The 72,089-nt window shown below is 33.2% G+C and overlaps 3 protein-coding genes and 1 long non-coding RNA gene across 6 annotated transcripts; all 4 read right to left on the reverse strand.

Moving 5' to 3' along the window:
• Positions 1–27,359: 27,359 nt before the first annotated feature.
• LOC112777627 (uncharacterized) lies at positions 27,360–28,706 on the reverse strand. Its single transcript, XR_003190517.3, has 4 exons — positions 28,655–28,706; positions 28,468–28,583; positions 28,158–28,296; positions 27,360–28,041 (listed from the first exon to the last, which is right to left on the reverse strand). It is a non-coding gene; the product is annotated as an uncharacterized lncRNA (long non-coding RNA).
• A 520-nt stretch (positions 28,707–29,226) lies between these two features.
• LOC112777922 (putative F-box protein At5g55150) lies at positions 29,227–30,307 on the reverse strand. Its single transcript, XM_025822302.1, has 2 exons — positions 29,608–30,307; positions 29,227–29,489 (listed from the first exon to the last, which is right to left on the reverse strand). Exons 1-2 carry the CDS (start codon positions 30,305–30,307, stop codon positions 29,227–29,229), a joined length of 963 nt encoding a protein of 320 aa, XP_025678087.1.
• Positions 30,308–30,430: 123 nt separating this feature from the next.
• On the reverse strand, positions 30,431–33,185 carry LOC112777387 (NAD-dependent malic enzyme, mitochondrial-like). 3 transcript variants are annotated; one of them, XM_072226695.1, is made up of 6 exons: positions 33,072–33,185; positions 31,961–32,074; positions 31,407–31,559; positions 31,230–31,316; positions 30,799–30,853; positions 30,431–30,699 (listed from the first exon to the last, which is right to left on the reverse strand). In XM_072226695.1, exons 3-6 carry the CDS (start codon positions 31,426–31,428, stop codon positions 30,624–30,626), a joined length of 240 nt encoding a protein of 79 aa, XP_072082796.1. In that variant the 5' UTR covers positions 31,429–31,559; positions 31,961–32,074; positions 33,072–33,185; the 3' UTR covers positions 30,431–30,623. The 3 variants fall into 3 exon arrangements, with proteins under 3 accessions (XP_072082796.1, XP_025677526.1, XP_072082795.1); XM_025821741.3 differs by lacking the exon at positions 33,072–33,185 and having other exon boundaries at positions 31,961–32,314; XM_072226694.1 differs by lacking the exons at positions 30,431–30,699; positions 30,799–30,853 and having other exon boundaries at positions 31,238–31,316; positions 33,072–33,179.
• A 1,333-nt stretch (positions 33,186–34,518) lies between these two features.
• Positions 34,519–36,987, reverse strand: LOC112777924 (putative F-box protein At5g55150). Its single transcript, XM_025822303.2, has 3 exons — positions 35,890–36,987; positions 34,951–35,022; positions 34,519–34,575 (listed from the first exon to the last, which is right to left on the reverse strand). Exons 1-3 carry the CDS (start codon positions 36,985–36,987, stop codon positions 34,519–34,521), a joined length of 1,227 nt encoding a protein of 408 aa, XP_025678088.2.
• Positions 36,988–72,089: the final 35,102 nt, after the last annotated feature.

Here is a 72,089-nt window from a genome sequence, read left to right on the forward strand (position 1 = left end):
AAGTTACCAAACTGGATTTTCAATTTCAGTTCTGGTATATCAGCTATTTTCCTCTCAAAAAATTCATTGCAAGAAAACTTCCTCAAATATTTCCACACTTTCAAAGCCTTGATTCCTTATTTTTGGATAACAATGTTCTCAATGGATCCATTCCAAATTGGATGGGTCAACTTGAGAAACTAAAAAACCTGTATCTTCCTAGAAATTCGTTTTCAGGTCATTTTCCTACATGTTTAAAACTTTGTCATCTTTGACTTGTTTATCACTTGAATCAAATTCTTTTACTGAAAATATTTCTGAAAATTTTTTTCACTCCTTTTCAAACCTAGAATATTTAGCTTTTGGCTCACAATTATTGTTGTTCGACTTTGATCCTCAATGGATTCCTTCTTTTTCAACTCCAAACTTTGATCTTGGACGCTGTGAGACCCAAACTTCCTTCATGGATATATAGACAGTACTCGATGACACTTTTAAACATTTTGAACTCAAGAATCCCATTAGAACCAAGTGAAAAGTTCTGGAAATTTATTTCTGATCAAGTTGAGTATCTTCTTTTGCAAAATAGTTCAATCAATGGCAGTATTTCGAATGTGTTATTTCATTCTAAAGTATTCATGCTAAGTAGCAATAATTTCAGAGGTAATGTGCCTCGAATATCCCCAAATGTCACTCTTTTGGATTTATCGAATAACTCTTTGTCTGGATCCATTTCTCATTTCTTATGTTGCAAGACTAAAGAAAAAATAATTTGAAATATTTGGATCTCTCTCATAATCTATTATCAGGAGAAATTCCAAATTGTTGGATTCATTGGAAATAATTGGAATATATTAACTTGGAAGGCCATAATTTTAGAGGCCAAATTCCTTACTCAATAAGTATTTTGTCTAACCTAGTTTCATTTAGTCTATTCAATAATAGATTATATATCTAGAGAAGTGCCTGTTTCATTAAAAATTTGTGAAAAGCTTCCAATTCTTAATTTAGGTGAAAATAAGTTTTCAGGAGCTATATCAAGTTGGGTGGGACAAAATATAATTGCGCTCCAATTACGATCCAACCTATTTAGTGGTAATATCCCTACTACAATGTGTAAGCTTGATTTTCTCAAGATATTGGATCTTTCAAATAACAAATTATCAGGGCCAATTCCAAGTTGTTGTGGAGTCAGTCTATTCGCTTCTAGAAATGAGGAGTCAGTCTTTGTGGAGTCAGTCTATCCACGTTTAGAAATGTGGAGTAACTATGCAGTTTTAGCACTTTTACGCTTCCAAATTTGCTCTATATATCCCATTTGTCAGATTTTGAATATGGAAACTAAAATTTCTCAAAACTATCTGAAAGTTTTTGAATTGAATTTTAAATCTAAGAATTTTCAATACTACATTCAAATTCTTTTATTTTTTTATTCTTATTATGTAGAGCCATGTGTAATCCAAAAGTCCTTCCTTGTGATGAGAAGGACAAAAACACAATAATCATGTTCAAACATGGAGTTATTGATCTCTCCGGAGTACTTTTTTATGGTCCATTGGAAAAAAAGATTGTTGCCAATGGAGAGGAGTCCATTGTGACAACACTACTGGCAAAGTCACCGGACTCAGTCTTACTTGTCCTCAAATTTATCCTATTTATGGTAATGATGTTAACAAACTGCATTGCCTAACAGGTGAGCTCAACATCTCTTCTTTGATTGAGCTTCAATTTCTATGTTTTTTGGAGTTGGGCAGCAATGACTTCAGCATCATCCATTATCATGGTCAGGGTGGAAACTCTTCCAACAACCTCCACCACCTTGATTTGTCATATAATGGCAATCTTAAAGCTGATCATATGCTTCATTGGATTTCTAATCTTTCCTCTCCGTAGTATCTGGACCTCACTGGCATTAATCTTCAAGAGGAAACTAATTGGCTTCAGTTAGATACATTGCTTCCTTCTCTTTCAGAGTTATATTTGGAGTATTGCGGACTTTGGGACATTTATCCATCCCTGCAATATGCCAATTTTAATGCACTTGACGTCCTTGATCTTTCTAACAATGATTTTGTTCCAGCTAAGTTACCAAACTGGATTTTCAATTTCAGTTCTAGTATATCAGCTATTTTCCTCTCCAAAAATTCATTGCAAGGCAAACTTCCTCAAATATTTCCACACCTTCAAAGCCTTGATTCCTTGTTTTTGGATGACAATGATCTCAATGGATCCATTCTAAATCGGGTGGGTCAACTTGAGAAACTAAAAAACCTGTATCTTCCTAAAACTTTATTTTCAGGTCATTTTTCTACCGGTTTAAAAAATTTGTCATCTTTGACTTGTTTATCACTTGAATCAAGTTCTTTTACTGGAAATATTTCTGTAAAATTTTTCACCCCTTTTCTACCTAGAATATTTAGGTTTTGGCTCACAATCATTATTGTTCAACTTTGATCCTCAATGGATTCCGCCTTTTCAACTCCAAACTTTGATCTTGGATGCTGTGAGGCCCAAACTTCCTTCATGGTTATATAGACAGGACCCGCTGCCACTTTTAAACATTTTGAACTCAAGAATCCTACTAGAACCAAGTGAAAAATTATGAAAATTTATTTCTGATCAATTTGAATATCTTGTTTTGCAAAATAGTTCAATCAATGGCAGTATTTTGAATGTGTTATTTCATTCTAAAGTATTCATGATAAGTAGCAATAATTTTAGAGGTAATGTGCCTCGAATATCCCCAAATGTCACTCTTTTGGATTTATCCTACAACTCTTTGTCTGGATCTATTTCTCATTTCTTATATCGCAAAATAAAAGAAAAAAATAATTTGAAATATTTGGATCTCTCCCATAATCTATTATAAGTAGAGATTCCAAATTGTTGGATTCATTGGAAATCATCAGAATATATTAACTTAGAAGGCAATAATTTTAGAGGCCAAATTCCCTACTCAAAAAGTATTTTGTCCAACCTAGTTTCATTTAGTCTATTCAATAATAGATTATCTGGAGTAGTGTCTATTTCATTAAAAATTTGTGAAAAGTTTCGAATTCTTAATTTAGGCGAAAATAAGTTTTTAGGAGCTATATCAAATTGGGTAGGACAAAATATAATTGCGCTCCAATTACGATCCAACCTATTTAGTGGTAATATCCCCACTACAATATGCAAGCTTGATTTTCTCAAGATATTGGATCTTTCAAATAAAAAATTATCTGCGCCAATTCCAAGTTATTGTGGAGTCAGTCTATTCGCTTCTAGAAATGTGGAGTCAGTCTTTGTGGAGTCAGACTATCCGCGTTTAGAAATGTGGAGTAACTATGCAGTTTTAGCACTTTTAAGCTTCCAAATTTGATATATATATATATATATATCCCCATATGTCAGATTTTCAATATGCAAACTAAAATTTCTCAAATTTATCCTATTTATGGTAATGATGTTAACAAACTGCATTGCCTAACAGGTGAGCTCAACATCGCTTCTTTGTTTGAGCATCAATTTCTAAGTCTTTTGGAGTTGGGCAACAATGATTTCAGCATCATCCATTAGCATGGTCAGGGAAAAATTTCTTTCAACAACCTCCACCACCTTGATTTGTCAGATAATGACAATCTTAAAGTTGATGATATGTTTCATTGGATTTTTAATATTTCCTTTCTGCAGTATCAGGACCTCACTGGCATTAATCTTCAAGATGAAACTAATTGACTTCAGTTAGTTAGATTGCTTCCTTCTATTTCACAGTTACATTTGGAGTATTGCGGACTTCGAGACATTTATCCATCCCTACAATACGCCAATTTTACTGCACTTAACGTCCTTGATCTTTCCAACAATGATTTTGTTCAAGCTAAGTTACCAAACTGGATTTTCAATTTCAGTTCTGGTATATCAGCTATTTTCCTCTCAAAAAATTCATTGCAAGGCAACTTCCTCAAACATTTCCACACTTTCAAAGCCTTGATTCCTTATTTTTGAATGACAACGATCTCAATGGATCCATTCCAAATTGGATGGGTCAAGTTGAGAAACTAAAAAATCTATATCTTCCTAGAAATTCGTTTTCAGGTCCTTTTTCTACAGGTTTAAAACTTTGTCATCTTTGACTTGTTTATCACTTGAATCAAATTCTTTTACTGGAAATATTTCTGAAAATTTTTTTCACTCCTTTTCAAACCTAGAATATTTAGCTTTTGGCTCACAATTATTGTTGTTCGACTTTGATCCTCAATGGATTCCTCCTTTTTCAACTCCAAACTTTGATCTTGGACGCTGTGAGACCCAAACTTCCTTCATGGATATATAGACAGGACTCGTTGCCACTTTTAAATATTTTAAACTCAAGAATCCCATTAGAACAAAGTGAAAAGTTCTGGAAATTTATTTCTGATCAAGTTGAGTATCTTGTTTTGCAAAATAGTTCCATCCATGGCAGTATTTCGAATGTGTTATTTCATTCTAAAGTATTCGTGCTAAGTAGCAATAATTTCAGAAGTAATGTGCCTCGAATATCCCCAAATGTCACTCTTTTGGATTTATCGTATAACTCTTTGTCTGGATCTATTTCTCATTTCTTAGGTCGCAAGACAAAAGAAAAAAATAATTTGAAATATTTGGATCTCTCTCATAATCTATTATCAGGAGAGATTCCAAATTGTTGGATTCATTGGAAATCATTGGAATATATTAACTTGGAAGGCCATAATTTTAGAGGCCAAATTCCCTACTCAATAAGTATTTTGTCTAACCAAGTTTCATTTAGTTTATTCAATAATAGATTATATATCTAGAGAAGTTCCTGTTTCATTAAAAATTTGTGAAAAGCTTCGAATTCTTAATTTAGGTGAAAATAAGTTTTCAGGAGATATATCAAGTTGGGTGGGACAAAATATAATTGCGTTCCAATTACGATCCAACCTATTTAGTGGTAATATCTCCACTACGATGTGCAAGCTTGATTTTCTCAAGATATTGGATCTTTCAAATAACAAATTATCAGGGCCAATTCCAAGTTGTTGTGGAGTCAGTCTATTCGCTTTGAAAAATGTGGAGTCAGTCTTTGTGGAGTCAGTCTATCTGCATTTAGAAATGTGAGGAAACTATGCAGTTTTAGCACTTTTACGCTTCCAAATTTGCTCTATATATCCCCATATGTCAGATTTCCAATATGCAAACTAAAATTTCTCAAATCTATCTGAAAGTTTGTTTTGGATTGAAAATTTTAAATCTAAAACATGAATTTTTAATACTATATTCAAATCCTTTTGTTTTTTTATTATTATTATTATGTATAGCCATGTGTGTGATGAGAAGGACAAAAACACATTAATCATGATCAAACATGGAGTTATTGATCCCTCCAGAGTACTTTTTTATGGTCCATTAGAAAAAAAGATTGTTGCCAATCGAGAGGAGTCCATTGTGACAACACTACTGGCAAAGTCACGGGGCTCAGTCTTACTTGTCCTCAAATTTATCCTATTTATGGTAATGATGTTAACAAACTGCATTGCCTTACAGGTGAACTCAACATCTCTTCTTTGTTTGAGCTTCAATTTCTAAGTTTTTTTGGAGTTGGGCAACAATGACTTCAGCATCATCCATTATCATAGTCAGGGTGGAAACTCTTCCAACAACCTCCACCACCTTGATTTGTCAGATAATGGCAATCTTAAAGCTGATCATATGCTTCATTGGATTTCTAATCTTTCCTTTCTGCAGTATCAGGACCTCACTGGAATTAATCTTCAAGATGAAACTAATTGGCTTCAGTTAGTTAAATTGCTTCCTTCTATTTCAAAGTTATATTTAGAGTATTGCAGACTTCGAGACATTTATCCATCCCTGCAATACGCCAATTTTACTGCACTTAACGTCCTTGATCTTTCCAACAATGATTTTGTTCAAGCTAAGTTACCAAACTGGATTTTCAATTTCAGTTCTGGTATATCAGCTATTTTCCTCTCAAAAAATTCATTGCAAGGCAACTTTCTCAAACATTTTCACACTTTCAAAGCCTTGATTCCATATTTTTGGATGACAATGATCTCAATGGATCCATTCCAAATTGGATGGGTCAACTTGAGAAACTAAAAAATCTGTATCTTCCTAGAAATTCGTTTTCAGATCCTTTTCCTACAAGTTTTGAACTTTGTCATCTTTGACTTGTTTATCACTTGAATCAAATTCTTTTACTGGAAATATTTTTGAAAATTTTTTTCACTCCTTTTCAAACCAAGAATATTTAGCTTTAGGCTCACAATCATTATTGTTTGACTTTGATCCTCAATGAATTCCTCCTTCTCAACTCCAAACTTTGATCGTGGACGCTGTGAGGCCCAAACTTCCTTCATGAATATATGGACAGGACTCGCTGCCACTTTTAAACATTTTGAACTCAAGAATCCTACTAGAACCAAGTGAAAAGTTCTGAAAATTTATTTCTGATCAATTTGAATATCTTGTTTTGCAAAATAGTTCAATCAATGGTAGTTTTTCGAATGTGTTATTTCATTTTAAAGTATTCGTGCTAAGTAGCAATAATTTCAGAGGTAATGTGCCTCGAATATCCCCAAATGTCACTCTTTTGGATTTATCTTACAACTCTTTGTCTGGATCTATTTCTCATTTCTTATGTCACAAGACAAAAGAAAAAATAATTTGAAATATTTGGATCTCTCCCATAATCTATTATAAGTAGAGATTCCAAATTGTTGGACTCATTGGAAATCATCGGAATATATTAACTTGGAAGGCAATAAATTTAGAGGCCAAATTCCCTACTCAATAAGTATTTTATCTAACCTAGTTTCATTTAGTCTATTCAATAATAGATTATCTGGAGTAGTGTCTGTTTCATTAAAAATTTGTGAAAAGTTATGAATTCTTAATTTAGATGAAAATAAGTTTTTAGGAGCTATATCATATTGGGTAGGACAAAATATAATTGCGCTCCAATTACGATCCAACCTATTTAGTGGTAATATCCCCACTACAATATGCAAGCTTGATTTTATCAAGATATTGGATCTTTCAAATAAAAAATTATCAGGGCCAATTCCAAGTTGTTGTGGAGTCAGTCTATTCGTTTCTAGAAATGTGGAGTCAGTCTTTGTGAAGTCAGTCTATCTGCGTTTAGAAATGTGGAGTAACTCTACAGTTTAGCACTTTTACGCTTCCAAATTTGCTATATATATCCCCATATGTAAGATTTTCAATATGCAATCTAAAACTTCTCAAATTTATCGTATTCATGGTAATCATGTTAACAAACTGCATTGCCTAACAGGTGAGCTCAACATCTCTTCTTTGTTTGAGCTTCAATTTTTAAGTTTTTTGGAGTTGGGCAATAATGATTTCAGCATCATCCATTATCATGGTCAGGTTAAAAACTCTTCCAACAACCTCCACCACCTTGATTTGTCAGATAATGGCAATCTTAAAGCTGATCATATGCTTCATTGGATTTCTAATCTTTTCTTTCTGCAGTATCAGGACCTCACTGGCATTAATCTTCAAGATGAAACTAATTGGCTTCAGTTAGTTAGATTGCTTCCTTCTATTTCACAGTTACATTTGGAGTATTGCGGACTTCAAGACATTTATCCATCCCTACAATACGCCAATTTTACTGCACTTAACGTCCTTGATCTTTCCAACAATGATTTTGTTCAAGCTAAGTTACCAAACTGGATTTTCAATTTCAGTTCTGGTATATCAGCTATTTTCCTCTCAAAAAATTCATTGCAAGGCAACTTCCTCAAACATTTCCACACTTTCAAAGCCTTGATTCCTTATTTTTGGATGACAACGATCTCAATGGATCAATTCCAAATTGGATGGGTCAAGTTGAGAAACTAAAAAATCTGTATCTTCCTAGAAATTCGTTTTCAGGTCCTGTTCCAACAGTTTTAAAACTTTGTCATCTTTGACTTGTTTATCACTTGTATCAAATTCTTTTACTGGAAATATTTCTGAAAATTTTTTCACTCATTTTCAAACCTAGAATATTTAGCTTTTGGCTCATAATTATTGTTGTTCGTCTTTGATCCTCAATGGATTCCTCCTTTTTTAACTCCAAACTTTGATCTTGGACGCTGTGAGACCCAAACTTCCTTCATGGATACATAGACATGACTTGCTGCCACTTTTAAACATTTTGAACTCAAGAATCCCATTAGAACAAAGTGAAAAGTTCTAGAAATTTATTTATGATCAAGTTGAGTGTCTTGTTTTGCAAAATATTTCAATCAATGGCAGTTTTTCGAATGTGTTATTTCATTTTAAAGTATTCGTGCTAAGTAGCAATAATTTCAGAGGTAATGTGCCTCGAATATCCCCAAATGTCACTCTTTTGGATTTATCCTATAACTCTTTGTCTGGATCCATTTCTCATTTCTTATGTCGCAAGACAAAAGAAAAAAATAATTTGAAATATTTGAATCTCTCCTATAATCTATTATAAGTAGAGATTCCAAATTGTTGGATTCATTGGAAATCATTGGAATATATTAACTTGGAAGGCAATAATTTTAGAGGCCAAATTTCCTACTCAATAAGTATTTTGTCCAACCTAGTTTCATTTAGTCTATTCAATAATAGATTATCTGGAGTAGTGTCTGTTTCATTAAAAATTTGTGAAAATTTATGAATTCTTAATTTAGATGAAAATAAGTTTTTAGGAGCTATATCATATTGGGTAGGACAAAATATAATTGCGCTCCAATTACGATCCAACCTATTTAGTGGTAATATCCCCACTACAATATGCAAGCTTGATTTTATCAAGATATTGGATCTTTCAAATAAAAAATTATCAGGGCCAATTCCAAGTTGTTGTGGAGTCAGTCTTTGTGAAGTCAGTCTATCCGCGTTTAGAAATGTGGAGTAACTCTACAGTTTAGCACTTTTACGCTTCCAAATTTGCTATATATATCCCCATATGTAAGATTTTCAATATGCAATCTAAAACTTCTCAAATTTATCGTATTCATGGTAATCATGTTAACAAACTGCATTGCCTAACAGGTGAGCTCAACATCTCTTCTTTGTTTGAGCTTCAATTTCTAAGTTTTTTGGAGTTGGGCAATAATGATTTCAGCATCATCCATTATCATGGTCAGGGTAAAAACTCTTCCAACAACCTCCACCACCTTGATTTGTCAGATAATGGCAATCTTAAAGCTGATCATATGCTTCATTGTATTTCTAATCTTTCTTTTCTGCAGTATCAGGACCTCACTGGCATTAATCTTCAAGATGAAACTAATTGGCTTCAGTTAGTTAGATTGCTTCCTTCTATTTCACAGTTACATTTGGAGTATTGCGAACTTCGAGACATTTATCCATCCCTACAATATGCCAATTTTACTGCACTTAACGTCCTTAATCTTTCCAACAATGATTTTGTTCAAGCTAACTTACCAAAATGGATTTTCAATTTCAGTTCTGGTATATCAGCTATTTTCCTCTCAAAAAATTCATTGCAAGGCAACTTCCTCAAATATTTCCACACTTTCAAAGCCTTGATTCCTTATTTTTGGATGACAATGATCTCAATGGATCCATTCCAAATTGGATGGGTCAACTTGGGAAACTAAAAAATTTGTATCTTCCTAGAAATTTATTTTCATGTCCTTTTCTTACAGGTTTAAAACTTTGTCATCTTTGATTTGTTTATCACTTGAATCAAATTCTTTTACTGGAAATATTTCTGAAAATTTTTTTCACTCCTTTTCAAACCTAGAATATTTAGCTTTTGGATCACAATTATTATTGTTTGACTTTGATCCTCAATGGATTTCTCCTTCTCAACTCCAAACTTTGATCTTGGACACTGTGAGGACCAAACTTCCTTCATGGATATATAGACAAGACTCGCTGCGACTTTTAAACATTTTGAACTCAAGAATCCTGCTAGAACCAAGTGAAAAGTTCTGAAAATTTATTTCTGATCAATTTTAATATCTTGTTTTGCAAAATAGTTCAATCATTAGAAGTATTTCGAATGTGTTATTTCATTCTAAAGTATTCGTGCTAAGTAGCAATAATTTCAGAGGTAATGTGCCTCGAATATCCCCAAATGTCACTCTTTTGGATTTATCCTACAACTCTTTGTTTGGATCTATTTCTCATTTCTTATATCGCAAAACAAAAGAAAAAATTAATTTGAAATATTTGGACCTCTCCCATAATCTATTATAAGTAGAGATTCCAAATTGTTGGACTCATTGAAAATCATCTGAATATATTAACTTGGAAGGCAATAATTTTAGAGGCCAAATTCCCTACTCAATAAGTATTTTGTCAAACCTAGTTTCATTTAGTCTATTCAATAATAGATTATCTGGAGTAGTGTCTGTTTCATTAAAAATTTGTGAAAAGTTTCGAATTCTTAATTTAGGTGAAAATAAGTTTTTAGGAGCTATATCAAATTGGGTAGGACAAAATATAATTGCGCTCCAATTACGATCCAACCTATTTTGTGGTAATATCCCCACTACAATATACAAGTTGGATTTTCTCAAGATATTGGATCTTTCAAATAAAAAATTATCAGGGCCAATTCCAAGTTGTTGTGGAGTCAGTCTATTCTCTTCTAGAAATGTGGAGTTAGTCTTTGTGGAGTTAGTCTATCCGCGTTTAGAAATGTGGAGTAACTATGCAGTTTAGCACTTTTACGCTTCCAAATTTGCTATATGTATCCCCATATGTAAGATTTCCAATATGCAATCTAAAATTTCTCAAATTTATCGTATTCATGGTAATGATGTTAACAAACCGCATTGCCTAACAGGTGAGCTCAACATCTCTTCTTTGTTTGAGCTTCAATTTCTAAGTTTTTTGGAGTTGGGCAACAATGATTTCAGCATCATCCATTATCATGGTCAGGGTAAAAACTCTTCCAACAACATCCACCACCTTGATTTGTCAGATAATGGCAATCTTAAACCTGATCATATGCTTCATTGGATTTCTAATCTTTCATTTCTGTAGTATCAGGACCTCACTGGCATTAATCTTCAAGATGAAACTAATTGGCTTCAGTTAGTTAGATTGCTTCCTTCTATTTCAGGGTTACATTTTGAGTATTGCGGACTTCAAGACATTTATCCATCCCTACAATACGCCAATTTTACTGCACTTAACGTCCTTGATCTTTCCAACAATGATTTTGTTCAAGCTAAGTTACCAAACTGGATTTTCAATTTCAGTTCTGGTATATCAGCTATTTTCCTCTCAAAAAATTTATTGCAAGGCAACTTCCTCAAACATTTCCACACTTTCAAAGCCTTGATTCCTTATTTTTGGATGACAACGATCTCAACGGATCCATTCCAAATTGGATGGGTCAAGTTGAGAAACTAAAAAATCTGTATCTTCCTAGAAATTTGTTTTCAGGTCCTGTTCCTACGGTTTTAAAAGTTTGTCATCTTTGACTTGTTTATCACTTGTATCAAATTCTTTTACTGGAAATATTTCTGAAAATTTTTTCACTCATTTTCAAACCTAGAATATTTAGCTTTTGGCTCACAATTATTGTTTTTCGACTTTGATCCTCAATGGATTCCTCCTTTTTCAACTCCAAACTTTGATCTTGGACGCTGTGAGACCCAAACTTCCTTCATGGATACATAGACAGGACTTACTGCCACTTTTAAACATTTTGAACTCAAGAATCCCATTAGAACAAAGTGAAAAGTTTTGGAAATTTATTTCTGATCAAGTTGAGTATCTTGTTTTGCAAAATAGTTCAATCAATGGCAGTATTTCGAATGTGTTATTTCATTCTAAAGTATTCGTGCTAAGTAGCAATAATTTCAGAGGTAATGTGCCTCGAATATCCCCAAATGTCACTCTTTTGGATTTATCCTATAACTCTTTGTCTGGATCCATTTCTCATTTCTTATGTCGCAAGACAAAAGAAAAAAATAATTTGAAATATTTGGATCTCTCTCATAATCTATTATCAGGAGAGATTCCAAATTGTTGGATTCATTGGAAATCATTGGAATATATTAACTTGGAAGGCAATAATTTTAGAGGCCAAATTCCCTACTCAAATAGTATTTTGTCCAACCTAGTTTCATTTAGTCTATTCAATAATAGATTATCTAGAGTAGTGTCTGTTTCATTAAAAATTTGTGAAAAGTTATGAATTCTTAATTTAGATGAAAATAAGTTTTTAGGAGCTATATCATATTGGGTAGGACAAAATATAATTGCGCTCCAATTACGATCCAACCTATTTAGTGGTAATATCCCCACTACAATATGCAAGCTTGATTTTATCAAGATATTGGATCTTTCAAATAAAAATTATCAGGGCCAATTCCAAGTTGTTGTGGAGTCAGTCTATTCATTTCTAGAAATGTGGAGTCAGTCTTTGTGAAGTCAGTCTATCCACATTTAGAAATGTGGAGTAACTCTACAGTTTAGCACTTTTACGCTTCCAAATTTGCTATATATATCCCCATATGTAAGATTTTCAATATGCAATCTAAAACTTCTCAAATTTATCGTATTCATGGTAATCATGTTAACAAACTGCATTGCCTAACAGGTGAGCTCAACATCTCTTCTTTGTTTGAGCTTCAATTTCTAAGTTTTTTGGAGTTGGGCAATAATGATTTCAGCATCATCCATTATCATGGTCAGGGTAAAAACTCTTCCAACAACCTCCACCACCTTGATTTATTAGAAAATGGCAATCTTAAAGCTGATCATATGCTTCATTGGATTTCTAATCTTTCCTTTCTGCAGTATCAGGACCTCACTGGCATTATTCTTCAAGTTGAAACTAATTGGCTTCAGTTAGTTAGATTGCTTCCTTTTATTTCACAGTTATATTTGGAGTATTGCGGACTTCGAGACATTTATCCATCCCTACAATACGCCTATTTTACTGCACTTAACGTCCTTGATCTTTCCAACAATGATTTTGTTCAAGCTAAGTTACCAAACTGGATTTTCAATTTCAGTTCTGGTATATCAGCTATTTTTCTCTCAAAAATTCATTGCAAGGCAACTTCCTCAAACATTTTCACACTTTCAAAGCCTTGATTCCTTTATTTTTGGATGACAACGATCTCAATGGATCCATTCCAAATTGGATGGGTCAAGTTGAGAAACTAAAAAATCTGTATCTTCCTAGAAATTCGTTTTCAGGTCCTGTTCCTACAGTTTTAAAACTTTGTCATCTTTGACTTGTTTATCACTTGTATCAAATTCTTTTACTGGAAATATTTCTGAAAATTTTTTCACTCCTTTTCAAACCTAGAATATTTAGCTTTTGGCTCACAATTATTGTTGTTCGACTTTGATCCTCAATGGATTACTCCTTTTTCAACTCCAAACTTTGATCTTGGATGCTGTGAGACCCAAACTTCCTTCATGGATACATAGACAGGACTTGCTGCCACTTTTAAACATTTTAAACTCAAGAATCCCATTAGAACAAAGTGAAAAGTTCTGGAAATTTATTTCTGATCAAGTTGAGTATCTTGTTTTGCAAAATAGTTCAATCTATGGCAGTATTTCGAATGTGTTATTTCATTCTAAAGTATTCGTGATAAGTAGCAATAATTTCAGAGGTAATGTGCCTCGAATATTTCCAAATGTCACTCTTTTTGATTTATCCTATAACTCTTTGTCTGGATCCATTTCTCATTTCTTATGTCGCAAGACAAAAGAAAAAAATAATTTGAAATATTTGGATCTCTCTCATAATCTATTATCAGGAGAGATTCCAAATTGTTGGATTCATTGGAAATCATTGGAATATATTAACTTGGAAGGCAATAATTTTAGAGGCCAAATTCCCTACTCAATAAGTATTTTGTCCAACCTAGTTTCATTTAGTCTATTCAATAATAGATTATCTAGAGTAGTGTCTGTTTCATTAAAAATTTGTGAAAAGTTATGAATTCTTAATTTAGATGAAAATAAGTTTTTAGGAGCTATATCATATTGGGTAGGACAAAATATAATTGCGCTCCAATTACGATCCAACCTATTTAGTGGTAATATCCCCACTACAATATGCAAGCTTGATTTTATCAAGATATTGGATCTTTCAAATAAAAATTATCAGGGCCAATTCCAAGTTGTTGTGGAGTCAGTCTATTCATTTCTAGAAATGTGGAGTCAGTCTTTGTGAAGTCAGTCTATCCGCGTTTAGAAATGTGGAGTAACTCTACAGTTTAGCACTTTTACGCTTCCAAATTTGCTATATATATCCCCATATGTAAGATTTTCAATATGCAATCTAAAACTTCTCAAATTTATCGTATTCATGGTAATCATGTTAACAAACTGCATTGCCTAACAGGTGAGCTCAACATCTCTTCTTTGTTTGAGCTTCAATTTCTAAGTTTTTTGGAGTTGGGCAATAATGATTTCATCATCATCCATTATCATGGTCAGGGTAAAAACTCTTCCAACAACCTCCACCACCTTGATTTATTAGAAAATGGCAATCTTAAAGCTGATCATATGCTTCATTGGATTTCTAATCTTTCCTTTCTGCAGTATCAGGACCTCACTGGCATTATTCTTCAAGTTGAAACTAATTGGCTTCAGTTAGTTAGATTGCTTCCTTTTATTTCACAGTTATATTTGGAGTATTGCGGACTTCGAGACATTTATCCATCCCTACAATACGCCTATTTTACTGCACTTAACGTCCTTGATCTTTCCAACAATGATTTTGTTCAAGCTAAGTTACCAAACTGGATTTTCAATTTCAGTTCTGGTATATCAGCTATTTTTCTCTCAAAAATTCATTGCAAGGCAACTTCCTCAAACATTTTCACACTTTCAAAGCCTTGATTCCTTTATTTTTGGATGACAACGATCTCAATGGATCCATTCCAAATTGGATGGGTCAAGTTGAGAAACTAAAAAATCTGTATCTTCCTAGAAATTCGTTTTCAGGTCCTGTTCCTACAGTTTTAAAACTTTGTCATCTTTGACTTGTTTATCACTTGTATCAAATTCTTTTACTGGAAATATTTCTGAAAATTTTTTCACTCCTTTTCAAACCTAGAATATTTAGCTTTTGGCTCACAATTATTGTTGTTCGACTTTGATCCTCAATGGATTACTCCTTTTTCAACTCCAAACTTTGATCTTGGATGCTGTGAGACCCAAACTTCCTTCATGGATACATAGACAGGACTCGCTGCCACTTTTAAACATTTTAAACTCAAGAATCCCATTAGAACAAAGTGAAAAGTTCTGGAAATTTATTTCTGATCAAGTTGAGTATCTTGTTTTGCAAAATAGTTCAATCTATGGCAGTATTTCGAATGTGTTATTTCATTCTAAAGTATTCGTGATAAGTAGCAATAATTTCAGAGGTAATGTGCCTCGAATATTTCCAAATGTCACTCTTTTTGATTTATCCTATAACTCTTTGTCTGGATCCATTTCTCATTTCTTATGTCGCAAGACAAAAGAAAAAAATAATTTGAAATATTTGGATCTCTCTCATAATCTATTATCAGGAGAGATTCCAAATTGTTGGATTCATTGGAAATCATTGGAATATATTAACTTGGAAGGCAATAATTTTAGAGGCCAAATTCCCTACTCAATAAGTATTTTGTCCAACCTAGTTTCATTTAGTCTATTCAATAATAGATTATCTAGAGTAGTGTCTGTTTCATTAAAAATTTGTGAAAAGTTATGAATTCTTAATTTAGATGAAAATAAGTTTTTAGGAGCTATATCATATTGGGTAGGACAAAATATAATTGCGCTCCAATTACGATCCAACCTATTTAGTGGTAATATCCCCACTACAATATGCAAGCTTGATTTTATCAAGATATTGGATCTTTCAAATAAAAATTATCAGGGCCAATTCCAAGTTGTTGTGGAGTCAGTCTATTCATTTCTAGAAATGTGGAGTCAGTCTTTGTGAAGTCAGTCTATCCACGTTTAGAAATGTGGAGTAACTCTACAGTTTAGCACTTTTACGCTTCCAAATTTGCTATATATATCCCCATATGTAAGATTTTCAATATGCAATCTAAAACTTCTCAAATTTATCGTATTCATGGTAATCATGTTAACAAACTGCATTGCCTAACAGGTGAGCTCAACATCTCTTCTTTGTTTGAGCTTCAATTTCTAAGTTTTTTGGAGTTGGGCAATAATGATTTCATCATCATCCATTATCATGGTCAGGGTAAAAACTCTTCCAACAACCTCCACCACCTTGATTTATTAGAAAATGGCAATCTTAAAGCTGATCATATGCTTCATTGGATTTCTAATCTTTCCTTTCTGCAGTATCAGGACCTCACTGGCATTATTCTTCAAGTTGAAACTAATTGGCTTCAGTTAGTTAGATTGCTTCCTTTTATTTCACAGTTATATTTGGAGTATTGCGGACTTCGAGACATTTATCCATCCCTACAATACGCCTATTTTACTGCACTTAACGTCCTTGATCTTTCCAACAATGATTTTGTTCAAGCTAAGTTACCAAACTGGATTTTCAATTTCAGTTCTGGTATATCAGCTATTTTTCTCTCAAAAATTCATTGCAAGGCAACTTCCTCAAACATTTTCACACTTTCAAAGCCTTGATTCCTTTATTTTTGGATGACAACGATCTCAATGGATCCATTCCAAATTGGATGGGTCAAGTTGAGAAACTAAAAAATCTGTATCTTCCTAGAAATTCGTTTTCAGGTCCTGTTCCTACAGTTTTAAAACTTTGTCATCTTTGACTTGTTTATCACTTGTATCAAATTCTTTTACTGGAAATATTTCTGAAAATTTTTTCACTCCTTTTCAAACCTAGAATATTTAGCTTTTGGCTCACAATTATTGTTGTTCGACTTTGATCCTCAATGGATTACTCCTTTTTCAACTCCAAACTTTGATCTTGGATGCTGTGAGACCCAAACTTCCTTCATGGATACATAGACAGGACTTGCTGCCACTTTTAAACATTTTAAACTCAAGAATCCCATTAGAACAAAGTGAAAAGTTCTGAAAATTTATTTCTGATCAAGTTGAGTATCTTGTTTTGCAAAATAGTTCAATCTATGGCAGTATTTCGAATGTGTTATTTCATTCTAAAGTATTCGTGATAAGTAGCAATAATTTCAGAGGTAATGTGCCTCGAATATTTCCAAATGTCACTCTTTTTGATTTATCCTATAACTCTTTGTCTGGATCCATTTCTCATTTCTTATGTCGCAAGACAAAAGAAAAAAATAATTTGAAATATTTGGATCTCTCTCATAATCTATTATCAGGAGAGATTCCAAATTCTTGGATTCATTGGAAATCATTGGAATATATTAACTTGGAAGGCCATAATTTTAGAGGCCAAATTCCCTACTCAATAAGTATTTTGTCTAACCTAGTTTCATTTAGTCTATTCAATAATAGATTATATATCTAGAGAAGTTCCTGTTTCATTAAAAATTTGTGAAAACCTTCCAATTCTTAATTTAGGTGAAAATAAGTTTTCAGGAGCTATATCAAGTTGGTTGGGACAAAATATAATTGCGTTCCAATTACGATCCATCCTATTTAGTGGTAATATCCCCACTACGATGTGCAAGCTAGATTTTCTCAAGATATTGAATCTTTCAAATAACAAATTATCAGGGCCAATTCCAAGTTGTTGTGGAGTCAGTCTATTCGCTTCTAGAAATGTGGAGTCAGTCTTTGTGGAGTCAGTCTATCCGCGTTTAGAAATGTCAGGTAACTATGCAGTTTTAGCACTTTTACGCTTCCAAGTTTGCTCTATATATCCCCATATGTCAGATTTCCAATATGCAAATTAAAATTTCTCAAATCTATCTGAAATTTTGTTCTGGATTGAAAATTTTAAATCTAAAACATGAATTTTTAATACTATATTCAAATCCTTTTATTTTTTTTATTATTATTATGTATAGCCATGTGTGTGATGAGAAGGACAAAAACACATTAATCATGTTCAAACATGGAGTTATTGATCCTTCCGGGATACTTTTTTTATGGTCCATTAGAAAAAAAGATTGTTGACAATGGAGAGGAGTCTATTGTGACAACACTACTGGCAAAGTCACGGGGCTCAGTCTTACTTGTCTTCAAATTTATCCTATTTATGGTAATGATGTTAACAAACTGCATTGCCTTACAAGTGAGCTCAACATCTCTTCTTTGTTTGAGCTTCAATTTCTAAGTTTTTTGGAGTTGGGCAACAATGACATCAGCATCATCCATTATCATAGTCAGGGGGAAAACTCTTCCAACAACCTCTACTACCATGATTTGTCAGATAATGGCAATCTTAAAGCTGATCATATGCTTCATTGGATTTCTAATCTTTCCTTTCTGCAGTATCAGGACCTCACTGGAATTAATCTTTAAGATGAAACTAATTGGCTTCAGTTAGTTAGATTGCTTCCTTCTATTTCAGAGTTATATTTGGAGTATTGCGGACTTCGGGACATTTATCCATCCCTGCAATACGCCAATTTTATTGCACTTAACGTCCTTGATCTTCCCAACAATGATTTTGTTCAAGCTAAGTTACCAAACTGGATTTTCAATTTCAGTTATGGTATATCAGCTATTTTCCTCTCAAAAAATTCATGGCAAGGCAACTTCCTCAAACATTTCCACACTTTCAAAGCCTTGATTCCTTATTTTTGGATGACAATGATCTCAATGGATCCATTCCAAATTGGATGGGTCAACTTGAGAAACTAAAAAATCTGTATCTTCCTAGAAATTTGTTTTCATGTCCTTTTTCTACAGGTTTAAACATTTTGAACTCAAGAATCTTGCTAGAACCAAGTGAAAAGTTCTGGAAATTTATTTCTGATCAATTTTAATATCTTGTTTTGCAAAATAGTTCAATCATTGGTAGTATTTCGAATGTGTTATTTCATTCTAAAGTATTTGTGCTAAGTAGCAATAATTTCAGAGGTAACGTGCCTCGAATATCCCCAAATGTCACTCTTTTGGATTTATCCTACAACGCTTTGTCTGGATCTATTTCCCATTTCTTATGTCGCAAGACAAAAGAAAAAAATAATTTGAGATTTTTGGATCTCTCCCATAATCTATTATAAGTAGAGATTCCAAAATGTTGGACTCATTGGAAATCATCGGAATATATTAACTTGGAAGGCAATAATTTTAGAGGCCAAATTCCCTACTCAATAAGTATTTTGTTCAACCTAGTTTCATTTAGTCTATTCAATAATAGATTATCTGGAGTAGTGTCTGTTTCATTAAAAATTTGTGAAAAGTTCCGACTTCTTAATTTAGGTGAAAATAAGTTTTTAGGAGCTATATCATATTGGGTATGACAAAATATAATTGCGCTCCAATTACGATCCAACCTATTTAGTGGTAATATCCCCACTATAATATGCAAACTTGATTTTCTCAAGATATTGGATCTTTCAAATAAAAAATTATCAGGGCCAATTCCAAGTTGTTGAGAAGTCAGTCTATTTGCGTTTAGAAATGTGGAGTAACTATGCAGTTTAGCACTTTTATGCTTCCAAATTTGCTATATATATCCCCATATGTAAGATTTTCAATATGCAATCTAAAATTTCTCAAATTTATCGTATTCATGGTAATGATGTTAACAAACTGCATTGCCTAACAGGTGAGCTCAACATCTCTTCTTTGTTTGAGCTTCAATTTCTAAGTTTTTTGGAGTTAGGCTACAATGATTTCAGCATCATCCATTATCATGGTCAGGGTAAAAACTCTTCCAACAACCTCCACTACTGTGATTTGTCAGATAATGGCAATCTTAAAGCTGATATTATGCTTCATTGGATTTCTAATCTTTCCTTTCTGCAGTATCAGAACCTCACTGGCATTAATCTTCAAGATGAAACTAATTGGCTTCAGTTAGTTAGATTGCTTCCTTCTATTTCAGAGTTACATTTGGAGTATTGCGGACTTCGAGACATTTATCCATCCTACAATACGCCAATTTTACTGCACTTAACGTCCTTGATCTTTCCAACAATGATTTTGTTCAAACTAAGTTACCAAACTGGATTTTCAATTTCAGTTCTGGTATATCAGCTATTTCCTCTCAAAAAATTCATTGCAAGGCAACTTCCTCAAACATTTCCACACTTTCAAAGCCTTGATTCCTTATTTTTGGATAACAATGATCTCAATGGATCCATTTCAAATTGGATGGGTCAACTTGAGAAACTAAAAAATTTGTATCTTCCTAGAAATTCGTTTTCAGGTCCTTTTCCTACAGGTTTAAAACTTTGTCATCTTTGACTTGTTTATCACTTGAATCAAATTCTTTTACTGGAAATATTTCTGAAAATTTTTTCACTCCTTTTCAAACCTAGAATATTTAGCTTTTGGCTCACAATTATTGTTGTTCGGCTTTGATCCTCAATGGATTCCTCCTTTTTCAACTCCAAACTTTGATCTTGGACACTGTAAGACCCAAACTTCCTTCATGGATATATAGACAGGACTCGCTGCCACTTTTAAACATTTTGAACTCAAGAATCCCATTAGAACAAAGTGAAAAGTTCTGGAAATTTATTTCTAATCAAGTTGAGTATCTTGTTTTGCAAAATAGTTCAATCAATGGCAGTATTTTGAATGTGGTATTTCATTCTAAAGTATTCGTGCTAAGTAGCTATAATTTCAGAGGTAATGTGCCTCGAATATCCCCAAATGTCACTCTTTTGGATTTATCCTATAACTCTTTGTCTCGATCCAGTTTTCATTTCTTATGTCGCAAGACAAAAGAAAAAAATAATTTGAAATATTTGGATCTCTCTCATAATCTATTATCAGGAGAGATTCCAAATTGTTGGATTCATTGGAAATCATTGGAATATATTAACTTGGAAGGCCATAATTTTAGAGGCCAAATTCCCTACTCAATAAGTATTTTGTCCAACCTAGTTTCATTTAGTCTGTTCAATAATAGATTATATATCTAGAGAAGTGCTTGTTTCATTAAAAATTTGTGAAAAGCTTCCAATTCTTAATTTAGGTGAAACTAAGTTTTCAGGAGCTATATCAAGTTGGGTGGGACAAAATATAATTGCGCTCCAATTACGATCCAACCTATTTAGTAGTAATATCCACACTACAATGTGCAAGCTTGATTTTCTCAAGATATTGGATCTTTCAAATAACAAATTATCAGGGCCAATTCCAAGTTGTTGTGGAGTCAGTCTATTCGCTTCTAGAAATATGGAGTCAGTCTTTGTGGAGTCAGTCTATCCGCGTTTAGAAATGTGGGGTAACTATGCAGTTTTAGCACTTTTACGCTTCCAAATTTGCTCTATATATCCCCCTATGTCAGATTTCCAATATGCAAACTAAAATTTCTCAAATCTATCTGAAAGTTTGTTTTGGATTGAAAATTTTAAATCTAAAACATGAATTTTTAATACTATATTCAAATCTTTTTTTTTATATTATTATGTATAGCCATGTGTGTGATGAGAAAGACAAAAACACATTAATCATGTTCAAACATGGAGTTATTGATCCCTCCGGAGTACTTTTTTTATGGTCCATTAGAAAAAAAGATTGTTGCCAATGGAGAGGAGTCCATTGTGACAACACTACTGGCAAAGTTACGGGGCTCAGTCTTACTTGTTCTCAAATTTATCCTATTTATGGTAATGATGTTTACAAACTGCATTGCCTTACAGGTGAGCTCAACATCTCTTCTTTGTTTGAGCTTCAATTTCTAAGTTTTTTGGAGTTGGACAACAATAATTTCAGCATCATCCATTATCATGGTCAGGGTGGAAACTCTTCCAACAACCTCTACTACCTTGATTTGTCAGATAATGGCAATCTTAAAGCTGATCATATGCTTCATTGGATTTCTAATCTTTCCTTTCTGCAGTATCAGGACCTCACTGGAATTAATCTTCAAGATGAAACTAATTGGCTTCAGTTAGTTAGATTGCTTCCTTCTATTTCAGAGTTATATTTGGAGTATTGCGGACTTCAGAACATTTATCCATCCCTGCAATACGCCAATTTTACGGCACTTAACGTCCTTGATCTTTCCAACAATGATTTTGTTCAAGCTAAGTTACCAAACTGGATTTTCAATTTCAGTTCTGGTATATCAGCTATTTTCCTCTCAAAAAATTCATTGCAAGGAAATTTCCTCAAACATTTCCACACTTTCAAAGCCTTGATTCCTTATTTTTGGATGACAACGATCTCAATGGATCCATTCCAAATTGGATGGGTCAAGTTGAGAAACTAAAAAATCTGTATGTTCCTAGAAATTTGTTTTCAGGTCCTGTTCCGACAATTTTAAAACTTTGTCATCTTTGACTTGTTTATCACTTGTATCAAATTCTTTTACTGGAAATATTTCTGAAAATTTTTTCACTCATTTTCAAATCTAGAATATTTAGCTTTTGGCTCACAATTATTGTTTTTCGACTTTGATCCTCAATGGATTCCTCCTTTTTCAACTCCAAACTTTGATCTTGGACGCTGTGAGACCCAAACTTCCTTCATGGATACATAGACAGGACTTACTGCCACTTTTAAACATTTTGAACTCAAGAATCCCTTTAGAACAAAGTGAAAAGTTCTGGAAATTTATTTCTGATCAAGTTGAGTATCTTGTTTTGCAAAATAGTTCAATCAATGGCAGTATTTCGAATGTGTTATTTCATTCTAAAGTATTCGTGCTAAGTAGCAATAATTTCAGAGGTAATGTGCCTCGAATATCCCCAAATGTCACTCTTTTGGATTTATCCTATAACTCTTTGTCTGGATCCATTTTTCATTTCTTATGTCGCAAGACAAAAGAAAAAAATAATTTGAAATATTTGGATATCTCTCATAATCTATTATCAGGAGAGATTCCAAATTGTTGGATTCATTGGAAATAATTGGAATATATTAACTTGAAAGGCCATAATTTTAGAGGCCAAATTCCCTACTCAATAAGTATTTTGTCCAACCTAGTTTCATTTAGTCTATTCAATAATAGATTATATATCTAGAGAAGTGCCTGTTTCATTAAAAATTTGTGAAAAGCTTCCAATTCTTAATTTAGGTGAAACTAAGTTTTCAGGAGCTATATCAAATTGGGTGGGACAAAATATAATTGCGCTCCAATTACGATCCAAGCTATTTAGTCGTAATATCCCCACTACAATGTGCAAGCTTGATTTTCTCAAGATATTTGATCTTTCAAATAACAAATTATCAAGGCCAATTTCAAGTTTTTGTGGAGTCAGTCTATTCGCTTCTAGAAATGTGGAGTCGGTCTTTGTGGAGTCAGTCTATCCGCGTCTAGAAATGTGGGGAACTATGCAGTTTTAGCACTTTTACGCTTCCAAATTTGCTCTATATATCCCCATATGTCAGATTTCCAATATGCAAACTAAAATTTCTCAAATCCATCTGAAAGTTTGTTTTGGATTGAAAATTTTAAATCTAAAACATGAATTTTTAATACTATATTCAAAACCTTTTGTTTTTTTTATTATTATTATGTATAACCATGTGTGTGATGAGAAGGACAAAAACACATTAATCATGTTCAAACATGGAGTTATTGATCCATCCGTTATGGTCCATTAGAAAAAAAGATTGTTGCCAATGGAGAGGAGTCCATTGTGACAACACTACTGGCAAAGACACGGGGCTCAGTCTTACTTGTCCTCAAATTTATCCTATTTATGGTAATGATGTTAACAAACTGCATTGCCTTACAGGTGAGCTCAACATCTCTTCTTTGTTTGAGCTTCAATTTCTAATTTTTTTGGAGTTGGGCACAATGACTTCATCATCATCCATTATCATGGTCAGGGTGAAAACTCTTCCAACAACCTCCACTACCTTGATTTGTCAGATAATGACAATGTTAAAGCTGATCATATGCTTCATTAGATTCCTAATCTTTCCTTTCTGCAGTATCAGGACCTCACTGGCATTAATCTTCAAGATGAAACTAATTGGCTTCAGTTAGTTAGATTGCTTCCTTCTATTTCAGAGTTATATGTGGAGTATTACAGACTTCGGGACATTTATCCATCCCTGCAATACGCCAATTTTACTGCATTTAACGTCCTTGATCTTTCCAACAATGATTTTGTTCAAGCTAAGTTTCCAAACTGGATTTTCAATTTCAGTTCTGGTATATCAGCTATTTTCCTCTCAAAAAATTCATTGCAAGGCAACTTCCTCAAACATTTCCACACTTTCAAAGCCTTGATTCCTTATTTTTGGATGACAATGATCTCAATGGATCCATTCCAAATTGGATGGGTCATCTTGAGAAACTAAAAAATCTGTATCTTCTGAGAAATTCGTTTTCAGGTCCTTTTCCTACAGGTTTAAAACTTTGTCATCTTTGACTTGTTTATCACTTGAATCAAATTCTTTTACTGGAAATATTTCTGAAATTTTTTTCACTCCTTTTCAGACCTAGAATATTTAGCTTTTAGCTCACAATAATTATTGTTCGACTTTGATCCTCAATGGATTTCTCCTTCTCAACTCTAAACTTTGATCTTGGACGCTGTGAGGCCCAAAATTTCTTCATGGATATATATACAGGACTAGCTGCCACTTTTAAACATTTTGAACTCAAGAATCCTACTAGAACAAAGTGAAAAGTTCTGAAAATTTATTTCTGATTAATTTAAATATCTTGTTTTGCAAAATAGTTCAATCAATGGTAGTATTTCGAATGTGTTATTTCATTCTAAAGTATACGTGCTAAGTAGCAATAATTTCAGAGGTAATGTGCCTCGAATATCCCCAAATGTCACTCTTTTGGATTTATCCTACAACTCTTTGTCTGGATCTATTTCTCATTTCTTATGTCGCAAGACAAAAGAAAAAAATAATTTGGAATATTTGGATCACTCTCATAATCTATTATAAGTAGAGATTCTAAATTGTTGAATTCATTGGAAATCATCAGAATATATTAACTTAGAAGGCAATAATTTTAGAGGCCAAATTCCCTACTCAATAAGTATTTTGTCCAACCTAGTTTCTTTTAGTCTATTCAATAATAGATTATCTGGAGAAGTGCCTGTTCAATTAAAAATTTGTGAAAAGCTTCGAATTCTTAATTTAGGTGAAAATAAGTTTTTAGGAGCTATATCAAATTGGGTGGGACAAAATATAATTGCGCTCCAATTACGATCCAACCTATTTAGTGGTAATATCCCCACTACAATATGCAAGCTAGATTTTCTCAAGATATTGGATCTTTCAAATAACAAATTATCAGGGCCAATTCCAAGTTGTTGTGGAGTCAGTCTATTCTCTTCTAGAAATGTGGAGTCAGTCTTTGTGGAGTCAGTCTATCCGCGTTTAGAAATGTGGAGTAACTATGCAGTTTTAGCACTTTTACACTTCCAAATTTGCTATATATATCCCCATATGTCAGATTTCCAATATGCAAACTAAAATTTCTCAAATCTATCTGAAAGTTTGTTTTGGATTGAAAATTTTAAATCTAAAACATGAATTTTTAATACTATATTCAAATTCTTTTGTTTTTTTTTTATTATTATTATGTATAGCCATGTGTGTGATGAGAAGGACAAAAACACATTAATCATGTTCAAACATGGAATTATTAATCCCTCTGGAGTACTTTTTTTATGGTTCATTAGAAAAAAAGATTGTTGCCAATGGAGAGGAGTCCATTGTGACAACACTACTGGCAAAGTCACGGGGCTCAGTCTTACTTGTCCTCAAATTTATCCTATTTGTGGTAATGATGTTAACAAACTGCATTGCCTTACAGGTGAGCTCAACATCTCTTCTTTGTTTGAGCTTCAATTTCTAAGTTTTTTTGGAGTTGGGCAACAATGACTTCAGCATCATCCATTATCATGGTCAGGGTGAAAACTCTTCCAACAACCTCCACCACCTTGATTTGTCAAATAAAGGCAATCTTAAAGCTGATCATATACTTCATTGGATTTCTACTCTTTCCTCTATGAAGTATCTGGACCTCACTGGCATTAATCTTCAAGAGGAAACTAATTGGCTTCAGTTAGTTACATTGCTTCCTTCTCTTTCAGAGTTATATTTGGAGTATTACGGAGTTCGGGACATTTATCCATCCCTGCAATACGCCAATTTTACTACACTTGACGTCCTTGATCTTTCCAACAATGATTTTGTTCCAGCTAAGTTACCACACTGGATTTTCAATTTCAGTTCTGGTATATCAGCTATTTTCCTCTCAAAATATTCATTGCAAGGCCAACTTCCTCAAACATTTCCACACTTTCAAACCCTTGATTCCTTATTTTTTGGATGACAATGATCTCAATGGATCCATTCCGAATTGGGTGGGTCAATTTGAGAAACTAATAAACATGTATCTTCCTAGAAATTCATTTTCAGGTCCTTTTCTTAGGAGTTTAAAAAATTTGTCATCTTTGACTTGTTTATCACTTGAATCAAATTCTTCTACTGAAAATATTTCTGAAAATTTTTTCACACCTTTTCAAACCAAGAATATTTAGGTTTTGGCTCACAATCATTGTTGTTTGACTTGGATCCTCAATGGATTCCTCCTTTTCAACTCCAAACTTTGATATTGGATGCTGTGAGGCCCAAACTTCCTTCATGGATATAGAGACAGGACTTGTTGCCACTTTTAAACATTTTGAACTCAAGAATCCCATTTAAACCAAGTGAAAAGTTATGGAAATTTATTTCTGATCAAGTTGAGTATCTTGTTTTGTAAAATAGTTCAATCAATGGTAGTATTTTGAATGTGTTATTTCATTCTAAAATATTCATGCTAAGTAGCACTAATTTCAGAGGTAATGTGCCTCGAATATCCCCAAATGTCATTCTTTTGAATTTATCCTACAACTCTTTGTCTGGATCCATTTCTCATTTCTTATGTCGCAAGACAAAAAAAAAATAATTTGAAATATTTGGATCTCTCTCATAATCTATTATCAGGAGAGATTCCAAATTGTTGGATTCATTGGAAATCATCGGAATAAATTAACTTAGAAGGCAATAATTTTAGAGGCCAAATTTCCTACTCAAAAAGTATTTAGAAATGTGGAGTCAGTCTATTCGCATTTAGAAATATGTAGTCAATCTATTCGCTTCTAGAAATGTGGAGTCAGTCTTTGTGGAGTTAGTCTATCCACATTTAGAAATGTGGAGTAACTATGTAGTTCTAGCACTTTTACGCTTCCAAATTTGCTATATATATTCCCATATGTCAGATTTTCAATATGCAAACTAAAATTTCTCAAATCTATGTAAAAGTTTATTTTGGATTGAAAATTTTAAATCTAAAATATGAATTTTCAATACTATATTTAAATTCTTTTGTTTTTTTTATTTTTATTATGTAGAGCCATGTGTAATCCAAAAATCCTTCCTTGTGATGAGATTTGAGGAGGACAAAATCATATTAATTATGTTTTGGAATTCAATTTGGAAGGCATTACGATGGCCTCAGTGGAAGCTGTGTGGGCACCACCGGTGTGACGCATGAGGATCAAGACGTTTTGGTCTTCTCAGCTTAAATCTCCATGAATAACATTCCACCATCAGCTCCATGATCATCGTGATGGGACCAAGAAATCTCATTGTTCAAACTCTTATTGCTTCGGAACACCTTAACAGCCTCATCAGGATTGATACCTTTATTGAGTTCCTTGCCCTGAAAGAAATCCATTAATAGCTGTTGAACTTTGGGAATCCTAGTGCTACCTCAACCCGGACTTGGTGCTGGCTACTCTCACTCTCCCTTCTGAGCTTCCCAATTGCCCTGTTATCCTTACTGATGTCTTTGTTGTACTTCTTCTTTATCAATTTGATGAAATAATCCATGAGGCGGTGGTTGAAATCCTCTCCTCCTAAATGTATATCTCCACTTGTAGCCAAAACCTCAAACACACCATTATCAATGGTCAAGATGCTAACATCAAAAGTACCACCACCAAGATCATAGACAAGAATGTCCAAACCATATGCTATAGCAGCCGCTGTTGGTTCATTGATTATCCTTGGTGGCTTGTCTTTGTGCATCATTGAAATATGCTGAATTACGTTAATCAACCAAATTAACTAGTTAGATCCTACTCCCGTAGCCACAGCCACATTCTAATCAAAATCATTATGAAATAGTAAAGTAATAGTAACTGAGCAACTAGTACCTGGAACAGTGATGACAGCGGATTTTATCTTCTTCCCCAAGAAAGATTCAGCGGTTTCCTTCATCTTAGTTAATACTCTTCGGGGCTAAACACCTTTGACTTGGACCTGAATATAAGGCTTTCCTCAGGGTCATCAAACCTTTTCACGTTAAAAACCAAATTCAACAAACTATTAGATCTTTCTAGACAAAATCAGCTACCAAATTAATCATAACAAACAACACATATATTTATACGTAAATGTATAATGACTGATTTAGCAACTACTTCGGAAAGAAAAAAGTAATTAGAAAAATTGAATTTGACATACTTCCTCCCAATGAGGCGCTTGACATCGAAGATAGTGCGTTTAGGGTTAAGAGGAGCTTGATTCTTGGCAGCTTCTCCGATTCTTGACATAAAAGTTCACAAAAGATACCACTTTACCTGAAATCCAACCTCAATGTTGAAGATAAAAAATAATACAATAAGAAATTCAAAGATGTAGAAAAACCAACCTGCTTGGATGTCGTAGCTAACACGAGGAAGACCGGACACAAACTCGAGACGCTACAGATTCGAATATCGACAATCCCAAAACAAAGATAAAAAAAACAATGGCTAAATAACAGAGCGTGATGCAATGAAAAGTATCCCATATAAAAAGCAAAGAAAACAAATTACTGAATCGGAGCAATAAAGACATAACAACAAGGTGAAAACACTTAAAACATATCAAGAACAACAGAGTAGAGAACCAAACATCATTTATTGAAAGCATGAAAAATAAGAGACACATAATGCTTAATACTGTTCAATTCAATTTGCTTATGATGTTCTTTAAATTAGAAGTAAAAATGAAAAGGTGATTACTGTACTGTAATACTCAGGTTTCTACCAAAAAGAGACCAGAATAGATTACTAGGAAGAAAGAAAAGATATATTGTAATGTGTCATGTGTACTTTAAAAAAAGTCCGCGAATTTTAAGTTCTTTACATGATTTTTTGAATTGTCAAATAGAGAAGAAACAAAAAAAATATATTCCATTACAAAAGAGCCATATCATTCTAAATGGCAAACCCTAAATTATTATGGAACTATCCAAATTGGTGGAGGATCAATCCTATTTGCACATTGCATGCTCTTAACACATTTCTCTTCAAGATTGAAAACACCCCAATCATGTCCACCATACATGTAGTCCAAAGTCATCTCTTCCCACCTATCATCTGTGAAATAGATTGAGTTTGCTTCACACCCCAAGCAAGCTTTAGCATCCATTGATACAAATTCATTAACACCCAAGAACAGAACTTTATCATGTAAAAATCTCATCTTTTTCCATCTCTTGTCTTCAATATCAAGTTTATAAACACTAAAATACTTTGTTCTATAAGGACAAATCAATGTTTGTGTATCCTCAGATGATAAAAGATCTCCTTCTTCTATTACCAACCCGTCATCATTCACAAAATTCCCAATAAATCTTTGTCACCAGCAAGATTTCTTTTGCAGATACCACTAAGTATAAATTTCTTGAGAAATTATTTTCTAAATATGGTTTTTCCTCTTCATAATTTGCCTCCGCAGTTGGTGTTAAAAGAATCAATCTTTTAGGAATTTGCCCACAAATATTCCAAACTTCAACAGAACCATCTTGTGTCAAGGCATACAGATAGTTGTTGCTGAACACAATGTCACAATAAGATTGCTTATCATCAGAGAGCTCAACCCAAGTTGCAGAGTTGCAATAAGCAATCTTGTAGTTGGAACCATATATGATGGCAAGAATATAGCTTGAAGGAGAGGAACAACACATCAAGATTGCTTTGACTATGAAGGTTTTCCTTAAGTATTCAGCGAAGTAAGAATATGTGACGGGGTGCAAGAATGAAAGGGGAAGAGGTGGTATGTTAATGGTAGTGGAAGAAGAAGAGTTTAGAAGAAGTGGAACTCCATTCTGATCCAAAAGTATAATCCAACCATGAGAAGAACCAACACACCATTCTCCAACATGACCCTTCAATGTGTTTTTCCATTCATAAAGCTTTTTCTCTGATAAACTGAAGATGCTTCGGTCAACAGTTATAGGATCATCATCATCAATGAGGTGTGTTTGTTGAAGGCTTGGAAGAAGAGCGTAGGGAACTGAGGGAGAAGGAGAAGCCATTGATGTGTGAGTATTGTTTTTTACGCTTCTTTTTTGACACTGTTTAATTTGATGGAAGAGAACTTTGAGGATTAAGACTTTAAATAGACTAAGATATCTACATTAAAATAGGAAACTAAAATCTGATTAAATCTTAAAATATCATTAATACGATAAAATATTGTTGAAAAAGATTAAAAAAGATCCGGTTAAAAAATATGTCAATCTAAATAACCTCAACGGCCTGTCATATGTACTTAAAATTCTTTTCATACCGATCAGCAAATTCTTTTCATGCCAAATCTTAAAAAAAAAAAATTATTAAATGTAGAAAGATTTAGCGCTCAGCAGCAGCCTGTAGCATACCATCAGAGATGACTCTAGAACCAGACAAGAGTGTTCCAAGACCAATGCTGGAACAAAAACATATCTTATTGAGAAAACTAACCATATTTAATACAACAGCACAACATAGAGGAAATTTCAGTTTATAAGTAAAATTTCCAACTAACCCTGGAAAGAGGTACATGTTGTTTCCCTGGTTGCAGTGGCCAATGCGACCATTTCCTACATCAAAAAAAAAAAAAAAAAAAACCCTCAAGTAGTTAAGTTGCAGCTGTAAGTTGCCCCAAGAGAAAATAAAGAAAACAAAAGACACTTCTGTGATGAACTAGTTATTTAAAACGTACAGTTCAAAGGCATGGCAGAACAAAAATCAATTATAACAAGGTGAAACAAAATACAATGCTTGCTTTCCAAGAAACAAGAACTTTACTCACCTAAAAAATTAGTTAAACCTATATTAGATGCTTTCTTAGGTTATCATGGTTTGTATATTTGCAGCAACCATTAAGGAAACTTTGTGCATTAGGATATTAGATGAAGGAAGTACTATTAAACTATAAAGATTAGCTTGCGGGGAGATTGTATAGTTGTAGCATACCAAGATCCACATCCCTGAACGGACTTCCACTTGCAAAAATAATGTTGTCACCCAATATGGAGAATGCTACTTCGAGGGTGCATTCAGCTGTCAAAAGACGAAACAATTATGAACATATGTTCTCCGCTGCAATAGTACGTGATATTAAGAAAACAAGAGTTGATAAAATAGCCATACCATTCTTTGTTGGATTTGACATGGCAAATATAGCTGGTCTTGTTCTATGTTGAATCCTTGAGGGCCTCTAATATCTAAGTACAAGATATATTTTGAGAATAACCCTCCAACAGCAGATAATCCCAGAAGGACATCAGGATTCACTTGCTTGACCTGTTACCGAAGTTCAGCAAGAATGTATTAAGGAAGTAGCTCAGCAATTCTTACCATCATAAACGCAGAAAATTCAGAGAAATAAGTATTACAGGAGCATGTTGTAACTTTACATAAGGAGTCTACAAGTTAATAACTCCCATAGTAAATATTAGCATGCAATCTAACAAATATTCTGCAGTCATCATTCTTCAATTTTATGGCACCTTAACTGAACTAGGACTGAGAACAATTATTGTGATCATCGTACTCGTGCTATGAATTTTTCCATATAAAACCGAGTGATACTAACTTAGTCTCGACACTCTAGAGGCAAAAACTGTCAATATTATTACATTGATCAATTTCATATTGTGATTTTCAAAATTGGTAAATCAAGTAAAGAGATCATTTTCACAAACCACTTCCACAAGGCTTGCTCCTTTCCTGAGTCCTTGACGATCCATTTCTTTCAAATTTCTTGCAAAAGGTAGGGCATCTGGATCAATATTTTCCCATCCTTCAGTGATTAACCCCTGTATTTGGTAAAAACAATAAACAAGCTGAATAAGACATTGTAAATTTGTAATCCATAAAAACCTGCCAAAAATCTAACTCTAGTTAAAAACTTAAAATATTCACAGGCTAATTATTTTTGACATCTTCAAAAGTGCTAAAAGAGGGAAAGTGAGGTAATGTTTAAGATGAAAAACAGTGAATCATTGACTAATCAAAACCGGAATCTAAAGCAAGCCAGTGTGATTCTGTTTCTCCCATTCTTATGAATAAAAATCAATATTAATACAAGGTACCTGTGGACCTGTGCATTTTTGTCCATGCCTCAAGACAAAAAGATTGGCTATTATGTGAGGAGGCGTATTAGAAACTTTTCAACCATGAATGCATTTTGGCATATCATGATAGAAAGCAAGCGAGTTTTTTTCTTTTTCCCTTCTGAATTTTTAAAACATTTTTGGACTTTTGAAATGTTTACAAATTAACTTCTAAAATGTATGTCATATCAATGATTATTAGATTGCAGCGGGACAGGGTAATCGGTTCAATTAATGATCAAATAAGCATTTAAAATACAAGAACTAAACTAAAAATGTAAGTATTTAATTAATAGAGTGAATACCCCATCCGGCCCCTGACAATTATCTCGAAAGGACAACGAGGCCCCCAAGAAAAAAAAAACACCCAATCCGGCCTCTGATAAATTTTTTTTGGGACAGATTAGCCCCTGTGCCAAAAAAAATAACATTGATTTTTTTTTGGCACAGGGGCCTCGTTGTCCTTTCGAAGTAATTGTCAGGGGCCGGGTTGGGTTTATTTTTTTTGTCAGGGGCCGGGTTGGGGTTTTTTTTTTGTCAGGGGCCTCGTTGTCTTTCGAGGTAATTGTCAGGGGCTGATTTGGGTTTTTCTCTAATTAATATAACATGTATAAATCATCAGTTATCGAAACTAAAAAGAACTATTTTATACCAATAGGGAAAACAAGAATTAAGCTACAAGTACCAGGAAATACAATACCTTTGCCTCAACGACCCAAAATTGACTTTTTGCACACTCATAAGCAATCTCATTATTCCCCAACATCCTTGCCATTGTTTTTCTTGCAGCATTGAGAACCCCAATTCCAGCACTACAACAATACAACAATAACAAAGCCTTGTCCCACTAAGTGGGGTCGGCTACATGAATCAAACGACGCCATTGTGCTCTGTCATGTATCATGTCTACAGAGAGACCGTTTATATGTAGATCTCGTTTGACCACCTCATGGATGGTCTTCTTAGGTCTTCCTCTGCCTTTCGCCCTTTGTCCATCTTCCATCTCATCCACCCTCCTGACTGGATGTTCTATCGGTCTTCTTCCCACATGTCCAAACCACCTGAGACGCGATTCAACCATCTTTTTCACAATGGGTGCTACTCCAACTCTCTCCCTTATATCTTCATTCCTTATTTTATCCAATCGCGTATGATCACTCATCCATCTCAACATCTTCATCTCTGCCACACTCAACTTATGTTCGTGCTCCTCTTTAGCCGCCCAACACTCCGTACCATACAGCATAGCCGGTCTTATAGCGGTGCGATAGAATTTACTTTTAAGTTTTAAAGGCACTTTTTTGTCGCATATAAAACCAGATGCACTCCGCCATTTTGACCAACCTGCTTGGATCCTATGATTTACATCCTGTTCAATCTCTCCATTATCCTGTATGATGCACCCAAGATACTTAAAACTTTTAACTTTTCGCAGGATGTTTTCTCCAATTCCAGCACTAAAGCAATAAAAATAAAATCAAAGCAGCAAAGAAGCAAAGCAGCAATAAAGAAATACAGTAAATATCAACATAAATGCTAGCGGTTTTTGGCTTACAACTTCATTGAAATCCAAAGTCCTATATGGTCTCAAATGTTCCTGTCAAACCTAGCTTGGTCTAATGTAGTGCAGCTTTGATTCAGAGCAAAATTGGCAATTCAATTTGGAGGGATTTCACAAACAATAATGTGATAACAAAGCTACTTTATACATAGCTCCCAATCCAAGCTATCAATAACTTAAAAGGTTTACACTTTGTTTGTTCCTTTCTAATATCAAACTCCTTTTACCCTCAAAACACTTTGGAACACAAGTTTGAGATCCCAACAACCTTGTTAAGAACACGGAAGCAACAAAGTCATGCACTCTGAAATTTATGGTAAACCAAAAGACAGATCCATTTTGAAAACTACATTCTCAAAGAACTATATTTTTCTTCGGGCAGCCATTCCTGACAGAATTGACAAAAACGGGAAGTTTCAGAAGTGCATGCTCTTGTTTTGTCCCCAAATATAGCACGTGGTTTACACCGTCTCCTCTTTGATAAAAATTTCTTTATCAATCAACTCCTAAGGATACTTTTGCATTGCAGACTGCATCTTAGTAGTGCTATAAGAAAAAGTTTTCAGGTCAAATCCTAAATGCTATTTTATGCTTTCACAAAATGGCTAACTAACCTTCCAGCAATTGCAACACCAGCAGTTCCCTGCATGCAAACGTTCACCTATTCAACTATGTGGGATACCATTATACAAAATTCCACTTTATGCATAAATCGGTAAATTTATAACAATTCACATAACTTGCAACATTAAGACCCTCCTTTTCAAAAGCTCCAAGCCATGGTATACTTAAAAGGAAAACTATAGATTTAATTGCTTCTCCCAAAAAGTAGCATCCATAACATTTATATACATATTTAAAAATTAAAAGTACATCAATTATTTACAAAGGATGAATTATACATCATCTGATCATACATACATAAATAATATTAATGAATAATAGCTTTCCAATCTCTAAAAATCTATCAATGAGAGTGTATGAAACATTTTATGATCTTATATAAAGGAATTTATACCTGCACATCATCATTGAACATTCTGTACCGCTGTAATAACTTAAATGCCCACTTGCTTCGAAAATCTTCAAACTGCAGCCACACGACAATAAATAAATATTAGCCTTATGACAGAAAACAGTAGGCCCTGTGAATAAGGTCAAAAATTGAAAACAAATTCAAGCTACAATATCTATTCCAAATATTTTGGCCAGCGAGTAAAGACAGCCTCCATGAATTCATCCACAACAGCAACAGATGCTATATATTATTATAGACAAAGAATCATAAATACATTAAACATATAAGAATATAGTGTTCCTTAATATATTATTAACATCATATTTAAAATCCTGAGATGCTGCTCTGTGATTTTCGTTTGAAGGGCAAGGACATGATCACTTGGTCAACAACCATGTCTTCAAGTTTGGGCTAAGGCCCAGAAACTATACTCAAATGATGTCATTCATTTATTTACTATTGTCTCTAATCACATGGTTGTGAAGAAAAGGGCATACACGTACAAAAAACAAAGTTGTCTCATAAACTTGACACTTTGATGGTTGAATTTCATGCACTGCACCATTAATTATTTTTAACTCAATTACAACCCTATTCAATAACATCATTGGAATAAGTAACGGGGAGATATATTAGTATAAAAGTGGAAGAGAGAGAGAGATTAAGTGAGACAATAAACTAAAGGTAACTTGCAATGTGTCATATGTTCTTAAAGACAATATATTACTGTACCACATAATATACAGGTTTCTACCAAAAAGAGACAGAATAGATTACTAGGACGAAAGAAAAAGATATATTGTAATGTGTCATATGTACTTAAAAAAAAGTTCTTTACATGATTTTTTGAATTCTCAAATAGAGAAGAAACGAAAAAAAAATTATTACAAAAGAACCATATCATTCTAAATGGCAAACCCTAAAATACTATGGAACTACCCAAATTGGTGGAGGATCAATCTTATTTGCACATTGCATGAGGCTCTTAACACATTTCTCTTGAAGATTGAAAACACCCCAATCATGTCCACCGTACATGTAGTCCAAAGTCATCTCTTCCCACCTATCATCTGTGAAGTAGATTGAGTTTCCTTCACACCCCAAGCAAGCTTTAGCATCCATTGATACAGACTCATTAGCACCCAAGAACAGAACTTTATCATGTAAAGATCTCATCTTTTTCCACTTCTTGTCGCGAATATCAAGCTTATAAACAGTAAAATACTTTGTTCTATAAGGACAAATCAATGGTTGTGTATCCTCAGATGATAAAAGATCTCCTTCTTCTACTACCAACCCATCATCATTCACAAAATTCCCAATAAACCTTATCACCAGAAAGATTTCTTTTGCAGATACCACCAAGTACAAATTTCTTGAAAAGTTATCTCCTAAATATGATTTCTCATCTTCATCATTCTCCTCCACAGTTGGTGTTAAAAGAATCAATCTTTTAGGAATTTGCCCACAAATATTCCAAACTTCAACAGAACCATCTTGTTTTAAGGCATAAAGATAGTTGTTGCTGAACACAATGTCACAGTACGATTGCTTATCATGAGAGAGCTCAACCCAAGTTGCAGAATTGCAATAAGCAATCTTGTTGTTTGAACCATATATGATGGCAAGAATGTAGCTTGAGGGAGAGGAAGAAAACATCAAGGTTGCTTTGACTATGAAGGTTTTCCTTAAGTATTCAGCAAAGTAAGAATATGTGACAGGGTGCAAGAATGAAAGGGGAAGAGGTGGTACGTTAATGGTAGTGGAAGAAGAAGAATTTAGAAGAAGTGGAACTCCATTCTGATCCAAAAGCACAATCCAACCGTGAGAAGAACCAACACACCATGCTCCAACATGACCCATCAACATGTTCTTCCACTCATAACGCTTGTTCTCCAATAAACTGAAGATGCTTCTATCAATGGTTATAGGATCATCATCATCATCAATGAGGTGTGTTTGCTGAATGCTTGGAAGAAGAGCGTAGGGAACTGAGAGAGAAGGAGAAGCCATTGAAGTGTGAGTATTGTTTTTCATCGTACCCTTCTTTTTTGACACTGTTTAATTTCATGGAAGAGAACTGTGAGGATTAAGACTTTAAATAGAGTAAGATATCTACATTAAAATAGGAAACTAAAATCTGATTAAATCTTAGAATATCATTAATAAGATAAAATATTGTTGAAAAAGATTAAAAGATCCGATAAAAAAATATATGAATCTTAACTAACATGGTCACATTATAGCAAGGGACAGTTGTTGTTGTCTGGGAGAGTTTTGGAGTCTCCTTCTCTGCTACCCTGTTTTGTGGTGCAGCAATGCCTTTGTCTTTCCAGTCTCCTCGTACTCTACTAGACTACTACCCTCATCATCGCCTCATTCTTGCGTTGGTAGTTGGTGTTGCTATCAAGTCAATTCAGAAGGGTTAATGATGAAATTAGTCTTTCAAATATGAGTCGTTCGTAACATCTGTTCAAATAATTTTTTAAATTAAATTAGTCCTAAAAGATTTAAAATTAATGAGTTAAAATAATTTCCGTTAATGATAAGCATGTGGAACGTTAATGACATATCACCACCCTAATTCAAAATATTGTGCCTTTTTTTTTCCCGGCTTCTTGCAATCTTCTATTCTTGTTTCTGTTGGTTTCTTCTAAGTTTTTATATTTTTCTTTTGCTATTCTTGAATCATTGGATTTAATTTAATGTTTTCTTTTGAAGTTATGTTTGTAACTGGTAACTTTGATTAGCTAAACTTTTTATAAACTAATTTTTATGCTATCAAAACTTTTAAATATATTTTTTTAAAAATATATTAGTCATGTTTATATTATGTGTTATAATTTTATAAGATATAATTCTACTCCGTTCTTTGAATTGAGGTAGAAATTATGAGTTTATTATCTTGAATTTTAGAGCTAAAATGCATCTATTAATTTGAACGTTTATTTTTTTAAAATGATATGATAATATGTTTTTTGCTTGTGAGGTGTTTGAACTAAATCTTCATATCTTTTGAGGTAGACCGATCTATTTTCAGAGGTTTATGCAATAAATGTTTTTTTTTTAGATTTTATATATTAGACTGCATTATATAGGACATTGAGACTCAAAAACAGAGACATAAAATTGTATTTGACGGGTGAGATATGGATAGAGATATTGTGTATCCATCATGACTGACACTTAGAAAAATCTTTTAAAGCAAGCCTCAAAAATCGATATTACAAAAAATAGAATAAATAAAATTTTAAATTATACTAAAAGGCAACACATTCTCATCATCATATTTAAAACATATTCAGCATATTTACATAAATTCGACTTTAATATTTACAGTAAAGCATGGTCTATTAGATTCATTTACTGGAATAGTTACAAAGCAACATACTGAAGCCACTAAAATCGGATCCTGCCTGTGTCACATTGAGCAGTTTAATAAGTCTAAAGAGCTTTAAAGTTATTTACACAAAATATCAAGTCCTTACACAGTAAAGGGCTCACCAACACAAACAAAACTAGAGTGAAACTGATGAAGTTGGATTAGGATCAAGATCCATATCTAAAAAAAAATGAAAGAATAACAGAGTGAGTTTATAGAAAAAAAAATTTCATATAGAAAAATTACCCCCACTGAATTTTGTAATTTCATACTTTGCTGCCATTTTTTTTTATGTAGTAACTTGCAGCGGAAGAAAAAAAATGATCAATCAGCAACCTTTGGCTCTGATACCACTGTTAGGTACTAGACAAATGACACAGCAAAATATAGAGATGAAAAATTAGAAATTTATATAAAATATGAAAACAATTGAATAACTTTCTTTGAGAATTACAACTTCTCTTTATCACAAGGAGATTATAATAACACTCTCTCTTGACAAAAAAAGAATACACTTCTTTCTATATATATAGGAGAAAACTACTCAAAGAAATATTATGTTAATATGTTATTCTATCTGGATGACTTGATTGAAATGAATTAAAGAAAAACTTAATTTATAGGTGAGTCTCTTCAATATGAACCATCTGCCAATTAGAGGTATATAATTCTTCTCTTTTTCAAGTATTAAAATTCTAAGGTTATAAATTAGAATTGTTTATTACCTTTCATTTTATTTAGTTATTATTTATTTATTTATTTTCTAAAATTAACTTTATTAATTTTCACAATCTTCCACTTAAAGCTAATTTTGATAAATTTTCAAAATTCTTGTTGCTCATGTATTCCATAGGCCGTATGAGGATCTACACCATTCAAACTTTTCTATGTTGATTAGTTTTGTCATGACATGTATGTGTATATGCTTTCAGAGTGTGTGTGTATGCCGTTGCAACAGAAGGAAAATAAGAAAAAATTATGGACTTGGCCCATCATCTATTCTTAATATATAAAAGTAGGTACATAGGTTTACCCACATTGCTTCTAAGTTATTTCTCTTCTTCTACTAACGCCATGTCAGCACCAACGCTTACTTGGCAAAATTTTAGAATCCACCATTCAAATCTTGCTAAATCAACTTTTATTTTCACATTAAAAAAACAACTAAAAAACACAATAAAACCCAACAAATTAACTTTTTCCAAATCAATCCTTATTTCTGAAACAACAAAAACACAAATTAACATTTACCCCAACAAAAAGCTCTCAAAAGTCAAAACCAAAGAGCTTATTACCTTTCTCAAACCATCACCCTCTTACCACCTCTCCGTACCAAGATCCTATTTCCTCCATCCTCTTCAGGTCCCATCCTATTTCCTCCATTCTCTTCCGGCCCCATGAGCCATTGCTTTTTCCTCAAAACAAATTGTACATCGCGATGTCCATCTCTGGCGGAGCCGCATTGCATAAATTGCAAAAATCAGGGCAAACTCCATTCCTCCTCTTGCGGTTTTCCTGCCAGAACTCGATTTTGGGTCTCAGACCAACGTCACCATTCGGCGCCACCAACGTAGGAAATTTGTCCCAGGTATCTTCCTAAAGATTTTCAACTTTGCTGTTTACTCTTCTCATTGTTTAATATCATTTTCAATAGCCCTATTTATTTGTTATAAATAGTAACATTTTAATTGTGAACTCATTGCAAGTAGCACAAGTTTATGTATTCCTCTTTTTTAAACAGTTCTGTCCAACGGTCACAACCAAAATTAATGTGCATTTAAAATTATTGCTCCCTATATACTATCGATTGCAATATTTCATTATCAAATTATAAATTGTTATTTTACATGTGGAGTACTTCTTCCACAATTTACATTTACGTGTTCCTCTTTTTCAAATTGTTATTCCACATGGGCAGTATTACTTCCACAATTTACTTGGAATGGATTATCATTCTTTGACCATGTCTTATTCTCTTTGTTGTAAAAGGATTTGCAGTGGTAATGACAGAACGAAAGAGTTAATATCCAAAATTGCTAGATGAAAATCAACCAATCACTATTTAGTAAAATATTTTAAAAAATTAAAACAAAAAATCTTATCTATTAGTATTCAATTGAAACATCAAGTACTAATTAAATGTAATAAACATACATTAAAAGTGTCATAATAATAATAATTATAAAAAATTTCAGTTACAAATATTCAAATTCTACAACTTATACATATTAAGACTCTTACTACTCTTCATTTCTTAATCTCTTATACTAATTGTCAAAACTTTCTTAAATTTAATATAACATTTTTATATGTTTTTCATTCTCATTCATTTATTTTTTATTATTTACAAACAAAAAAATCGCAAGAAAAGACAAAGTGTAGCCATTAATGCAAATCGAAAAATGAAAAAAAAAAAAAAAGAAAATGCAGTTTTGTATAACTCTAATATAAATAACCTATGTCTTTCTTAAAAATAAATAAATTCAAAATTTATTTATAATATGTTCTCTAAATTTTTTAATATAACATTTATTAAAATATACTATATAGTAATATATAAAAGTTGATACCAACTCTCTCCACAATGACTTTAAGCCATCTTTTCTTTGCTAATGATACCACATCAGCAATGTTAATGACTTGACAAAAGATGAAAATCAACAAATTACTATTAAAATAAAATATTTTAAAAAAATTAAAACAAAAAACTCTTATCTATTATTATTCAATTGAAACATCAAGTACTAATTAAATGCAATAAACATACATTAAAAGTGTTATAATAATAATAATTATAAAAAATTTCAGTTACAAATATTCAAATTTTACAACTTATACATGTTGAAACTCTTACTATTCTTCATTTATTAATCTCTCATACTAATTGTAAAAGATTTCTTAAATTTAATATAACATTTTTATTTACAAACAAATAAAAAACGTAAAAAAAGACAAAGTGTAGCAATTAATGCAAAACGAAAAATGAAAAAAAATAAAAATACAGTTTTATATAATTCTAATATAAATAACCTATGTCTTTTTTAAAAATAAATAAATTCAAAATCTATTTACAATATGTTCTCTAACATATTTTTATAATTATTATTATTAAAATACACTATATAGTATAAATAATCTACCTTTCTGCGCATTACGCTGGTCTCACTCTAGTTTTTTTTAAGGCTACAACCTCCCCATCTTTAAAAAAATGCAGTCCCCAAATTTCAAACATAAAAATACCTTAAGTTTCGAACAAATACGGATATTTATCGTGCATTATATTCTCAGGTTCCCAAGTTGCATCTTTCTCTGAATGGTTCTTCCAGACCACTTTTATAGAAGCTACTTTTTTAGAGCGTAACTTTCTTACTTGTCGATCAATTATAGTAATAGGTTCTTCTTCAAATGATAGATCCTCTTTCAATAACACTGATTCGGGAGTTAGTACATGAGATGGATCGTGAAGATATTTACGTAACATAGACACGTGAAATACTGGATGAATCATAGACAAATCAGGTGGTAATGCCAAACGATACGCTACTGTGCCTACTAGTTCCAAGATCTCAAAAGCACCAATATAGCGAGGACTAAGCTTACCCTTTTTGCCAAACCTCATCACACTCTTCATAGGTGACACTCGGAAAAAAATTTGATCACCCACTGAGAATTCTAAGTTACGTCTCCTATGATCAGCGTAGGCCCTTTGTCTACTTTGAGCTGCGTTCCTTGATCACGCGAATTTTCTCAATCGCATATTGTACCAAATCGGGTCCCAACAGTTTGGCCTAACCAACCTCAAACCATCCAACTGGTGATCTACATCGCCTTCCATAAAGAATTTCAAATGGTGCCATTTGAATATTGGCTTGGTAGCTATTATTATAAGAAAACTCAATCAAAGGTAAGTAGCTGTCCCAATTTTCACCAAAATCTAAAATACAACATCTCAACATATCTTCCAAAATTTAAATTGTTCTCTTAGATTGTCCGTCCGTCTGTGGATGAAAGGTTGTACTAAGATCTACTCTTGTTCCAAGCGCATTTTGAAAGGATTTCCAAAAATAAGAGTTAAATTGTGGCCCACAATCTGAGATAATAGACACGGGGGCTCCATGAAATTTGAATATCTCATCAACATAAAGCTTAGCATATCGGGTTGCGGTATAAGTAGTTTTCACAGGAAAAGTGAGCTGACTTTGTCATTCTATCTACTATCACCCAGACTAAATTGTAGCCCTTAAAACTATGAGGTAAACCTGTTACAAAGTCCATGGTAATTCTCTCCCATTTTCATTCATGTATCTCAATATGTTGTAGCAACCCTGCAGATTTTTTTGTTCAGCTAACTTGTGGACAAGTCAAGCAGTGAGAAACAAAAGTACTTACGCCTTTTTTCATGCCTTCCCACCAAAACAATTGCTTCAAATCTTGGTACATCTTATTAGTGCCTAGATGAACGGTGTATTTAGAATTGTGAGCCTCCTCCATAATAGCTTTCTTTAAGTCATTATTATTTGGCATACATAAACGGTTACCACAACGTAAAACACCTTGATCAAGAGAAAAATCTGAGTACTACCTATTGTGAACATCTTCTATTTGCTTTCTTAACTTTGGGTCATCACCTTGCGCAAACTTGATTTGTTCTATTAGAGAGGACTGAGATCGTACATAAGCTAGGAATGGCCCTGACCCTTCAAGCTTAAAGTATACACTCTCAGATTCTAACTTGTGAATCTCTTGCACTAAATGTCTTCTTGATAAAGCAATGTGATTTAAACTACACATGGATTTTCTACTCAATGCATCAGCAACAACATTAGCCTTACTTGGATGGTATAAGATGATACATCGTAATCTTTAAGCAACTCCATTCATCTACATTGTCTGAAGTTAAGATCTTTTTGTTGAAAGGTGTACTTTAAGCTCTTGTGATCTGTATAAACTTCACATGTTTCACCATAAAGATAGTGTCTCCAGATCTTTAAGGCAAAAATTATTGCTGCCATTTTTAAATCATGAGTTGGGTAATTCTGCTCGTACTTCTTAAGTTGTCTAGATGCATATGCGATGACTCTACCATGCTGTATAAGAACACATCCAAGTCCTACCCGAGATGTATCACAATATACCGAATATCCTCCAGATCCTGAAGATAAAACTAGAACTGAGGTAGTAGTCAAACACTTCTTAAGCTTTTGAAAGCTTTGTTCACATTCATCAGTCCATTTAAATTTTACATTCTTCTGAGTTAACTTAGTCAAAGTAGTTGATATCTTTAAGAAATTTTTGACAAAACGTCTGTAGTAGCCTGCCAATCCTAAAAAACTATGAATCTCTTCTACTGATGTAGGTCTTAGCCAGTGTTAGACGGCTTCCACTTTCTTTGGATCCACTTTAATTTCATCTTTCGATACAACATGGCCTAAAAATGCTACTTGGCCCCACTAAAACTCACACTTAGAAAATTTTACATAAAGTTTGTGATTTCTTAGAATTTGCAAAATAACTCTTAGATGATGCTCATATTCTTCCTCACTCTTGGAATACAATAAAATGTCATCAATAAAGACAATCACAAAGTAATCTTAAAAATGCTTGAATACACGATTCATCAAGTCTATAAAAGCAGTTGGAGCATTAGTTAAACCAAAGGACATAACAAAAAATTTATAGTGTCCATATCGACTTCAAAAAAACTAATTATTTATAATTATATCTTAAGTTACTATATGAAGAACTAAAAGAATGATACAAATCTTTGTTTTTAACTTGTGAACAGTTAGATTTCGATCACTAAGCTATATTGGTTATATTTTAATATCTTTTATAGAAATAATTTATAAATAATAGTTATATTTTAATATACTTAAACAAATAATTTTAGTTATATTTTAATATTTTTTATATAAATTATATGACACTAAAATTTGCTTGTAATTGATAGCAGTAAATTTTTTTAAGTTGGACGTTACCCTATTTTAAGGTGTCAATTAATCATACAAATTTTATTTGTTTTTCCTTAAGATCAAATAGAAACATAATTTTGTATGTATTATCCAAATAATTCATCTTTGTGTACAACTGTCCACTAAAACTTAAGAGAGAGTATAAAATTAATTGTATGCTATTATATTCATTATTTTAAGCCTAAGAAATCACATTGAGTTTGACAATAATTTACAAAATTATAATATTATTGGTGAACCCTTAAGTTTTTATTGCTAAGTTAACCACCATAAATACAAATCAAGAATTCAGAAATAACTAAAAATTAAAGTCGTAATTCACAACGAAACTGAAAAAACTACGAATATATAAAATAATAAAAGAATTATACAAACTCTTATTTTTAACTGATGAATCCTAAAATTTACATCGCTAAGCTAATTATGATAAACACTAATAAATCTCGCTCCATAGCATATTTAATTATTACTTATATACTCCAATAGTAAAAAAATATTAATATTAATTATATACTTTAAGTTAATATACTATAAATACTAATCGATATAATGTTTGTAAAAAAATATAAGACTTAGATGCACCAGAAAACTAAAATTGGCAACTTAGTTAAAATATTAGTTAAATAATATCGATGAAGCAAATGATTTATCTAAAAAATATTGAGTGCTTTTTTAAATTGGGAGCCACTCAGATAAAGATGGTGAAAACGTCTTTTTATAAAGATGTTTTTTAATAATTAAAATTTAACACATATAATCAATTAAACCGTGTTATTTTTGTCAAAATTAGATTAGACAAATTGATTTGACCGAAAAATGGTGAATCAAATCTTGAACTGGTCTAAATTAATATTATTTTTTATAAAAAATAACTACAATACCCTATTATAGAAAATGACTAAAATACTTCTATTATATATATTAGTTTTGAGAATCCTAAATTTTAGTCCTTTATTTTTCTATCGTAGGGTTAGAATTTAGAATTTTTAAAATTAATATATATAATAAGAGTATTTTAATTATTCTCTATAATAAGGGTATTGTAGTCATTTTTTATAAAAAAATAATATTAATTTAGACCAGTTCAAGATTTGATTCATCATTTTTTCAGTTAAATCAATTTGTCTAACCTAATTTTGACAAAAATAACATGATTTAATCAATTATATATGTTAAATTTTAATTACTAAAAAACATCTTTAAAAAAAGATGTTTTAGACATCTTTATCTGAGTGGCTCCTTTTTAAAATAATATAATTTAAGAAATTTCTAAAATCATAATAAAAACATTATAAATTAATAAAAATTATCTATAACTTTTTGAATAAAGAATTAACACTGAAATTGTACGATCGTGTAATAATAAATATTTTTTATGAGTACTTCTTAGTATACTAAATTATATAAAATTAATTATTTATAATTATATTTTAAGTTACTATACGAAGAACTAAAAGTTAGTTTGATCATCATGATTCTTAGATTATCACATTCTATCAAAAAAACAGCAATAAAGGCTTAGAATTTTGAAACAGGACAAAATAAGAGAATACAGTATATATTAAGGTGAACTCTATCGTACCCTCTCTAAAATAAAGGGTAAATTATCTCTTGTGGCATATACAATGATTATTGATAAATTATCTTTCAACCAGAGTTCCAAAGTTCGAATAAGATCCTTAAATCTAATTGCTATTTCTAATACGATTGCTAGAAAATCCTAAAAATGAGAGAACTAAAAAATTGATAGAAATTTGTGATATATTAATTAAAAATAATGGTAATTGGTGTGTGAAAGGAGACACCAAAGTATTTTATTTTATTTTTTTATCTTTAATTGCTCTTAAATTATTTTTCAATCATTATTCAGATAATAAAAATTCTAAGATGATAATTATTGACTCATTGTTTTTATGACTAACTAATATTTTGGTTTGTTTTTGTTATATAGTTATACAAGGCTATGAGAGTTGGTTATCTGAAAAGGAGTATCATTGTTGATCCGACTGAATTTTAAGAAAAAATACTAGGAAAAAAATCTTAGGAAGGAAAGAGATGAAAAATTAATAGATGTGCTCGTTGAAATGGGAGATTGAAAGCATGTGAACAAGTTCAAAATCTTAACCTAATTAATTGGAAATGGTGATTGGTTTTGAGAGAAATTATGGTTTTAAAATTGGAAAAGAAGAGGTGTATTTGGTGCGGATTATGAAAATGACACTACTATCAAGTTTCAAGAGAAACATCGCTTCAATTGAAAAGAAAAAAGAAGATAACATGAATCTTGGAGCTCTGGTAGAAGAATAATTTATGAATAATTACGGTATAAATCACAAGGGGTAATTTACCCTTTATTTTAGAAAGGGTAGAGTATAATTCACCATATATTAAAGGTACATCAGTCATGACAAGTTATATATCGAAATCTCCTCTCATCTATTGGCAACATTTTACACTATGATTTTCATTTGAGTTTAGAAGATGGTGCTTTGAATCTTAATCACAAACATTTCTCAGCTATGATGCAAGCGAAGGAGTAACAAAACAAATCAACATGCACAGTATAATGTCATTCAAGTTAGTTGATATAATTGTTGGGGTATCAAAATAATTGTATGGATTACTATGTGTGCAATTTGAATTAACCTATTTCGAATTACTATGGATGTCAACATGGTGGGCTAGTTCGAATCAGCCTCATTCGAACTAGTGTGGGTCACGTTTGCATGTAGTTCGAATTAATATGATTCGAATTATTCCTTGGATCTACTCATGCATAATTCAAACAAACCTCATTCGAATTATATTAAAATATGCTTTTCGCGGATGCATGTTATATTTTTTGTTTTGGTAGAATCACGTAATTTTCTCTTCCATTTGGTTTAATATGGCATTTTGCCCAATAAGTTTTCAGGGGTTATATCAAATTGGGTGGGACAAAATATAATTGCGCTCCAATTACGATCCAACCTATTTAGTGGTAATATCCCCACTACAATATGCAAGCTTGATTTTCTCAAGATATTGGATCTTTCAAATAACAAATTATTAGGGCCAATTCCAAGTTGTTGTGGAGTCAGTCTATTCGCTTTTAGAAATGTGGAGTAACTATGCAGTTTTAGCACATTTACGCTTCCAAATTTACTATATATATCCCCATATGTCAGATTTCCAATATGCAAACTAAAATTTCTCAAATTTATCTGAAAGTTTGTTTTTGAATTGAAAATTTTAAATCTAAAACATGAATTTTCAATACTATATTCAAATCCTTTTGTTTTTATTATTATTATTATTATTATTATTATTATTATTATTATTATTATTATTATTATTATTATTATTATGTAGAGCCATGTGTAATAGAAAAGTCCTTCCTTATGATGAGAAGGACAAAAACACATTAATCATGTTCAAAGATGGAGCTATTGATCCCTCCGGAGTACTTTTTTTATGATCCATTGGAAAAAAAAATTGTTGCCAATGGAGAGGAGTACATTGTGACAACACTACTGACAAAGTTACGGGGCTCAGTCTTACTTGTCCTCAAATTTAACCTGTTTATGGTAAGGATGTTAACAAATTGCGTTGCCTAACATGTGAGCTCAACATCTCTTCTTTGTTTGAGCTTCAATTTCTAAGTTTTTTGGAGTTGGGCAACAATGACTTCAGCATCATCCATTATCATGGTCAGGGTGAAAACTCTTCCAACAACCTCTACTACCTTTATTTGTCAGATAATGGCAATCTTAAAGCTGATCATATGCTTCATTGGATTTCTAATATTTCCTCTCTGCAGTATCTATACCTCACTGGCATTAATCTTCAAGAGGAAACTAATTGGCTTCAGTTAGTTATATTGCTTCCTTCTCTTTCAGAGTTATATTTGGAGTATTGCGGACTTCGGAACATTTATCCACCCCTGCAATACGCCAATTTTACTGCACTTGACGTCCTTGATCTTTTCAACAATGATTTTGTTCCAGCTATGTTACCAAACTGGATTTTCAACTTCAGTTCTGGAATATTAGCTATTTTCCTCTCAAAAAATTCATTGCAAGGCCAACTTCTTCAAACATTTCCACATTTTCAAAGCCTTGATTCCTTGTTTTTGGATGACAATGATCTCAATGGATCCACTCCAAATTGGGTGGGTTAACTTGAGAAAGTAAAAAACCTGTATCTTCCTAGAAATTCATTTTCAGGTCCTTTTCTTACAGGTTTAAAAAATTTGTCATCTTTGACTTGTTTATCACTTGAATCAAATTCTTTTACTGGACCCCCTTTTCAAACCTAGAATATTTGGGTTTTGGCTCACAATCATTGTTGTTCAACTTTGATCCTCAATGGATTCCACGTTTTCAACTCCTAACTTTGATCTTGGATGCTGTGAGGCCCAAACTTCCTTCATGGATATATAGACAGGACTCGCTGCCACTTTTAAACATTTTGAACTCAAGAATCCCACTAGAACCAAGTGAAAAGTTCTGGAAATTTATTTCTCATCAAGTTGAATATCTTGTTTTGCAAAATAGTTCAATCAATGGCAGTATTTCGAATGTGTTATTTCATTCTAAAGTATTCATGCTAAGTAGCAATAATTTGAGAGGTAATGTGCCTCGAATATCCCCAAATATCACTCTTTTGGATTTATCTTACAACTCTTTGTCTGGATCCATTTCTCATTTCTTATGTCGCAAGACAAAAGAAAAAAATAATTTGAAATATTTGGATCTCCCTCATAATCTATTATCAGGAGAGATTCCAAATTGTTGGATTCATTGGAAATCATCGGAATATATTAACTTGGAAGATAATAATTTTAGAGGCCAAACTCCCTACTCAATAAGTATTTTGTCCAACCCAGTTTCATTTAGTCTATTCAATAATAGATTATCTAGAGAAAGTGCCTGTTTCATTAAAAATTTGTGAAAAGTTTCAAATTCTTAACTTAGGTGAAAATAAGTTTTTAGGAGCTATATCAAATTAGGTGCGACAAAATATAATTCGGCTCCAATTACCATCCAACCTATTTAGTGGTAATATCCCCACTACAATATGCAAGCTTGATTTTCTCAAGATATTCGATCTTTCAAATAACAAATTATCAGGGCCAATTCCAAGTTGTTGTGAAGTCAGTCTATTCGCTTCTAGAAATGTGGAGTCAGTCTCTCCGCATTTAGAAAAGTGGAGTACCTATGCAGTTTTAGCACTTTTACACTTCCAAATTTGTTATATATATATATATATATATATATATTCCCATATGTCAGATTTTCAATATGCAAACTAAAATTTCACAAATCTATCTGTAAGTTTGTTTTGGATTGAAAATTTTAAATCTAAAACATGAATTTTCAATACTATATTCAAATCCTTTTGTTTTTATTATTATTATGTAGAGCCATGTGTAATCCAAAAGTCCTTCCTTGTGATGAGAAGGACAAAAACACATTAATCATGTTCAAACATGGAGTTATTGATCCCTCCGGAGTAATTTTTTTATGCTCCATTGGAAAAAAAAAATTGTTGCCAATGTAGAGGAGTCCAATGTGACAGCACTACTGGCAAAGACACGGGGCTCAGTCTTACTTGTCCTCAAATTTATCCTGTTTATGGTAATGATGTTAACAAACTACATTGCCTAACAGGTGAGCTCAACATCTCTTCTTTGTTTGAGCTTCAATTTCTAAGTTTTTTGGAGTTTGCAACAATGACTTCAGCTTTATCCATTATCATGGTAAGGGTGAAAACTCTTCCAACAACCTCCACCACCTTTATTTGTCAGATAATGACAATCTTAAAGTTGATCATATGCTTCATTGGATTTCTAATCTTTCCTCTCTGCAGTATCAGGACCTCACTGGCATTAATCTTCAAGAGGAAACTAATTGGCTTCAGTTAGTTACATTGCTTGCTTCTCTTTCAGAGTTATATTTGGAATATTACGGACTTCGAGACATTTATCCATCCCTGCAATATGCCAATTTTACTGCATTTGACACCCTTAATCTTTCCAACAATGATTTTGTTCCAGCTAAGTTACCAACCTGGATTTTCAATTTCAGTTCTGGTATATCAACTATTTTTCTCTCAAAAACTTCATTGCAATGCCAACTTCCTCAAACATTTCTACAGTTTCAAAGCCTTGATTCCTTGTTTTTGGATGACAATGATCTCAATGGATCCATTCCAAATTGGATAGGTTAACTTGAGATACAAAAAAATCTGTATCTTCCTAGAAATTTATTTTCAGGTCCTTTTCCTACAAGTTTAAAAAATTTGTCATCTTTGACTTGTTTATCACTTGAATCAAATTCTTTTACTGGAAATATTTTTGAAAATTTTTTTCACACCTTTTCAAACCTAGAATATTTAGGTTTTGGCTCACAATCATTGTTGTTCAACTTTGATCCTCAATCGATTCCTCCTTTTCAACTCTAAACTTTGATGTTGGATGCTGTGAGGCCCAAACTTCCTTCACGGATATATAGACAGGGCTCGCTGCCAATTTTAAACATTTTGAACTCAAGAATTCTATTAGAACCAAGTGAAAAGTTCTGAAAATTTATTTCTAATCAAGTTGAGTATCTTGTTTCAAAAATAGTTCAATCAATGGCAGTATTTCAAACGTGTTATTTCATTCTAAAGTATTCATACTAAGTAGCAATAATTTCATATGTAATGTGCCTCGAATATCCCAAAATGTCACTCTTTTGGATTTATCCTACAACTCTTTGTATGGATGAATTTCTCATTTCTTATGTCGCAAGACAAAAGAAAAAAATAATTTGAAATATTTGGATCTCTCTCATAATCTATTATCTGGAGAGATTCCGAATTGTTGGATTCATTGGAAATCATCGTAATATATTAACTTGGAAGGCAATAATTTTAAAGGCCAAATTCCCTACTCAATAAGTATTTTGTCCAACCTAGTTTCATTTAGTCTATTCAATAATAGATTTTCTGGAGAAGTGCCTGTTTCATTAAAAATTTGTGAAAAGCTTTGAATTCTTAATTTAGGTGAAAATAAGTTTTTAGGAGCTATATCAAATTAGGTGGGACAAAATATAATTGGGCTCCAATTACCATCCAACCTATTTAGTGGTAATATCCCCACTACAATATGCAAGCTTGATTTTCTCAAGATATTCGATCTTTCAAATAACAAATTATCAGGGCCAATTCCAAGTTGTTGTGAAGTCAGTCTATTCGCTTCTAGAAATGTGGAGTCAGTCTTTGTGGAGTCAGTCTCTCCGCATTTAGAAAAGTGGAGTACCTATGCAGTTTTAGCACTTTTACACTTCCAAATTTGTTATATATATATATATATATATATATATATTCCCATATGTCAGATTTTCAATATGCAAACTAAAATTTCTCAAATATATCTGTAAGTTTGTTTTGGATTGAAAATTTTAAATCTAAAACATGAATTTTCAATACTATATTCAAATCCTTTTGTTTTTATTATTATTATGTAGAGCCATGTGTAATCCAAAAGTCCTTCCTTGTGATGAGAAGGACAAAAACACATTAATCATGTTCAAACATGGAGTTATTGATCCCTCCGGAGTAATTTTTTTATGCTCCATTGGAAAAAAAAAATTGTTGCCAATGTAGAGGAGTCCAATGTGACAACACTACTGGCAAAGACACGGGGCTCAGTCTTACTTGTCCTCAAATTTATCCTGTTTATGGTAATGATGTTAACAAACTACATTGCCTAACAGGTGAGCTCAACATCTCTTCTTTGTTTGAGCTTCAATTTCTAAGCTTTTTGGAGTTTGCAACAATGACTTCAGCTTCATCCATTATCATGGTCAGGGTGAAAACTCTTCCAACAACCTCCACCACCTTTATTTGTCAGATAATGACAATCTTAAAGTTGATCATATGCTTCATTGGATTTCTAATCTTTCCTCTCTGCAGTATCAGGACCTCACTGGCATTAATCTTCAAGAGGAAACTAATTGGCTTCAGTTAGTTACATTGCTTGCTTCTCTTTCAGAGTTATATTTGGAATATTACGGACTTCGAGACATTTATCCATCCCTGCAATATGCCAATTTTATTGCATTTGACGCCCTTAATCTTTCCAACAATGATTTTGTTCCAGCTAAGTTACCAACCTGGATTTTCAATTTCAGTTCTGGTATATGAACTATTTTTCTCTCAAAAACTTCATTGCAATGCCAACTTCCTCAAACATTTCTACAGTTTCAAAGCCTTGATTCCTTGTTTTTGGATGACAATGATCTCAATGGATCCATTCCAAATTGGATAGGTTAACTTGAGATACAAAAAAATCTGTATCTTCCAAGAAATTCATTTTCAGGTCCTTTTCCTACAAGTTTAAAAAATTTGTCATCTTTGACTTGTTTATCACTTGAATCAAATTCTTTTATTGGAAATATTTCTGAAAAATTTTTTCACACCTTTTCAAACCTAGAATATTTAGGTTTTGGCTCACAATCATTGTTGTTCAACTTTGATCCTCAATCGATTGCTCCTTTTCAACTCTAAACTTTGATGTTGGATGCTGTGAGGCCCAAACTTCCTTCACGGATATATAGACAGGGCTCGCTGCCAATTTTAAACATTTTGAACTCAAGAATTCCATTAGAACCAAGTGAAAAGTTCTGAAAATTTATTTCTAATCAAGTTGAGTATCTTGTTTCAAAAAATAGTTCAATCAATGGCAGTATTTCAAACGTGTTATTTCATTCTAAAGTATTCATACTAAGTAGCAATAATTTCATATGTAATGTGCCTCGAATATCCCAAAATGTCACTCTTTTGGATTTATCCTACAACTCTTTGTATGGATGCATTTCTCATTTCTTATGTCGCAAGACAAAAGAAAAAAATAATTTGAAATATTTGGATCTCTCTCATAATCTATTATCTGGAGAGATTCCAAATTTTTGGATTCTTTGGAAATAATCGTAATATATTAACTTGGAAGGCAATAATTTTAAAGGCCAAATTCCCTACTCAATAAGTATTTTGTCCAACCTAGTTTCATTTAGTCTATTCAATAATAGATTTTCTGGAGAAGTGCCTGTTTCATTAAAAATTTGTGAAAAGCTTTGAATTCTTAATTTAGGTGAAAATAAGTTTTTAGGAGCTATATCAAATTAGGTGGGACAAAATATAATTGGGCTCCAATTACCATCCAACCTATTTAGTGGTAATATCCCCACTACAATATGCAAGCTTGATTTTCTCAAGATATTCGATCTTTCAAATAACAAATTATCAGGGCCAATTCCAAGTTGTTGTGAAGTCAGTCTATTCGCTTCTAGAAATGTGGAGTCAGTCTTTGTGGAGTCAGTCTCTCCGCATTTAGAAAAGTGGAGTACCTATGCAGTTTTAGCACTTTTACACTTCCAAATTTGTTATATATATATATATATATATATATATATATATATATATATATATATTCCCATATGTCAGATTTTCAATATGCAAACTAAAATTTCTCAAATATATCTGTAAGTTTGTTTTGGATTGAAAATTTTAAATCTAAAACATGAATTTTCAATACTATATTCAAATCCTTTTGTTTTTATTATTATTATGTAGAGCCATGTGTAATCCAAAAGTCCTTCCTTGTGATGAGAAGGACAAAAACACATTAATCATGTTCAAACATGGAGTTATTGATCCCTCCGGAGTAATTTTTTTATGCTCCATTGGAAAAAAAAAATTGTTGCCAATGTAGAGGAGTCCAATGTGACAACACTACTGGCAAAGACACGGGGCTCAGTCTTACTTGTCCTCAAATTTATCCTGTTTATGGTAATGATGTTAACAAACTACATTGCCTAACAGGTGAGCTCAACATCTCTTCTTTGTTTGAGCTTCAATTTCTAAGCTTTTTGGAGTTTGCAACAATGACTTCAGCTTCATCCATTATCATGGTCAGGGTGAAAACTCTTCCAACAACCTCCACCACCTTTATTTGTCAGATAATGACAATCTTAAAGTTGATCATATGCTTCATTGGATTTCTAATCTTTCCTCTCTGCAGTATCAGGACCTCACTGGCATTAATCTTCAAGAGGAAACTAATTGGCTTCAGTTAGTTACATTGCTTGCTTCTCTTTCAGAGTTATATTTGGAATATTACGGACTTCGAGACATTTATCCATCCCTGCAATATGCCAATTTTATTGCATTTGACGCCCTTAATCTTTCCAACAATGATTTTGTTCCAGCTAAGTTACCAACCTGGATTTTCAATTTCAGTTCTGGTATATGAACTATTTTTCTCTCAAAAACTTCATTGCAATGCCAACTTCCTCAAACATTTCTACAGTTTCAAAGCCTTGATTCCTTGTTTTTGGATGACAATGATCTCAATGGATCCATTCCAAATTGGATAGGTTAACTTGAGATACAAAAAAATCTGTATCTTCCTAGAAATTCATTTTCAGGTCCTTTTCCTACAAGTTTAAAAAATTTGTCATCTTTGACTTGTTTATCACTTGAATCAAATTCTTTTACTGGAAATATTTCTGAAAAATTTTTTCACACCTTTTCAAACCTAGAATATTTAGGTTTTGGCTCACAATCATTGTTGTTCAACTTTGATCCTCAATCGATTGCTCCTTTTCAACTCTAAACTTTGATGTTGGATGCTGTGAGGCCCAAACTTCCTTCACGGATATATAGACAGGGCTCGCTGCCAATTTTAAACATTTTGAACTCAAGAATTCCATTAGAACCAAGTGAAAAGTTCTGAAAATTTATTTCTAATCAAGTTGAGTATCTTGTTTCAAAAAATAGTTCAATCAATGGCAGTATTTCAAACGTGTTATTTCATTCTAAAGTATTCATACTAAGTAGCAATAATTTCATATGTAATGTGCCTCGAATATCCCAAAATGTCACTCTTTTGGATTTATCCTACAACTCTTTGTATGGATGCATTTCTCATTTCTTATGTCGCAAGACAAAAGAAAAAAATAATTTGAAATATTTGGATCTCTCTCATAATCTATTATCTGGAGAGATTCCAAATTTTTGGATTCATTGGAAATCATCGTAATATATTAACTTGGAAGGCAATAATTTTAAAGGCCAAATTCCCTACTCAATAAGTATTTTGTCCAACCTAGTTTCATTTAGTCTATTCAATAATAGATTTTCTGGAGAAGTGCCTGTTTCATTAAAAATTTGTGAAAAGCTTTGAATTCTTAATTTAGGTGAAAATAAGTTTTTAGGAGCTATATCAAATTAGGTGGGACAAAATATAACTGGGCTCCAATTACCATCCAACCTATTTAGTGGTAATATCCCCACTACAATATGCAAGCTTGATTTTCTCAAGATATTCGATCTTTCAAATAACAAATTATCAAGGCCAATTCCAAGTTGTTGTGAAGTCAGTCTATTCGCTTCTAGAAATGTGGAGTCAGTCTCTCCGCATTTAGAAAAGTGGAGTACCTATGCAGTTTTAGCACTTTTACACTTCCAAATTTGTTATATATATATATATATATATATATATATATATTCCCATATGTCAGATTTTCAATATGCAAACTAAAATTTCTCAAATCTATCTGTAAGTTTGTTTTGGATTGAAAATTTTAAATCTAAAACATGAATTTTCAATACTATATTCAAATCCTTTTGTTTTTATTATTATTATGTAGAGCCATGTGTAATCCAAAAGTCCTGCCTTGTGATGAGAAGGACAAAAACACATTAATCATGTTCAAACATGGAGTTATTGATCCCTCCGGAGTAATTTTTTTATGCTCCATTGGAAAAAAAAATTGTTGCCAATGTAGAGGAGTCCAATGTGACAACACTACTGGCAAAGACACGGGGCTCAGTCTTACTTGTCCTCAAATTTATCCTGTTTATGGTAATGATGTTAACAAACTACATTGCCTAACAGGTGAGCTCAACATCTCTTCTTTGTTTGAGCTTCAATTTCTAAGCTTTTTGGAGTTTGCAACAATGACTTCAGCTTCATCCATTATCATGGTCAGGGTGAAAACTCTTCCAACAACCTCCACCACCTTTATTTGTCAGATAATGACAATCTTAAAGTTGATCATATGCTTCATTGGATTTCTAATCTTTCCTCTCTGCAGTATCAGGACCTCACTGGCATTAATCTTCAAGAGGAAACTAATTGGCTTCAGTTAGTTACATTGCTTGCTTCTCTTTCAGAGTTATATTTGGAATATTACGGACTTCGAGACATTTATCCATCCCTGCAATATGCCAATTTTACTGCATTTGACGCCTTTAATCTTTCCAACAATGATTTTGTTCCAGCTAAGTTACCAACCTGGATTTTCATTTTCAGTTCTGGTATATCAACTATTTTTCTCTCAAAAACTTCATTGCAATGCCAACTTCCTCAAACATTTCTACAGTTTCAAAGCCTTGATTCCTTGTTTTTGGATGACAATGATCTCAATGGATCCATTCCAAATTGGATAGGTTAACTTGAGATACAAAAAAATCTGTATCTTCCTAGAAATTCATTTTCAGGTCCTTTTCCTACAAGTTTAAAAAATTTGTCATCTTTGACTTGTTTATCACTTGAATCAAATTCTTTTACTGGAAATATTTCTGAAAAATTTTTTCACACCTTTTCAAACCTAGAATATTTAGGTTTTGGCTCACAATCATTGTTGTTCAACTTTGATCCTCAATCGATTCCTCCTTTTCAACTCTAAACTTTGATGTTGGATGCTGTGAGACCCAAACTTCCTTCACGGATATATAGACAGGGCTCGCTGCCAATTTTAAACATTTTGAACTCAAGAATTCCATTAGAACCAAGTGAAAAGTTCTGAAAATTTATTTCTAATCAAGTTGAGTATCTTGTTTCAAAAAATAGTTCAATCAATGGCAGTATTTCAAACGTGTTATTTCATTCTAAAGTATTCATACTAAGTAGCAATAATTTCATATGTAATGTGCCTCGAATATCCCAAAATGTCACTCTTTTGGATTTATCCTACAACTCTTTGTATGGATGCATTTCTCATTTCTTATGTCGCAAGACAAAAGAAAAAAATAATTTGAAATATTTGGATCTCTCTCATAATCTATTATCTGGAGAGATTCCAAATTGTTGGATTCATTGGAAATCATCGTAATATATTAACTTGGAAGGCAATAATTTTAAAGGCCAAATTTCCTACTCAATAAGTATTTTGTCCAACCTAGTTTCATTTAGTCTATTCAATAATAGATTTTCTGGAGAAGTGCCTGTTTCATTAAAAATTTGTGAAAAGCTTTGAATTTTTAATTTAGGTGAAAATAAGTTTTTAGGAGCTATATCAAATTAGGTGGGACAAAATATAATTGGGCTCCAATTACCATCCAACCTATTTAGTGGTAATATCCCCACTACAATATGCAAGCTTGATTTTCTCAAGATATTCGATCTTTCAAATAACAAATTATCAGGGCCAATTCCAAGTTGTTGTTGAGTTAGTCTATTCGCTTCTAGAAATGTGGAGTCAGTCTTTGTAGAGTCAGTCTATCCGTGTTTAGAAATGTGGAGTAACTATGCAGTTTTAGAACTTTTACGCTTCCAAATTTGTTATATATATCCCCATATGTCAGATTTTCAATATGCAAACTAAAGATTCTCAAATCTATCGGTAAGTTTGTTTTGGATTGAAAATTTTAAATCTAAAACATGAATTTTCAATACTATATTCAAATCTTTTTGTTTTTTTATTATTATTATATAGAGCCATGTGTAATCCAAAAGTCCTTCCTTGTGATGATAAGGACAAAAACACATTAATCATATTCAAACATGGAGTTATTGATCCCTCCAGAGTAATTTTTTTATACTCCATTGTAAAAAAAGATTGTTGCCAATGTAGAGGAGTCCAATGTGACATCACTACTGGCAAAGACACGGGGTTCAGTCTTACTTGTCCTCAAATTTATCCTGTTTATGGTAACGATGTTAACAAACTGCATTGCCTAACAGGTGAGCTCAACATCTCTTCTTTGTTTGAGCTTCAATTTCTAAGTTTTTTAGAGTTTGCAACAATGACTTCAGGTTCATCCATTATCATGGTCAGGGTGGAAACTCTTCCAACAACCTCCACCACCTTTATTTGTCAGATAATGGCAATCTTAAAGTTGTTCATATGCTTCATTGAATTTCTAATCTTTCCTCTCTGCAGTATCAGGACCTCACTGGCATTAATCTTCAAGAGGAAACTAATTGGCTTCAGTTAGTTACATTGCTTCCTTCTCTTTCAGAGTTATATTTGGAGTATTGCGGACTTCGGGACATTTATCCATCCCTGCAATATGCCAATTTTACTGCATTTGACGCCCTTAATCTTTCCAACAATGATTTTGTTCCAGCTAAGTTACCAACCTGGATTTTCAATTTCAGTTCTGGTATATCAACTATTTTCCTCTCAAAAACTTCATTGCAATGCCAACTTCCTCAAACATTTCTACAGTTTCAACCTGATTCCTTGTTTTTGGATGACAATGATCTCAATGGATCCATTCCAAATTGGGTGGGTTAACTTGAGATACAAAAAAACCTGTATCTTCCTAGAAATTCATTTTTAGGTCCTTTTCCTACAAGTTTAAAAAATTTGTCATCTTTGACTTGTTTATCACTTGAATCAAATTCTTTTACTGGATATATTTCTGAAAATTTTTTTCACACCTTTTCAAACCTAGAATATTTAGGTTTTGGCTCACAATCATTGTTGTTCAACTTTGATCCTCAATGGATTCCTCCTTTTCAACTCCAAACTTTGATGTTGGATGCTGTGAGGCTCAAACTTCCATCACGGATATATAGACAGGACTCACTGCCAATTTTAAACATTTTGAACTCAAGAATTCCATTAGAACCAAGTGAAAAGTTCTGAAAATTTATTTCTAATCAAGTTGAGTATCTTGTTTCAAAAAATAGTTCAATCAATGGCAGTATTTCAAATGTGTTATTTCATTCTAAAGTATTCATACTAAGTAGCAATAATTTCATATGTAATGTGCCTCGCATATCCCAAAATGTCACTATTTTGGATTTATCCTACAACTCTTTGTATGGATCCATTTCTCATTTCTTATGTCGCAAGACAAAAGAAAAAAATAATTTAAAATATTTGGATCTCTCTCATAATCTATTATCAGGAGAGATTCCAAATTGTTGGATTCTTTGGAAATCATCGTACTATATTAACTTGGAAGGCAATAATTTTAAAGGCCAAATTCCCTACTCAATAAGTATTTTGTCCAACCTAGTTTCATTTAGTCTATTCAATAATAGATTTTCTGGAGAAGTGCCTGTTTAATTAAAAATTTGTGAAAAGCTTTGAATTCTTAATTTAGGTGAAAATAAGTTTTTAGGAGCTATATCAAATTTGGTGGGACAAAAAATAATTGCGCTCCAATTACGATCCAACCTATTTAGGGGTAATATCCCCACTACAATATGCAAGCTTGATTTTCTCAAGATATTGGATCTTTCAAATAACAAATTATCAGGGCCAATTCCAAGTTGTTGTTGAGTCAATCTATTCGCTTCTAGAAATGTGGAGTCAGTCTTTGTGGAGTAAGTCTATCCACGTGTAGAAATGTGGAGTAACTATGCAGTTTTAGCACTTTTACGCTTCCAAATTTGTTATATATATCCCCATATGTTAGATTTTCAATATGCAAACTAAAATTTCTCAAATCTATCTGTAAGTTTGTTGCCAATGTAGAGGAGTCTAATGTGACAACACTACTAGTAAAGACACAGGGCTCAGTCTTACTTGTCCTCAAATTTATCCTGTTTATGGTAATGATGTTAACAGACTGCATTGCCTAACAGGTGAGCTCAACATCTCTTCTTTGTTTGAGCTTCAATTTCTATGTTTTTTGGAGTTTGCAACAATGACTTCAGCTTCATCCATTATCATGGTCAGGGTGGAAACTCTTCCAACAACCTCCACCACCTTTATTTGTCAAATAATGGCAATCTTAAAGCTGATCATATGCTTCATTGGATTTCTAATCTTTCATCTCTGCAGTATCAGGACCTCACTGGCATTAAATCTTCAAGAGGAAACTAATTTGCTTCAGTTAGTTACATTGCTTCCTTCTCTTTCTGAGTTATATTTAGAGTATTGTGGACTTCGGGACATTTACCATCCCTGCAATACGCCAATTTTACTGCATTTGATGTAATACCCGGTCTAACCAAAATTTAGTAAATAATAAGTTAAATAGGAGCGAATATGGTTGGAAGATTTGGCAATTGGAATTTGATAATTTAAATATGATATTTGGATTCAGTGAATTTTTCCGAGTCGGAAAATATAGTTTTCTGCGTAAAAGTGCGCAGTGGAATTTTGACCGGCAGTACCAGCTGAGATCTATCTGGTACTACAACTGAGGAAATTGATTATGGGTAAATAAGACTAAGAAATGAGGAATTATAATTAGGGAAGGTAGAAATATTTAAAGTGCGATTTAGAGCGCTAATCTTAAAGGTTTTGGCCCAAAATTGGGCCAATGGGCAAAAATAAGTGAACCGGACCTAAGTGGGCCCAAGACCCAACATATATAAACATTAGTTGTGAGCATTTCAGCTCATTTTACCCTAAAAAGAAGGGTTGGGGCGCTGATTTGAGAAGAGAGAAGAGAAGAGAGAAAACCTAACTCTCTTTGATCTTCAAACCACCATAACTTGAGCTACGGAGCTCCGATTGACGAGCCGTTTGCGGCCACGCGTTGCTCTTATCATCCTCTACAATTCTATCTAAGTTTGGTGGTGAGTATTTCATTCATCTCTGCCCAGTTTTCGAAATTTCCCACTGTTACACGTTTTTGGGTAGTTAGTGTTGAAATCTTGTGATTTTGGGTGTTTAGGGATACTCCAACATGGATTCTAAGTGGGTTCTATCCCTACTTCATATGGGCTGAGGTAAGAAGTGCTCAAACCCTTGTGATTTGTCATTTTTATGAGCCCTAGGTTGATGTATGTATGTGACATTGGTTATGTTAGTGTATTTGGTGATGTTGGGCACAATTGGGAGATTGGTATTGCTTGAGGAGCTTTGGTAAGGCTTGGAGCTAAGGTTGGTGAAGAATTCCAAAGAAGAGGCTCAATTGGTTTGGCTACAAGAGGTACGGTTTAAGTTTCATTTAAGTACCGTGTGTTGTGATGAGAATTCCTAGGCTAGATGCCCCTAGGATTAAGTTTGGATTGTGTAAATGGTTGGTGCTAATATGCATAGTTGATATGTAATGTGAATCAATTATTGGGTTGAGAATTGTGTGACCTTGTATGCTTGGTGTATTGAGAATTTGATGTATTGGGTAATGAGTATTGATTTGTGGTTTATGCATTTAAATTGTGAAAATTGGGCCGGAGGCCGTGAATTTTGGGTCGGAGGCCGGAAAGAGGTAAGAAAGATAAGTCGATGTGTGCATTGTATGATGGCACAAGTGATTGGATGAATTTCAGATAATGAATATATGAATGATTAGGTTGGTTATTGAATAATAAGGTTTGAGAAGTTGAAGTGTGGAATTTGGTAATTTTGGGTAAAATTATGTAGACGAGGTATGTTTGGTTCGGTTGAGATATATTATGTGATCATATATGTGATTATGATTATTGATGCCTTGATGGTATGATGATGCATTAGAGATATGTATGTTGTGATATATGCTTGGGGAATGATTAAGGTTGATTTGTGGGTGAAATCACGTGATAGTGAGTATGATTTTGATTACGTATAATGATGGTTGATTGCAAATGGTATTATTGGAAATTGGGATGAGGAAGGATGTATGACATGATATTGTGTTTGTCCTTTAGCCATTTGATTGAGAAGTGTTAAAATGGTTAGATGTGGTTTTGGGAATTTTTGGTAAAGTGTCAATGTGTGAGTTGAGGATGGCTTGATGTGGATTTTGGTATATTTTGATTGATTTCAAAAAGGGTTGAAATTGGCATGTTTTGGTTGATTTTGAAAAGAGTTGAAAATGGCTTGTTTTGAAAATGGCACCTAGTGGTTTTGTATGAAAACATGGTTTTTGGGCATACTTTGACGGGACATAACTTGGACTACGGATCTCTGTTTTGTGCCAAATCTGTTTAGAAATGAAATTGGATCTGGGATGTCCATGCCGTTTGAAGAACGGGTGAAAAATGATTTAAAATGAGAAAGTTATGTCCGTCGGAAGATTGGGGGTTGAATCTGTAAATTCTGCAGCTTTTAACTTAGAAAATTTTTAGCAGAATGACCCTCCAGCGTAGGCGCACTTGGCGCGTACGCGTCGTTCTTCAAGAAGGCACTATCCACGCGTGCGCGTGGTGTGCGCGGGCACATCGATGCGCTGCACTAAATGCCCAGCTATTTTCCCGAGAGTTGTGCCAGTTTTGTGCCTGGGGCGCAAGAGCACCCACGCGTATGCGTGGCTGACGCTTGCACGTCGTTTGGCTATTTTTCAACCCGCGCGTCCGCGCGTATGACGCTTGCGCGTCGATGAGTTTTGTGGCCATCCACGCGTGCGCGTGGAGTGCGCGTACGCGTGGCCCTGTTTTCATGCCAAAGTTGATTTTTGAGTTTTAAAAGCCAAATCTCATACTTCTAAGCCTCCGATCTCACCTCTTATGTATTAAATCATTCTGATATGCCTAGCAATGAGCTAGGGGATGTGATAACTTGCGAGTGAAGCAAGGGGAAAAGTTATGATCAATGATGATCAAAGATGATTATATGAGATATGGAGGATGACGGTGGAAGTACCGTGTATGCCATGAGCCGGAGGGCTATATTTATTGATAAATGGCCCGTTCTTGATTGGACCATGAGCCGGATGGCTGAGTTATTGCCGGGTTACGGCAAAGCCATTATTGTTTATGGCTGAGTATAAATGCATATATGATTAATGAATGAATATGTTAAATGGATAATAATGAAAAAATATTGAAATGTGATGTGCGACCCCGGGTAGTAGGCAGTGGCGTTGTCCACTTGCTCCGGGTATGAGACGGGAAAGGAGGATTATGATAAACGAGTTTAATCATGGGGTTTTGAATAAATGTGTATTTGTGATACCTGGGTAGTAGCAAGGGTCGTGGTTCGTCCCGCTTGCTCCGGGTCATTGTTTGAGGATTGATAATAATGAAGGGTGATTATGAATAAATGTTTATTTGTGATACTTGGGTAGTAGCAAGGGTTGTGGTTCGTCCCACTTGCTCCAAGTTAATGTTTGAGATTTGGTAACAATGAATGTTGATAATATGAATTGAGATTGAATGAATATATGTTTGAGATGCCTGGGCAGTAGCAAGGGTTGTGGTTCGTCCCACTTGCTCCGGGCCAATGCTTGAGATACCTGGGTAGTAGCAAGGGTTGTGGTTCGTCCCACTTGCTCCAGGTCAGAGATTGCGACGCCTGGGTAGTAGCGGCAGTAGTGGTGAATCCACTCGCTCCAGGTTGAGCTTTTAGACACCCGCCTGGGTAGTAGCCGCAGTAGTGATTATTTCACTGGCTCTGGGTTGAGCGGGCAGTAGCAAGGGGGTTGTAGCTCAAACCTACTTGCTCCGCAAGGGGTGTTTCTGTCCAATGGTTAGCTACCAGGACATGTTGGGTTGGCTATATAACCGACAGATGATATCATCAGCCATAGGGCAGGCATTCATCATTTGCATATGTTTGAATTGTTTGGGTTTACCATTTGTCTTGGATTTCTACATCATATATGCCATGTTACCTGACTATATGCTACTTGTTCTACTTGTATCATGTTTGTGTATTACTTGCCTGTATTGCTTGTGTTTGTACAACTGAGAGGCCCCTCATGCTGGTGTCGGTGGGTGTGAGGGCTGTTCTTGATGGGATGAATTGATGATGCGATTGCATGATGATGTATTGATATAGAACTGCTGAGGCAGAACAACTGGTGATGGTTTTGCTTATGATTCTGAGTCTGATTCGTGGAAGAGTCAGCGAGTTGGGAAACATGTGAAACATGAATTGAATTTAGCACTCCCTTATGACAGTTGCCTATTCATGGATTAGCGAGAACCTAGGATGAATAATTGGTGAAGAAGTTTAGGATGCTTAGTGAGTTTTTGTTGCAGTACATTGAATTTATTTGGCACTTTTACCGTACTAGGAACCCATGGGCCCGGGGTTCTCATTCCGTATATATCTCTTGTTTTTCAGATACAGGTCCAGGTGCTCAGAAGTGAGTTGTGGGTCGTCTGAGAGACGGCGAAGATCTTTATTTCCTCTACTTTGTGTTTTGATTAGAATCTCTCCACCTTTGTTTTGGAAAGTTTATATTATGTATTGAACTCTTTGAATTTGCCTATAGAGGCTCTCATGTTTCCTTCGGGAGAGATTAGGATATACTGTTGTCAACTAATTTCATAATGTACTCTAGCCGACCTAAACTTCGCGGGTCGCGACTAGTAGCTATTTACTTATGTTATATATATCTATCTGTTATCTATCTCTTAATCTCCTCTACGCCTTGTCCATATATCGTTTTCGGCTTCACGGTTTATCTTTTGTTGTCGAAACGTGAGAGATACGTCTTCGCGATTTTATTTCTACTCTTTTCAGGCTTCTCGATTAATACTCCTTTCGAAATTACCTATATTTATTTATTAAAAATCCACCTGAGAGTCGTACCACCGTAATATCATTGACTTATGACTCGAGCATAAGGATTTGAATATTAGGGTGTTACATTTGACGTCCTTGATCTTTCCAACAAATTTTTTGTTCCAGCTAAGTTACCAACCTGGATTTTCAATTTCAGTTCTGGTATATCAGCTATTTTCCTCTCAAAAACTTCATTGCAATGCCAACTTCCTCAAACTTTTCCACACTTTCAAAGCCTTGATTCCTTGTTTTTGGATGAGAATGATCTCAATGGATCCACTCCAAATTGGGTGGGGTAACTTGAGATACAAAAAAACCTGTATCTTACTAGAAATTCATTTTCAGGTCTTTTTCCTACAAGTTTAAAAAATTTGTCATCTTTGACTTGTTTATCACTTGAATCAAATTATTTTACTGGAAATATTTTTGAAAATTTATTTCAAACCTAGACTATTTAGGTTTTGGCTCACAATCATTGTTGTTCGAATTTGATCCTTAATGGATTCCTCCTTTTCAACTCCAAACTTTGATATTGGATGCTGTAAGGCACAAATTTCCTTCAGGGAAATATAGACAGGGCTCGCTGCCACTTTTAAACATTTTGAACTCAAGAATTCCACTAGAACCAAGTGAAAAGTTCTGGAAATTTATTTTTGATCAAGTTGAATATCTTGTTTTCCAAAATAGTTCAATCAACGGCAGTATTTCGAATGTGTTATTTCATTCTAAAGTATTCATGCTATGTAGCAATAATTTCAGAGGTAATGTGTCTCGAATATCCCCAAATGTCACTCTTTTGGATTTATCCTACAACTCTTTGTCTGGATCCATTTGTCATTTATTATGTCGCAAGACAAAAGAAAAAAAATAATTTGAACTATTTTGATCTATCTCAAAATCTATGATCAGGAGAGATTCCAAATTGTTGGATTCGTTGGAAATCATCGAAATATATTAACTTGGAAGGCAATAATTTTAGAGGCCAAATTCCCTACTCAATAAGTATTTTGTGCAACCTAGTTTCATTTAGTCTATTCAATAATAGATTATCTGGAGAAGTGCCTGTTTCATTAAAAATTTGTGAAAAGCTTCGAATTCTTAATTTAGGTGAAAATAAGTTTTCAGGAGCTATATCAAATTGGGTGGGACAAAATATAACTGCGCTCCAATTACGATCCAACCTATCTAGTGGTAATATCCCCACTACAATATGCAAGCTTGATTTTCTCAAGATATTAGATCTTTCAAATAACAAATTATTAGGGCCAATTCCAAGTTGTTGTGGAGTCAGTCTATTCGCTTCTAGAAATGCAGAGTCAGTCTATCCGCGTTTAGAAATGTGGAGTAACTACACAGTTTTAGCACTTTTACGCTTCCAAATTTGCTATATATATCCCTATATTTCAGGTTTTCAATATGCAAACTAAAATTTTTCAAATCTATCTGAAAGTTTGTTTTGGATTGAAAATTTTAAATCTAAAACATGAATTTTCAATACTATATTCAAATCCTTTTGTTTTTTTTATTATTATGTAGAGCCATGTGTAATCCAAAAGTCCTTCCTTGTGATGAGAAGGACAAAAACACATTAATCATGTTCAAACAGGGAGCTATTAATCCCTCCGAAATACTTTTTTATGGTCCATTGAAAAAAAAATTGTTGCCAATGTAGAGGAGTCCAATGTGACAACACTACTGGCAAAGACACGGGGCTCAGTCTTACTTGTCCTCAAATTTATCCTGTTTATGGTAATGATGTTAACAAACTGCATTGCCTAACAGGTGAGCTCAACATCTCTTCTTTGTTTGAGCTTCAATTTCTAAGTTTTTTGGAATTTGCAACAATGACTTCAGCTTCATCCATTATCATGGTCAGGGTGGAAACTCTTCCAACAACCTCCACCACCTTTATTTGTCAGATAATGGTAATCTTAAAGTTGATCATATGCTTCATTGGATTTCTAATCTTTCCTCCCTGCAGTATCAGGACCTCACTGGCATTAATCTTCAAGAGGAAACTAATTGGCTTCAGTTAGTTACATTGCTTCCTTCTCTTTCAAAGTTATATTTGTAGTATTGCGGACTTCGAGACATTTATCCATCCCTGCAATATGCCAATTTTACTGCATTTGACGCCCTTAATCTTTTCAACAATGATTCTGTTCCAGCTAAGTTACCAACCTGGATTTTCAATTTCAGTTCTGGTATATCAACTATTTTCCTCTCAAAAACTTCATTGCAATGCCAACTTCCTCAAACATTTCTACAGTTTCAAAGCCTTGATTCCTTGTTTTTGGATGACAATGATCTCAATGGATCCATTCCAAATTGGGTGGGTTAACTTGAGATACAAAAAAACCTGTATCTTCCTAGAAATTCATTTTCAGGTCCTTTTCCTACAAGTTTAAAAAATTTGTCATATTTGACTTGTTTATCACTTGAATCAAATTCTTTTACTGGAAATATTTTTGAAAATTTTTTTCACACCTTTTCAAACCTAAAATATTTAGGTTTTGGTTCACAATCATTGTTGTTCAACTTTGATCCTCAATGGATTCCTCCTTTTCAACTCCAAACTTTGATGTTGGATGCTGTGAGGCCCAAACTTCCTTCACGGATATATAGACAGGGCTCGCTGCCAATTTTAAACATTTTGAACTCAAGATTCCATTAGAACCAAGTGAAAAGTTCTGAAAATTTATTTCTAATCAAGTTGAGTATCTTGTTTCAAAAAATAGTTCAATCAATGGCAGTATTTCAAATGTGTTATTTCATTCTAAAGTATTCATACTAAGTAGCAATAATTTCATATGTAATGTGCCTCGAATATCTCCAAATGTCACTCTTTTGGATTTATCCTACAACTCTTTGTATGGATCCATTTCTCATTTCTTATGTCGCAAGACAAAAGAAAAAAATAATTTAAAATATTTGGATCTCTCTCATAATCTACTATCAGGAGAGATTCCAAATTGTTGGATTCATTGGAAATCATCGTACTATATTAACATGGAAGGCAATAATTTTAAAGGCCAAATTCCCTACTCAATAAGTATTTTGTCCAACCTAGTTTCATTTAGTCTATTCAATAATAGATTTTCTGGAGAAGTGCCTGTTTAATTAAAAATTTGTGAAAAGCTTTGAATTCTTAATTTAGGTGAAAATAAGTTTTTAGGAGCTATATCTTCTTTGTTTGAGCTTCAATTTCTATGTTTTTTGGAGTTTGCAACAATGACTTCAGCTTCATCCATTATCATGGTCAGGGTGGAAACTCTTCCAACAACCTCCACCACCTTTATATGTCAAACAATGGCAATCTTAAAGCTGATCATATGCTTCATTGGATTTCCAATCTTTCATCTCTGCAGTATCAGGACCTCACTGGCATTAAATCTTCAAGAGGAAACTAATTTGCTTCAGTTAGTTACATTGCTTCCTTCTCTTTCTGAGTTATATTTAGAGTATTGTGGACTTCGGGACATTTATCCATCCCTGCAATACGCCAATTTTACTGCATTTGACATCCTTGATCTTTCCAACAAATATTTTGTTCCAGCTAAGTTACCAACCTGGATTTTCAATTTCAGTTCTGGTATATCAGCTATTTTCCTCTCAAAAATTTCATTGCAATGCCAACTTCCTCAAACTTTTCCACACTTTCAAAGACTTGATTCCTTGTTTTTGGATGACAATGATCTCAATGATCCACTCCAAATTGGGTGGGTTAACTTGAGATACAAAAAAACCTGTATCTTCCTAGAAATTCATTTTCAGGTCTTTTTCCTACAAGTTTAAAAAATTTGTCATCTTTGACTTGTTTATCACTTGAATCAAATTATTTTACTGGAAATATTTTTGAAAATTTATTTCAAACCTATACTATTTAGGTTTTGGCTCGCAATCATTGTTGTTCGAATTTGATCCTCAATGGATTCCTCCTTTTCAACTCCAAACTTTGATATTGGATGCTGTAAGGCACAAATTTCCTTCAGGGAAATATAGACAGGGCTCGCTGCCACTTTTAAACATTTTGAACTAAAGAATCCCACAAGAACCAAGTGAAAAGTTCTGGAAATTTATTTTTGATCAAGTTGAATATCTTGTTTTCCAAATAGTTCAATCAACGGCAGTATTTCGAATGTGTTATTTCATTCTAAAGTATTCATGCTATGTAGTAATAATTTCAGAGGTAATATGTCTCGAATATCCCCAAATGTCACTCTTTTGGATTTATCCTACAACTCTTTGTCTGGATCCATTTGTCATTTATTATGTCGCAAGACAAAAGAAAAAAAATAATTTGAACTATTTTGATCTATCTCAAAATCTATGATCAGGAGAGATTCCAAATTGTTGGATTCGTTGGAAATCATCGAAATATATTAACTTGGAAGGCAATAATTTTAGAGGCCAAATTCCCTACTCAATAAGTATTTTGTCCAACCTAGTTTCATTTAGTCTATTCAATAATAGATTATCTGGGGAAGTGCCTGTTTCATTAAAAATTTGTGAAAAGCTTCAAATTCTTAATTTAGGTGAAAATAAGTTTTCAGGAGCTATATCAAATTGGGTGGGACAAAATATAACTGCGCTCCAATTACGATCCAACCTATCTAATGGTAATATCCCCACTACAATATGCAAGCTTGATTTTCTCAAGATATTAGATCTTTCAAATAACAAATTATTAGGGCCAATTCCAAGTTGTTGTGGAGTCAGTCTATTCGCTTCTAGAAATGTGGAGTCAGTCTATCCGCGTTTAGAAATGTGGAGTAACTACACAGTTTTAGTACTTTTACGCTTCCAAATTTGCTACATATATCCCTATATTTCAGATTTTCAATATGCAAACCAAAATTTTTCAAATCTATCTGAAAGTTTGTTTTGGATTGAAAATTTTAAATCTAAAACATGAATTTTCAATACTATATTCAAATCCTTTTGTTTTTTTTATTATTATTATGTAGAGCCATGTGTAATCCAAAAGTCCTTCCTTGTGATGAGAAGGACAAAAACACATTAATCATGTTCAAACAGGGAGCTATTGATCCCTCCGAAATACTTTTTTATGGTCCGTTGAAAAAAAAAATTGTTGCCAATGTAGAGGTGTCCAATGTGACAACACTACTGGCAAAGACACGGGGCTCAGTCTTACTTGTCCTCAAATTTATCCTGTTTATGGTAATGATATTAACAAACTGCATTGCCTAACAGGTGAGCTCAATATCTCTTCTTTGTTTGAGCTTCAATTTCTATCTTTTTTAGAGTTGGGCAACAATAACTTCAGCAACATCCATTATCATGGTCAGGGTGGAAACTCTTCCAACAACCTCCACTATCTTGATTTTTCAGATAATGGCAATCATAAAGCTGATCATATGCTTCATTGGATTTCTAATCTTTCCTCTCTGCAGTATCAGGATCTTACTGGCATTAATCTTCAAGAGGAAACTAATTGGCTTCAGTTAGTTACATTGCTTCCTTCTATTTCAGAGTTATATTTGGAGTATTACGGACTTCGAAAAATTTATCCATCCCTGCAATACGCCAATTTTACTGCACTTGACGTCCTTGATCTTTCCAACAATGATTTTATTCCAGCTAAGTTACCAACCTGGATTTTCAATTTCAGTTTTGGTATATCAACTATTTTTCTCTCAAAAACTTCATTGCAATGCCAACTTCCTCAAACATTTCCACACTTTCAAAGCCTTGATTCCTTATTTTTGGATGACAATGATCTCAATGGATCCACTCCAAATTGGGTGGGTTAACTTGAGATACAAAAAAACCTGTATCTTTCTAGAAATTTATTTTCAGGTCCTTTTCCTACAAGTTTAAAAAATTTGTCATCTTTGACTTGTTTATCACTTGAATCAATTTCTGGAAATATTTTTGAAAATTTTTTTCACACCTTTTCAAACCTAGAACATTTAGGTTTTGGCTCACAATCATTGTTGTTCGACTTTGATCCCCAATGGATTCCTCATTTTCAACTCCAAACTTTGATATTGGATGTTGTAAGGCCCAAACTTCCTTCAAGGAAATATAGACAGGGCTCGCTACCACTTTTAAACATTTTGAACTCAAGAATCCCACTAGAACCAAGTGAAAAGTTCTGGAAATTTATTTCTGATCAAGTTGAATATCTTGTTTTCCAAACTAGTTCAATCAACGGCAGTATTTCGAATGTGTTATTTCATTCTAAAGTATTCATGCTAAGTAGCAATAATTTTAGAGGTAATGTGCCTCGAATATCCCCAAATGTCACTCTTTTGGATTTATCCTACAACTCTTTGTCTGGATCCATTTGTCATTTATTATGTCGCAAGACAAAAGAAAAAAAATCATTTGAACTCTTTTGATCTATCTCAAAATCTATTATCAGGAGAGATTCCAAATTGTTGGATTCATTGGAAATCATCGAAATATATTAACTTGGAAGGCAATAATTTTAGAGGCCAAATTCCCTACTCAATAAGTATTTTGTCCAACCTAGTTTCATTTAGTCTATTCAATTATAGATTATCTGGAGAAGTGCCTGTTTCATTAAAAATTTGTGAAAAACTTCGAATTCTTAATTTAGGTGAAAATAAGTTTTCAGGAGCTATATTAAATTGGGTGGGACAAAATATAACTCCCCTCCAATTACGATCTAACCTATCTAGTAGTAATATCCCCACTACAATATGCAAGCTTGATTTTCTAAAGTTATTAGATCTTTCAAATAACAAATTATCACGGCCGATTCCAAGTTGTTGTGGAGTCAGTCTATTCACTTCTAGAAATGTGGAGTCAGTCTTTGTAGAGTCAGTCTATCAGTGTTTAGAAATGGGGAGTAACTATGCAGTTTTAGCACTTTTACGCTTCCAAATTTGCTATATATATCCCTATATTTCAGATTTCCAATATGCAAACTAAAATTTCTCAAATCTATCTGAAAGTTTGTTTTGGATTGAAAATTTTAAATCTAAAACATGAATTTTCTATACTATATTCAAATATTTTTGTTTTCAGTTCTTATCTTCACCTTCTTCGTCGATCCATTGTTCTCAGGATGTAGCGGAGGTTCTACTTTCTCACAAAGCTCAACGGCGACAGTGCACTCCATTTTCAGAGATAGACCTGTCTTGAAAC

This window comes from Arachis hypogaea, chromosome 19 (genome assembly GCF_003086295.3).
Source record: "Arachis hypogaea cultivar Tifrunner chromosome 19, arahy.Tifrunner.gnm2.J5K5, whole genome shotgun sequence".
Classification (NCBI taxonomy): domain Eukaryota; kingdom Viridiplantae; phylum Streptophyta; class Magnoliopsida; order Fabales; family Fabaceae; genus Arachis; species Arachis hypogaea.

What these genes read in the sequence shown, in the direction of transcription:
- LOC112777922 (XM_025822302.1), bottom strand. Translation starts at nt 30,307, where the DNA reads ATGGCTTCTCCTTCTCCCTCAGTTCCCTACGCTCTTCTTCCAAGCCTT. An exon ending in AAAGATTTATTGGGAATTTT is followed by an intron (nt 29,490 to 29,607) that starts GTGAATGATGAC and finishes TTGATATTGAAG; the next exon opens with ACAAGAGATGGAAAAAGATG.
- LOC112777924 (XM_025822303.2), bottom strand. Translation starts at nt 36,987, where the DNA reads ATGAAAAACAATACTCACACTTCAATGGCTTCTCCTTCTCTCTCAGTT. An exon ending in TTGATCCTCCACCAATTTGG is followed by an intron (nt 35,023 to 35,889) that starts GTAGTTCCATAG and finishes GTGTGGCTGCAG; the next exon opens with TTTGAAGATTTTCGAAGCAA. An exon ending in TGTTCAATGATGATGTGCAG is followed by an intron (nt 34,576 to 34,950) that starts GTATAAATTCCT and finishes GTTTGCATGCAG; the next exon opens with GGAACTGCTGGTGTTGCAAT.
- LOC112777387 (XM_072226694.1), bottom strand. Translation starts at nt 33,146, where the DNA reads ATGGCAAGGATGTTGGGGAATAATGAGATTGCTTATGAGTGTGCAAAA. An exon ending in TTTGGGTCGTTGAGGCAAAG is followed by an intron (nt 32,075 to 33,071) that starts GTATTGTATTTC and finishes TACCAAATACAG; the next exon opens with GGGTTAATCACTGAAGGATG. An exon ending in GAGCAAGCCTTGTGGAAGTG is followed by an intron (nt 31,560 to 31,960) that starts GTTTGTGAAAAT and finishes CTTCGGTAACAG; the next exon opens with GTCAAGCAAGTGAATCCTGA.